Genomic DNA, 58272 nt, shown 5'->3' with positions numbered 1-58272 from the left:
TATATGTCTGAATTTGAATTTTCATAAATCATGGGTTATGCTTTTCTTTAAGTTAGCAAAAATTTGCACACTGAAAAGGGTTAAATTTAAATTTGTCAGTTTTGAGATGCATGTCATCTTCAATTAAGCCCTCTAAAATGGATGTTTTCGTTAGGAAAATAAATAATTGCCAAGATACTTTTTTAAATTATAAAAAAAGAGAAGAGAAGTACAAAAAACGTACAAATTGACATTTTGATCATATAAATCAGGACCAAAGTTGTTTACTGCTTTCAGTTACATTTAAATTCCTGCACGGCGGCAATATTGAGAAATGACTGCTGAATGGTGGCCATCTTCGAATTCCTGGCTTCTACTTTTTTGTAATTGATATGGTATAAATACTCATGCTAAGTCACATACTCGTATTATCAAATAATATATTTGGCCAAGAAATTACTCTTATCTGCGCAAAGCTCCACTACAAGCATTTGCGCGTTTCAAACCATTACGTCAAAAATACTGTGCATATCAATTAAGCAATATTTAAGATAATTAGTATTCAAATATGGTAATTTACTGTAACTAATTTGTTTCTAGTGAAGCATTAAAGCTCCAATATTTGCGTATTTTATGCGTTATTTTTACGATTTTATTTTCAAACCGAAGTTGGTTCGTGTAAATGTGCTAACTGAAGGACGTGTATAGAAGTACCATTGCTCGCTGATTTGAACCATGCCTACACTTTTTAACAGGCTGAATGATAAACGGGTGCCGCACTCATAAAATGGCGCCTCAAGGAAAAGTAAAAAAATCACAATATTTCCTGCACATACATATCGTGATCACACAAGAAACAAGCCTGGTGCCATTTACTTGAATGGACAACACAGTATGGCCAACATTTTGTTATTGTAAATTTTAGTTTTTGAAAATGGCGGGAAATCTAAAATGATGTTAATACGTTTGAATTTACATGCCACTTCCGACACTTATGACAGTGTTATACTCTTTTTCATCTTCAATTGGTCAGCCTTATTCAAAGAAAACTCTTGGAAAACTGAGGATATTTTAAGATCGGCTTATTACACATTCTCAGCTGTTGGGACTTTAAGAGAAATATGTAATAACCAGCAGAGTTTGACCACATGAAGTATTTTTATAAGTCCTCCTTTAGAAATCTGTGATATTTTGACGGCCATTTTGCGTATGCCAATCATCTCAAATTGATCAAAGTTGACAGAGTGACAGTAACCTTTTTTTTTCAATTCGATGATCTTGACAAGCAAAATTCGTTTTAAAAAAAAATTAAGAAGTTAAAACAAGATTGAATGAAAAAGTGGACTTGGCTATAGTGTAAGGTAATGTGTTTCTCTTATACCAAGCGTTGCACGGTGACTCCTAAGTCTTTATTTTTGTAATATAGTGAGAGAATGGTTGAAAGTTTCATTGGTGAAAGTTTGAGCAAAAGTTTAAGTCTTTTAATTTCAAGGCGAATACTACCTCAAAAGCGACCATTGTTCTGCCACTGCTACGACAAATATGGTGGGGGACCTGCTTAATTTCAAATTGCAGTGAACTCCATACTTTCGTCGCACGATATTGGAAACCTCCCCGACCAACCTTCAGATTAAATACAGTGCATAAGATAACTGCGCTTCTATCCTAAATCCACGAATAAGTGTAAGTGTGATTGGTTAAGAATATATCATGTTTTCTCAAGAATTTATGGAAAGAAGATTCTAACGACACTGCATATTAATAGTTACCAGGTGATATGAATTGCAATTTTTGGGTAGCTTTCAGGTATGTCAGACTAAAAATGAATAGTAAACAAAAGGTGGGGTTACAGAAAGCCGAAAAAGTAGCAGACACGCTACACAGTTTAATTTTGCTATCACTGAACTAACGTAACCTTTTGAGGAAACTGTGAGTAAATAATTCACTTTGGGTTATGCTATATCACCTGTAGCGTACCAACTGTTTGAAGCGAGGTCGCGAGTATGACATCAAGTCTGACTTGGTTTACAGCAGTGCAATGCATTTAACACACTTCAAAGAGCTCGGCTGGCCAGTACGACCATTGTAGCTATTCGCTGTCACTTCTAGTCGGTTTCTGTCTCGCCGAATTAACTTTATAGCGCACCTGTACCGATGACCCACCACTGACGTCACTGGTACGGACGCAAACGTCACTTTGATAAATCAGCTATGGCTAGAAATACCCGAAGTAATTCCCAAAGTTCAGTCTAAAATCGTCAACCTGTGCTTCAGTCTCATATCAATTTATGCCGCCTGCCAATTCCTTGTGCAAGTGACCTAAAAATTGGATTAAATAATGTTGTTTACAATGCAGAGAACATTTATCTAGGGGCCTTTACTTTCTGAAAGGAAACCTTACATCACCAAAAGCTCATCATATGCGTATAATTTTACACGCAATGAGAATTAGCATACATTATAGTTATTTGTGTTGCAACAAAAATTTATCTAACCAATGTCACGTACAACTGTCACCTGTTAGCGTCTATTTTATCAGTTGTCACTCAATACCCCTACACCGTCCAACGTGATTCCAAGCCAAATTATCGAGAATTTTACTAATCATTCACACGGCCTGTTTGCTGTCTCAACTTTCAAGGCATACACGAAGTACTCCTCTGCTTGAGATGTAAAAAATCACCTTTTGTGAAGTCCCCCACGTAGAAGTCAAAATAGCAACCTTTGTCCGTTTTTTTGTTTTTTTTGTCGCAATAACTTTAATATAATGAACATCAGTAAATCGTTAGTAGACCAACGACACTTAATTGTTTACTTATCCTTGACCAGTGCATAAATGTCTTATTTTGGACTGTCAAATTGGCAATCTGGTGTACTATCCAACGGCGAGAACAGAAATAGTTATTCCGATGGTATTTTATAGGACATGACATTCACACTATTGAATGGACTGTCACCACGACGCCCTCTTGGGATTTTACCCCCTAGAAGAATATCGACAAGAAAATAATCAGCGGTTGTCTTTTGTTTGTGTTTGAAGAACATTACGTTTACCACATTCAATGTACTGTCACGACGATACTTTCATCGACATTCCTTCCAGTAAAGGAATATCCGGAAGCAAATGAAGAAAAAAAATTAGCATCCGACGACAATAAATTCGTGAAACAATGTTTTGGCGTAAAAGTTCCTTATGTTTTAAACTTTAACAAACGAGGGAACATGAGAATTCAGCTTATTCAAATGATGGAATTGTATGGTTTGCATTAATGGTTTGTGTTTCACTTTTGAATATAAAGATAATGCGGTACTTAAAAATTCACATTTCATTTCTTTCTAGCTCATATTTCATTTCTTTCTACCTGCATGACTTCTCACTCATCGTAGAACAGGCTTACGTCATCGATAGGCCTGGCAAAGTAGCTAGGCTTGTTTCTAGTCTGCCCTTAGAAAGTTATTTGACTCCTGTGCACCATGTCTAATATTCCTTCAAAGGTGTGTTCCTTGCTTTTCCTCCTTGTTACACAGAGCCCAAATGGCCAGTCTTACAGTATGATACCAATTTAATCAAAAGCTCCATATATGAATCTGCCATTCTTTGATACCCCTAATTACTCGAAAGGAAGAGTATCATTTCGATTGAAAACAACTAAATTTATCTTTGGCGGTACTTGTCACAGTGTCAAAATTCAACTGAATATTATCACCAACGTCGCAAAGTATCAAGAGTTATAAACAACATTATGTTTTCTTCTCTGCAACATTTAATATTTAACTGACTTTTATATCTTCGGAGTCTTGTAAAGTCTGGATTATTGATGTGCCTTTCCAATTTTCATTAGTAAGAAAATATTTGTACGATGGATACTAGTATGTGTTCCTTACCCTTTTACAAAACTCCTAGTTCCTGTCAACAAATAGTTTTCTAGATGTACGTTTTAGAACAAAAGAAAGTGTCTCCTAACAGCTAATTATGTTTACCGGAATTTAATCAATGTAAAAGGTCCCCTGGAACGAGCAGAGTTATGCGAACAGAGAAAAGAAGACAATTTACTTTAAGTACAACCGACTTCTTTCCTTCATAGTGGCCTGTATATGTTCTGTATAGGATAACGCACGAATGAAGTGTAATCGCTCAGATATTGAACTGGGGACTGGGGACGAAGGCCCGAGTGCCGTTCAATTTCTTAACGATTGCACGGGTTATCCGGGTAACAACAATCAAATTTAGCCAAGCTAGCTATGGGAGGAGTAAGCTTAGCTGATCACCACATTGAACGTGCCCACCTGTGTATAATACGTCTTTATTGGCGAGGGTTGAACACTTGGAAACTCGTGCATACACGTGGCGTTCCTATGATGTGTGCACGACTTCTCATACGTGATATCGATACGGTATTGGAAGAGTGACGCTACACTGAGTGGCAGCGACTATAAATTGTTCATTATACAAAGTGCTTTCAGAAGCTCAAGTGAAAGTGAGATTAATGGCTGATAATTAATTAATTGAACCAAATGAAGAAGACACGACGCGAGTTGGAAGTAACACTTTGAACCTGGTATGGCCAAGCTAGTCGGAATTGAGATTGAAAAATTGGCAATTTAAAACACCTTGAATAAAAAGAGTTTGACCGTAAACACGTTTAGTTCTTGGCAAAAGGAGAGAAATAATTAGGCCCCAGACCCTTGGTTCAATATCAGCGTAATGCATACGAAATTTTAGAAATGACGAAAAGAAATAAAGGGAAAAGGTGGAAATGACTATCCAGGACAAACCTTCTATGAATAAATGATGACTTTACAAAACCATTTGTCTGTAGTTGTAAGAGCTATTAGTTTCAGAACGACCCTACCTTTAAACAGCCACAAGATACTTTGGATTGTGTCATGAAAAAGAGGAGGGCAAAGGGAACTGGTATTGAGAAGAGACAGCCAAGGTGTTAAGTTTAACTGGTGGAAATAAATTTTGGAGCCAGGAATTAATTGGCGATTATACCACACAGACCCTGTTGGACGCACCAGTCGTCCTGTTCTGCATACATTTCGCTTTGAAATATTGCAAGTCTGTTAGCAAATGTTATCAAGGGTATACCTATAAGATGTGTCAATCACAAACAGTTGAGACTTGGCATCCAGTAATATGTAAAGTTACTACTGTGTTCGAAAATACGCTGCAAGGAGAGGTGTATCGTGCGTTTGTATGATACATACAGCAGACTTTGTTAAGTATTCAGCTTTAGCTTGAGCAGTGATTAGTGTACCGTCTCCAGTGCTTACATGAATACGTATTCAGTATGTATTGCGCCGATAATATCGATGCAATGTCTCTTGTACCCCTTGTACATTTTTGTGAGAGAAATAACACTTGGCAGGCGTATCTATCTAGCCCTCCATGTCGCCCTCGAGAGGTTTACAATCTACAGTCTGCCAAAAATAAATTGAGCAGACCTTTGGTATTCGACCATGCCCGTTGGAAGAAACACGCTAATGAAAACTGTGTGCAGACTTTGTGAAAGTGTGGGAATAACAGGGTACTACACGAACCGCAGCTTGAGGGTTCTGCAGAAACTCGCTTTTTAGCCGATGGGGAGGACGAAAAAGTAAAAATAACAGGACATCGAAGTTCTCCTGTCAGGTCATACGAAGTATTGTTGTTGAAATATTGAGTAGGGTGAATTTTCATTTGACAAGTCCCTCCATTATCTGTTCTAATCAAGGCAGATCATCAGAACATTTACTAAATTTTACTACCATGCGGAAGATATAATAGTACAATGGCATTGCAACGTTGATAGTGCTGCCGAATGAATGGTCTAGGTTAATAATAACGCTTTGATTTGCAACTACACTGTCTTAACCTTCAGTCGCCACGCTGACTTCATTTTATATTGAGTCTCCCATGAAAAATGTAACTGGTTTTTAAGTTTTAAGTTTCCATGATGTGCCTGACACGACAGACACGAGTGTTGTTCTTGGGTATGAAATCAAATATCTGGAAGTAAGAGTGTTCCAATGACCAAACTGCTAACAAAGAATCCCACAGCAGTCTCCGTTACGTTCATCTGCAGGCTGATCTTTCGAAGGCAGAAAACTTATCTTTGACATTTGATAAAAAAGTTGTAATGTAAATTGAATAAGGTGAATATTGGTATATTAAAGTATCTTCTGATGTATTTTCTGATGCTATTTGTTGTTCTTTGTTGCATAACACTAACATTTTACTCACGGCGCGAAAGAACCACATGTTCTCAATGTTGGACTCGTGTGGTGTGGTTATGCAAAATCAGATATTGCACCAGATATTTAGATATTGCACCGTTGTAATGCAATATCTAAATATTCACGTCACTGATGGAATATAGACACCTGACGATACAATATTTGGAACAACCAGATGGTATTGCACAGAAAATAGCACAACTTACAGAACAAAGAGACAATGGGTAGTGTTGTAAATTTGGTTAATGCTGGCTTTTCTACATACAACTCTACCTCGCCGTGTAAATTTTTCCGAATCTCTAAACGATCTTTACAATATAACATTGAACTAGGACACTTTTTATGCAAATTTTTCTTCGAAGCTGTTTTCCGTCGTTGGAATCCATTTCATTCCTTTTAGCAACTGAAGCTTTCTTGCACACCGCGAAGGTTGTTAACAATACTCCGGCCCTGATACGATTTATACGATCGACCTTAAATGTCGCTATAAAAAAAAACAAGAGAAACCGTGTAGTACCAACAACTTCGTATGAATATATGGGTCAATTGTATCTTGAGGGTGTGGGAATGTTACTATTCGGCTTTTAGCATCCTGTAAAGATGGTAGCAAGGCCAATCCTCTTGTTTTGATATTAATCTTGTTGACTTGAACTGCACGAGGGAACAAAGGCAGTGTCAAAGGCTGTCGAAAAACGGACGAATCACCGTGGTTTAATACTTGTATCACCAAACCGATGTGATCTTACCCTTAAGTATTGAACTTCCAGTCAGTAATTACGTCGCCTTTGTTATGCCACGTCGCCTTTGGCAATGTTGTAAGACATTTGACAATGTGACAACTGCCTGGAGTAAGGTTACTTTATTATGATTTAACATAAAACTCTGTTTACAACGTTACAACGTTTGTAATATGCTCAAGATAGCTCTTCTGGCTTTTCTCGTCTATAGCCGCAATTTGCAGTTTATTGTCATTTCTTGCCGGTTTCTGTTACATTTATTGACCATCATGACGCACCTATGCCGCTGACCAATGGCTGACATCAGGTATGCAATAGTAAACGTCCTTTTTATGATTAAAGTCGCAGTAAAAAACCGAGGCAATTTCTCAGCTGCTGTTTACAGTCTAGCGTCACCTAAACCTACACTGCCTGATAATTCCGAGCGTAGGTGACCCAAACATACTATGTTTCATAAAGACCAGCTACTTTGGGAGCTATATTTTCTTAAGAAAGGCTTAAGTCATACTCTAATATTCATAGAGTTTTTCGGACAATGAGAATTAATAAATATCTTCGTTTACGGCACGAAAATTATCTTTGATCAATATCAAGTTATAACGAACACCTTAAGTGTTTATTTTATCACTTGTCCCTTATCGAGGATGGTTTCATGCCTAAATATTCAGCTTTGCAACATGTATTCACATAGGCAGTCTGTTGACTGAACTCAAACAGCGTACACAGATAACTCCTTCTCTATTTTATTTTCCTGTTTGTTAAAAAAACCCTGAACTTTCGTAAATGGCACACTAAATTACAAAATAACAATGTGATTAGTGTACAAAACTAGGATAAAATAGGACGCACCGTTCTCAGTCTCATCAACTTTAACAGAGAATGATTCAAAGTCCTTATTTAGCGTCTGTTTATCCTGGAGGGTAGTACGACTAGGAAATTTCAAATCTTTTCCTCGTAATTTGGGAAAATCCTAATTTCAGTAATTTAAACAGACGAAGAATCGAGAAAATCTTATTTTATTTTCAAGATGGTTTACCTCAGTAAATAACGAGTGGACCAACGATACTTATATGACTTATCTTGTGGGCAGCGTATGAATGTATTTTCTTTTTGGACTATCACGCTGATCATCGTGTGCACAATCCAACTTCGAGAGGGGAGATGTTTTTCTGCTGATGTCCGATACTCTGCACATTATCCCATGTTTTTAGGTATCAAAGAATGAGCGTTGGTTCCTATTGGTTTTGCTGGAGATTTTTAGGGCTCCATGCCAACTGGGCGTGAGCCCCTATTGGTTTCTTCCTTTAAAATCTGCGTTGGTTCCCGTATTTTAGATAAACACAATTACTTTACGCTCAATTCAAACATAAGGGTTTAAGAATATTTTGTGTGTTAATGACATCATTACCTTTATATACATTGATGGAAAATTTACTAATGATTCAATATTGTTGTGATTACACACCTGTATCCTGTGTGCTTCACATTTTAACAAACTCTGCTTTTTTGCTCCACCTAATTCGTCACGGACACCGTACTCCTCCGAATGAGAGAGACAAAGTCAGTACTCGAGAAACTCTTAACTCTCACCATCAAATTTTCAGACGGGTCATCTTATCACAGGCGGTTGGACGGCATTTTTGTGAAGGATGTAGGGTGTTATTGCAAAATATTTTTTGTCCTGTGTTTCAGTTTCATACACCTAACATCCTACCTTTTGTAACTGACTGACATTGGTTCGTAATTATCCTCAAGTTTCTGTGGTATTTCTAGATGTCTTCTCCGTTCATCGATTTTTACATATGAGTCTTCGTTTTTTGAATTCAACAGTCATTCTGTTCTTATTATTTTCGGTATTTAGTCTGATCTCATTTTAATTCGTCATCTTTCAGAATTGATTTGCTATCGACTTCTCTGTACAAGAGCTTAAAACATTGTTCGGGTATAGAGAGGACTATTCTGTGGTAAAACTTGTACTTCAATTGATCACATACCCTGGCGGCCATGTTGGATTTTATGAAATTCCACAAAACATCTTCTCAAAACCCAAGCTTTATCCACTTCGAATTTCTTGTGTAGAATGCTTCCACCTGATCTACTAAAATCTGCAAATAAACTCGCGAGCGGTCACGTGATTTCGGCCGCTAAATTGATGTTTTTTTTAAATCAATCAAATATATAAAGGTCTTCTTCTCCGCAACAGATGGATCATTTTAATTTAAATTTAATTATACTATCATCAGTCGGAGTGTTTTTATTGAAAATTTGCGAAAGGCATTCAAATCGGTTGAATAGTTTGGCAACCATATTGTCATTTACGAAAAACCTACAATGACCACTTAATAAAATAAAAAAAATGTTCTTCACAAGAGCAAACAGACCAGTTCAGCTCAAATGGACAGATACAACACCATTTTTTCCAAATTGTTTTGACGTATCTCAGCAACTGTAAGTGCTGTAAATTTGGTTTTTTTTATATTGATCATTGTGGGACAACACTTTTTACAAAAAGATTTACATGACCTTTGATGACCTTGGACTTACTTTTATGTGTATATCATACATATATTATACAAAGGTAAGATTTTTGAATTTTGCAAGATATTGACCGATATTATACCAATTTCTCAGCAAGTTTTTCGGAGACCTCGGTTGACCTTTAACCTGAGTTCATGTGTATCGGTAATGACTATCCTACAGGTTTAGGATGTTTGGATTTTAACCAGCATTGTCAAAAAAGAATTGGACTTGGCCTTGGACGACCTCGACCTACTTTTGGATAATTTATGATCTGAAAGAGGTAAAGCTAGGGAAGAAAGTGGTATCGGAGACTGTGAGAGCTTTGTCTATGAAATGTGTAATTAACATCATTAACCATGTGCATAGCTTAATCATAGTAGAAATCTACCTTTTCTTGGATATGGATCAGTATTAGACAAACGTTTTGAAAACATTAGAAGATTTAGTGTTGACTAGTATGACCTTTGACCTACTTTCACACACCGTGTAAACATAAACAAATGAAGTTCTGGTATGGAATGTCATGAGTCAGCTCCTGGATGGCTTCCTCTTTAATAGCCAATTAATGATATTGAATATGTAAATAAATTCTCTGCTGAATATTTGCCCCTTAAAATTGGTTATCGTTGCCTGTTAGTTGTGCAGCTTAATGCCACCTGCAGTTTGAATTTCCCTTCGTATTTTAAAGATCACAAAATTTACAACCGGAGTAATGATGCCTCCTTTGGGATATTACTGGGAAGTTAATGAATGTAAATGGCTTTTCATGGAGTTTTGAAGTTCGAAAATACCTCCTTTGGGACTCCGTCTAGAAGCGAAATATTGGGAAATTAATGTAGAAAACATATTTGCATTCGACGACAGAATAGTAGTGAAAAATCTTAAATATGACAGCAACTAGTGTAATGAAGCTTATAAAATATTTCAATCCTGGACGAACAAGAGAACGTTAGTATTTTGCTAATATTCACAAATGTATAGTTCACATTTACGTCTCTCTGAATGAAGATGATGTGGCACTCAAACCGATTTCAATTTGTATTTTCTTCTGGTTGCTTGACTTCCGACATGAAATAGATTGACGTCAACGACAAACCTGGCCAAAATTAAACTTGTTTCCGGTCATTATCAAAACGTCTTTGACACCTGAGCATCATGTCTATTATTCCTTCAAAGGTGTGCTTTCCCGCACTTCCTTATAGTGACACACAACCCAAATGATTCATCATTTGATATCAATAGATCCGATACATTAAGCTGTCATGGCTTATATCCCTAAATGAGCGAACAGAAGAGAAAGTAACTGTCCCTTTAGAAAGGAAATAACTGTGGCGGTAATAGTCTAAGTACCAGAGTTCATTATTGTCTTTGTTGCGAAATACCAAGTACCATGGACAATTCTTTGTTTCCTTTGCTTTAACTTTTTGTATCAATACACTTATCTTACCTTATCTTCGGGGTCTTGTAACATCTTGATTATGTAGAAATTCCCAATTTTAAAGAATATATTTGGCTCCATACCTTATTTTTAAGTAACTTTAACTTTTCCATCACCTAAGTAGATGAAAAGCAACATTACGCTCAACGCTAATCTAATAAATCCCAAGGGCATGAAATGTCGCTATTGGCACTGATACAGTACTTCGTCATAGTTGGTCTATACAAATATTAGACCCCAAACATTTACAAAAACGACTTCTTATGAGAACACTTCGCAAAGTCATTATTAGGTGAATTTTTATATTAAGGATGCGAAGATCCGGAGGTGCTTCTACTCCGCAATTTGAAAACTTTTAAAGAGAGTTACCGGGTCAATCTTCTCGTTGCAATCATCAATTATGACGTATTCCAGATTTTTTGTGATAATTAGTAAACATAACTGAGAAGTTATGACATATGATGCACAGGACGATAACGTTTGTATCAAAACATTAAGCAATGGACAAAAAAAAGTCATTCACTACTGTAACATGGATATTATGTTTAGGCAAAAAATGTGAGATTTTAACGACACTGCTTCGCCTTTGATATTTCCAATAAATCGGATAAGGTTTGTTCCTATGTGTATGAGTAACTTTCACTTATGTCCGATCTAAATGAAGAGTGAACAAAAGGTGAGGTAACAAAATGCCCACAAACATACAAAACGCCGTAATTTGATGCAAGCGTACTGACCTGATCCAAGTGCCTATTGCTGAATTTACTTTCAATAATTGACTCATGTCCAATCAATGACGTCAGTGATGCTGACGCAAACGGCACTTTGATGACTACGGCTACGGCAAAAATACCCGAGGCAATTTCTCAGCTTCGGTCTAAAGTTGTCGACTCGTGCTTCAGTATCCAGTCTATCGTCACATCAACGGATTCATCAGTCTCCTGTTCTTTGTCCTTGTGACTAAACTGGAGATCAAATATTACACTGTTTACAATTCAGAGACGGATTAATCAAGGTCCTTAATTTCCTCCAGAGCCTACGTCAGGATAGTTTTAAATGATGAGAATCACTATTCCTGTGATGTAATAAAACGGTCTTTGACCGATGTCAATTGCCGTAAGCCTATTTTTATCACTTATCTCGCAATATCCCCTACTGTTATCCATTCAGGGTTTTGTAAGTTTTCAACGTATAAAGATTTCTAAGACATTTTCACATGGGTTATCTGTTGATAGCATAATTATAAAAGAGTATTTATTTATTTATTTATTTATTTATTTATTTATTTATTTATTTATTTATTTTATTTATTTATTTATTTATTTATTTATTTATTTATTTTTTATTTATTTATTTATTTATTTATTTATTTATTTATTTATTTATTTATTTATTTATTTATTTATTTATTTATCTACTTAGTTAGTTATTTATTACTTAGTTTAGTTAGTCATTTGTAGAAATAGTGAACTTCTCAGATGGTTGGTGACTGAGTTAGTTAACATAAGTTAATTTCTTTGTTTGGAGTCTTGCTTTGTTTTTGTTTATTCACACAATTTTCTAATCAATCCATTTAAATAAAATTCACTGAAAGACAAATAAATGACTACACCAGTCAGTATTTGACCCGTTGCTATTCAGGTGGCCATCATATCTTATGCCGAAGTACGGAGAAGCTTGATGGCCATACTTGCCATATGATCAAGTGGACCACCAAATGGAAAGATCTCATATTTTTCTAAAGTAGTCCGCTCTACAATCGTGATTCAAACGGCACAAGAATTCATCTTTGGTGACTAATTCACTTTTATATTCATAAAATGGAAGTAGTAAGGTTAGTATATCCATTTCTCAACACTGGAGATATGCTTTACAGGAGTAACTTTGAGATGTGGAATTATGAAAATTTGTAAACAAATGTTTATTTTCTTATCACAATACTCCAAGAACCTGCTGTGGGTACCCAACTACAGACTAAAACGTATGGTGGACGTGCCTTTCTCTGTCACTGCACCACAACTCTGGAATGCTCTTACTTCCGACATTCGACAGGCCCAAAGTATTAACATTTTAAACAAAATCAAGACATATTTATTTGCAAAAGAGCATGAACATTTATAAACTCAGCAAATAAATTTATTTGATTGATTGATTGTTTGATTGATAGCAATACCTCGAACAGATGGTAGTCGAGGTGCCAACAAGAGAATATGAGAGCTGGCTAGTGATACATATACTCGTAGTTCAAGGTGATAAGCATGAGAGAACAAACCATTGTGCTCACATGAAACAGGGCCTTGTAAAGATTGGACTAAAAATGCCTTAATGGAACGGCCATGTAAAAGATTGGACTAAAAATGCCTTAATGGAACGATAGATTCGGTTGTCCTGATATTAACTGGCATCAAAGCTCTCCTCTAAAAGGGAAATCTTCGTTTGGTAGATCAGCTGCATTTCCAGGAAGGCATGTGCTCACATGCAGCGAGAACAAATCGACCAAAGTATCTATTAAGCACACCAAAGTCCTAATCCGAGTAAAAAGCAGCAACAAACAACCCGCAGCTAATACAGATGTCCAAAAGAAGTCCCAGTGGTGCACCAATTTGCCTCATTTGCCGATTGATACCTCCTAAACCCAAGGTACCAGAAGTCTGAATATTACTCGTTAGCAACCCAAGGTACCAGAAGTCTGAATATTACTCGTTAGCGGAACACGTGCATGTTATCACACTACCACGACATGTTATCGAATATTTAGATCGACCAAAAATTGCCCTTGTGGAATAAGTAACCAATCGCCCCTGGTCGCATTGCAGACAAGCACTGCGTTCGCAGGTGTACATGCACGTGTTATCCACTAACAAAACAGAACAATTACTGGACGGTTTATTTTTGTGCATAATGCTAGAGATATATCTGGAGTTGTGATAAGCATAACCATACTACAAAACATAGGGCAAATGTTTGCGACGATTTTGATTCCCTTGGAATACGTCGACAACTTTTATATTTCTTTGAAAAGATCCTCATCCTAATGACAGATATGGTTTTATTCGTAATGTATGATAACATTTTCTCCAACAGTGTGTGACGATTCAGTTTGGACATCAAGATACAGTGTACCCCGCGGCTACTTTTTGGATACTCATGTCTTTGTAATAATAATGTGAATAAGTTCTTGTCTTCTGCTTGTATTGATTCATTTTGAAGGCTGTGGAGACTAATAGAATCTCACACCCCCAAGGACCTGGGATCAGATTTCTCACACGAGAGAAATCTGATCCTAGGTCCTTGGTGTGTGAGATTCTTTTTCTCACATGACCACAAAATGCGTTCAATTCACATTGGACACGTACAATATAAAAAAATCGTGACAACTCTGTCGTCTGCCACTGTACTCTGACCTGCTTACTTTGTAGTATCGGCCCGTGTGTTACTCGTCGTGCCATTGGATAACATTTTGCGCGTGGAACGAAATCGACTGTTCATCATCCAATCAGAGCTCGTGTAATATTTACTGCAGAGTGTGGGACGATTTCTGAGAGTGTGGGATCGATTTTTCCCACACCGTCGATCCCGCACTCCCAGCGACCTAGAATGTGAGAAATGGAAGTGTCCGCTATCTTGTTTCAGTGAGAATCGAATATCTAATTTCATTATTTTGCCCGCGGCTTAACACAGGATACAGCAGCCATTATGAACTTCAATTATCAGTACTTCGTATGTTATATATTTCTTAATCTCTCAAACGTTGCATGGTCACCCCTTCTATTTATTGTTTTTTGCGAAACAAGATCGGTTAAATTTCCCCCTGGGAACGGTTTAGCAAAAGCTGACATCCTTCTATTTTGAGGCGCGTTTGACGTCAAGGAATAAACAATTTACTGCTTTAAGGTATGTGCTGTTTCTAACAGGTATGATTGTAAGTGCATTTATCAGCTAGCTATCTACTTCTTTCCTTAAATACCTCTCGTTTTACAACGTGGTTGCTTAAACTGTTTTGAAGTAAAACATGTGGCAATTTATGTTCCGCAAGATTCTGTCAAATGACGAAAGGTTCCTTTCCTCAAATGACACAGCTGAACGTTGCAAAACATGATGAGTTTTTCAACTAAGAAAAAACAAATTTAACACACGTTTGACAATCAAATAAAGATTAGTTAAATAACTCTTAGAAAACAGTATGGTTTTTTAAAGTTATTTCTCAATTTTTCACTCTTTATATTATCTTCAATTATTTTCTACATATCAACTCTTATTGAAAACAGCAAAAATACATGAGGTTTTTAAGATACCAATGTTCCTGCTTTGGCAAATGATCGTACAATACATTGTACGAGTCTGACCAAGATGTCAAAACAATGAGATTACTGGCACAATGATTTGTGGCAGTTTGAGTTTTTTCAGTCTCAGAATCTGCTATCTCGTACACGTCGTCGCAAATATCACACAAATAAGGCTGCGGTTCCTTTTCCATGCAAAAGCTGTCGAACCTCCAGGTTAAGTCTACATCTGATAAACAACGGACAACCGAGCTGGACTGGAGCAAAATACGTGAGTGACACATTTGAAGTAATGCCAATGTATACGATTATTTCAGTTTCTCAGTATAAATAAACCAATTGACAAATCCAAGTCCTATTGTTTCTTGAGTGTCTCTATTGTACTCATTAAATTTCGTCCGTCAATTTTCTTTTGAAATCATTCATTGCCGCACTATGCTTTGTCCATCTTCCCTAGCATATATAAAGAAGTAATTAATTTTTTAAAAAACTCATAATTGTAGAAGTTTACACTTTTATGGTCCAGTGCATCGTTGCAGGGCCGATATTTCTGAGAAATCTGGAACACCTGTATGTCTTTGGCGTAAAGGTAAAATACGTAAATTTAGACTGTTCCAGATCTTTTTCACGCATAGATATTCACGTAAAGTCGTGCCTTGTCTTTGCTAAGCTATGGGTCAATCTGGGAATAAGGTGAAAACCAAAACAACACATCTGAGATCGATGTACTCAAGACACAAGACAAGTACTCATCAGTTGTACTAATTGTGCTTTATTAAGACAAAATATTTCAAAAAATCAAACTCATCCTTTCGTTCTTCAAGTTGATTTCAAACCAATCTCTGTCGATTCTCATTGAAATTAAATATTCAGGTTATGTTTTTTTCGAACTTCATTTTAGCTACATATCACGGCACAAAAGTACCATCATCACGATTTTGCTTAATAAGTTTTCATATAATTTGTAAACTTATCATGTTTGTTCCGTAACGCAATGGTTCAATAGCTTTTGTCGTGTCATACATTCAAACGCAAAGTCTCACCGAAAGAGGTTTTAACATAACTGTGAAGTAGCAAATCGCCCAGAGGAACTCAAAATTTACTATCGTTATTTATCTTTATATTTAAGGGTTAATTGGTGGCTTAATTTTCAAATTTTCCAAGGCAAATCAAATCAAGCGATAGTTGACTGCACAAAGAGTACTAAAATGTCAAATGCAATAATCATTCAACTAATATATTTTTAAATAACATCACAGGACAACGCTTAGAAGCAATAAAATGTTTGAGCTTTTCACAAAAAAATTGCATGCCTTCACGAACAGAATATTACATGAAATAGTAACAAATGCCCTCGGAGAGACAGGTGTAAGATAAATTGTTGCTTTCAAAAATGAAGAAAAGGGATTTAATCAAGTGATACAAATAGAGAGCTACCATTAAATGCAATCAATAACGATGAGGACATTGGAAAATAATCTAAAATAGAGAAAATTTAAGACAACATCATATGATCTGAAAACCATGTAGGTTGAAAATGAGTTATTAAAATTGCACTTATGCATACAGACAAACAGACAGACAGAAAGATAGACAGACAGACAGACAGACAGACAGACAGACAGACAGACAGACAGACAGAAAGATAGACAGACAGACAGACAGACAGACAGACAGACAGACAGACGTCAAAACAGGTATACGCGCGGTCAAAATAACAAGTAAAATATTACGTTTATTGTATGTACGAAAGCTGTTGACATCAAAATTCATGATGAGGAGCGAGTGTTTGACGCATTAGGTGTTTTCGGCATATTATTATGATAGGAAATGAATGTTCTACCTAAGACTTTGTTACAAATGCAAAAAATGGTCAAAAGATTCTGAAATATAAGCGAAAACTATTCAACAAGACTTTTTTGCAGCTGAACTTTAAAGGTATACTGTCACCTGTTCCGATTTTGCCACAGTTACCATGGAAAGAGAAAATCTAAGCAATCACAGATTTTAACCGGGTGGCCGGTTTTCAAAAACAGCGCCCTCACATAGGCATTTTGAATACCTAGGAACGCCCCTCTGACCATATATGGGCATATTTAGATTACTGGTGACTGTATACCTTTAAGCTCCTCTACCTTAGTTGAAGATGTTTCGTAACCCTCTTGCCCCTTTCCCTTTGATATGAAGGAAGCCTTTACAAGGAATACATTTGGCATTCAATGGAGCGCCATGGATTTACAACAAGTACTCCAACTTAAGAATGCGATCACACTACAAGTAGCTGGAGGGTGATATAAGAATCGCGGGAATACACCCGGCAATTGATGATAGACTAGTCAAGGTGAGTTAGTGTTCGACAAACACGATCAAGCACATGTCTGTTATGATATGATATGATACGATATGATATGTAAAAAACGGTTAGTTCGAGATTTAAAGGCATGAAAGTTTTGTATGCCGTCTTTGTACTTTTGATTAGACAGAATTTTCTTTTCTGCCCTGAAGAAATTGATCTATAGAACACTTTTGTATTACTTTTATAAATCTTAAAAATTATTGTACGTACCACATAAATCGCCTTGTGACCCGTTGATGAAAAACTGTCAAATAATTTACAAATTGCGAGTACATTTGTATTAAAACTGTCCTCAAACATTTCGTAGAATGTATATACAAAAACAATTTTAAATGGCAATTGTTTCATCTTCATGAAAAAATTAGCCGTTAGACTTTGTCCAGTCTATACTGAATGTATAAATTTAATATTACAATACAAGGTATTCAGTTTGTTGTGTAATGATTTTCTCTGAGGCAAGATAGCTAGTCGAAGAAGACCCCGGTCGGGATGTTAACAGGAGTCTAATTTTGGCATAATGACATAGTAATGAACTGTTCACTATACAAATTGTATATTACAGGCCGGACCTCGGTATATTTTCGTAATGCTGTGTAATATTACATAGCTAATTCTGAAACATTCGGTTTAAAAACAGGCCTGGCATTTTCAGTCTACGTACTTCAAACGAAATGTGTCTTTCCTTGCCCTAGTACAAAAATCTTTATGCTACGATTTCCTGCCAGACTTTGACTACGATATATAAAACAAATACAGCTGTTTAACAAAATAGAGTGTTTACTTCAAAGTATTAAAGTTTCACTTCTTTCCATAATTCACTCTACGCAAGCGAGGAGCACAATTTCCGAATTGCGTAAATTCTTTCCCCCGAGCGGATATCGGCAAAACATGTTTGCTTTCTTTGGTAAAATTACATCTCTGTGGAGAAACCCACTAAGGGTAAGCAGCTCCATTATCTTAAGGCAAAAGGCGCCCCGGGGACATATTTTCCGGATACTCAATATTGCGCAATAATTTACCGGTCTCCTTGATGTGCGGACTCGTTAAAACTTGAAGCCACTGAAATACACTGTTTCACCGTCTGGTTTTTTTTCTGAAATTCTAAAAGTCGAGTGTAGAGCGGTCATTTTGAAGTTCAAATATCGGCGAATGTTCTGCAGCGTGTCTTCCGAATCCCAAACCTTTCTTGGTAAGATCTGTTTTAAATTCTTCTTTATGGAAAACACTGTGGTTGTGGAGCGGTCGAAGGCAGAAAAATTTAAAAACTTAGTCCGGTTATTGAACCACTCTTTTTGAGAGTGGGGATTTGGCCGAGCGGTTCGGTCTGTTGCCTCTCCGCTTGGCGACAGGATGCCGTATGTTGTGAGTTCGAAGCCGAATGAAAACCAGCCGTATGTACAGCTTCCTTGGGGAAGTTTGAGCAAATTCCAAATATTGCTGTGTAAAGCCTGTACTGTTTTGATGATCTTTATTTCCGGGATGTGTCTTCTTACCACTAGATATCCTGTCGGCGTTTTGTAATTAGTGGCAAAAACATCAAACCTTCTTTTCGTTGCGCGTGTTCTCGGTCGGCACGATGCAGACAATGCGGTGATGATCATGCTTGCTCAAGTCATGACCGGCGAGTCGGCTGATAGACGGTTGGCCGACAAATGACACTCCCCTTCCGAATGGCTCTCTCTTCGCTTTATGAACTGAGGAAACCGTCCTCGTGGTCTTCATCACCTGTTGAGTAATAAACGTGCACAAAAATTAGGGTAAGCAGCCTGATGAACCGTGACAGCCATTTATTCATGACATATACCGCAAATTATGATAAACGAGGACGCTTTCTGATAGCATCTCCCGTAATTATAGACCTATGGGCAAAACCATCGAAAAACTCTAAAATCTTTCTGAGATTTGTCATTGTTTCAAAGAAGCAATCATGCGTGTACCTACATCTCCAAGAACGAACGGAGAGGTAATCAAGGTGCAAACGAGCTTAAGGCGGAGCTGTACGTTGCCATCACAGTTTTTTCAAAGGAATACTTCTCATCTAAGATGACAAGGAAATCCCCTCATACTATATATTTTCAAAAAGTAGAGAATCTAAAGTTTAGTATGGTAGCAATAGTTTACTTGAAGAATGAAAGGGTGTATATTTAGAGTAATACCTCAATTTGGTATTAATGATAAAAATTGATTTAAGTCAAAATCTTAATGCTATTTTTTCGAAATTTAGTATTTTACTTGAAAGAAGAGTATATGTAGAAAAAATGACTATTTTATTTTGCATTATCTATCATCATTCTAAAAAGGCGTGGGTTGAAAGACTGACACTCTAAAAATAGAGTAAAAACATGATTAGCAAAATTAAAATGTCTCTGACTCAAAAATAAGACTGTTATTGCCAAACAAAATAGTCGTTTTGTAATATAGCATTTACGAGCATAATGTGAAAATTTCAGAAAATTTGAAACAGCCAGAGTTGGAAATCTTGAAATTGGGAGAAAATAGAAGGCAGGAAATCTGGTGATTTGCCTACATTTGCATAAATTAACACTTCTTTATCCCGCAACTTATGACTGCTTGAATCTTGGGTTAACAAATTTATTAAAATTGAATGAATATTTGCAAAACAGAGTGATTTTGTGCAAAATACGCTGTATTGCGTGCAGCAACCCCCTTAATTGGCACCTCGTGACATAAGTTTGGTTAATTTTTAGCAGTGATTTATCCTTCCTTGTGAATATCAACTTTTATCAGTTGTTGCCTGGAGAGAACTGCTTGCGGGTGTTACACCACTATTGATGACATAATAGCTTGTTCACGAAAGAAATCTTGATTGAGCCCGGGCTTGATTAAACATTTATGACTGATTGCTCATCATTTCTTGTCAGGAAAAGCACATGTACAAGCTCTCTAATGGAATAAAACATAGCACAAAGGATTGCGACTGAACCCTCAAGGAAACACGTGCCTCCAAATAAAAATTTTCCATTTTTCCTCATCATTAGTTTTCTAAAGGTTACTTTCGACTATTGTCTTTCATCCTAAAGAATAAAAGTCAGGGGTCATCAAGCAACTCGCGGTACCCGATTTTAACTCCCTTGGCGAAACATAAATTTACGACTTGCACAAAAACGAGACTTTCAACATTCTTTACTCCGCATGGTCCAAAATGATTAAACAAATACGCAACAGACCAGGTCAGTGTTGTGAAATTATAAGCGTCTGCAAACTCTCCATTCAAATTTAAATCGTTTATGGCGAAAAAGAGTTATCGATCCTCCGATATAAAAACGACAGTCAGGGATGAGTATAGCCGTTACTCACATAGATATTTCCGTACAACTTTCCATTCACACTGTGACGGCTCCCAGTGGACGAGCCTGACATCCTCGTCCTTGAAGATCTGATGGAGAAATATTCCTCTGTCTTCTTGTCGGTCGAGATGGTGCTGATAATACGCCTTACTTTCTGCTTGAACAGCTTCGTAGTCATCGTGTATAGGAACGGATTGAGTGCAGAATTAACGGGCAGAACGAAAACTGCCACCCAGGCATACACAGAAGGGTCGATCTTAACACCTGCAATTAAATGATATGGCAAAGCTGATAAAATCACAAAATCATGGTTCCCAAAAGACCCTGACAGACGTAATAAAATAGCAAATGCGTACCTCAGGGTAGTGCTCATGATTATATATATATATATATATATATATATATATATATATATATATATATATATATATATATATATATATATATTATATTTATTATATTTATATGTGTCTGTCTGTCTGTCTGTCTTCCTTGTGTGTGTGGGTCTGTGTGTGTGGGTCTGTCTGTGTCTGTTTTTCTATGTCTCCGTGTGTGTGTGTGAAACGATGGAATCAATAAGTTAATAAATTATGTGCATAAGAGTCCACGTGGAAGACATGCTTACAGGAGGCACAGCAAAAGTATTTACCTCCAAATGCCAGCAAGTTAACAGCAATGATAGGCATCCAGCATAAGAGGTCAGTGGTGACAATGAGAGTGAATCTCTTAGCGAGATTCAGGTCCTGGTTCTCTGTACTCGATCGTACGTTCTCTCTCGAGTTCTGAATGGTGATAAACATTTTGACGTAGGCGAATATGATGAAAACGAACGCTAAGAAGTTAACACAGACAAAGATGGCGAACGAGTACTCCCATCCATTGGCTGTCACTTGGTCGATGCGGAGTGGCAAACACACGCCATTTCCACCGTAGAACAGATGATCAAAGTATTCTATGGACTGGAAGAGGGGGAGGATAGCCACGATTATGCAAAGGAACCAAACCGACAACATCGCCCACGATGCCATCTTCATGCTTCTTTCCTTCATTTTGAAGGGGTACACGATGCATATAAAGCGGTCAAAGGTTATTACCGTCAGGATCAAAACAGACGCCTCGCAGGAGACCAGGCTCAGAAACCCGCTCATCTGGCAAACCCAGCTAGTTCGCCAAAGAAGGTCAAAGTTGATATATTCTCCGCGGTACATGACGTCGTGGACGGCGATGATGAACAGGTAGAACGACATCAGCATATCAGCGAAGGACAGGTTCATTATGAAGAACGAGTGAACTCTGTTGTCCTCCTTGAAGATGCAGCGGACGATTGGAACGAGGATGTTACCAATGAAGGCAAACACCGCCATCACCCAGACCATGATGCGCAGAACAATGTTGTCCAGGAGATTCTCAATGGACGAGATCCCGTCTCCCCGTGGATAACAGTGTCGGACACTTGGTGCGTAGCCGCAGAAGGAGAAGTGGTCAAAGTATCTGCGATAAAAAAGGGGAAGTTCCTAACGTCAAGGTGTACGTGTACTTTGCCGTTGTAAATGTCACAGTTTCTTTTTGCTTTTGTTATTGGCATTTTTTAAATCTACTTGATCGTATGAATATGCAAGCGCGACGCGTTCTTTGAAAGTGTGATTGCAAGACTAAAATCATGATCGGAAACCGGAGGCAAAGCGCAGAAAAAACAATGACCCTTTTGAACATGTAAACGACACGATTATATTGCCTAGAATTAAAGCATGTGAATCTAGATGATACGTTAGTTCAACTTTGCCAAAAAAAATTAAACTGTTCCTGTTGAAGCCACAAATGCTCACCCCTCCAAGTAACGAAAAAAGTAATGAAAAAAATATTCAAACATCACAGCTACTGGCCTTGAAGCTAGGTAACATTTACTCCGATATCGCTGACCTATCAGAATACGTACTCACTGACAGTGACACTTGCTCAATGCTATTAAAAAGTGAGGTAGAGAAACTTAGCTGCAGGTCCGAATGGCAGCTACTAAACTTCTGCCTGTTTTCTAAGGCTTGAATGAAACGTTCTGGTTATTTTAAATCTTTAGTCAAGCAGAAATAAACGCCGCAGTTTGTTGCTAGGTAAGAATACTTTACTAATCGATTTGAAGATATCGACAAGACAGGTGATTCGGTTTTGCATTGTCGTATTTTCTAAATGCGGAATACTTACATCCATGTTAGCGACCTTAGTTCGTCGAAGACTCCGTACGGCAGGATATGCAGTTTGTTCCCACGCAGATCTCTGCAAAGTGAGAGGGTCAACATCTTACTTCAATAAACGATATTGAAATTCAAAGAAACATAGAAATAACATGAGTAGCGGCGAGATAGGGTGACTTGATGATACATCACGCAAAGTAACGAACTAGGCCCAATCCTTCTTGTAATATTGCCATTATCAGCAATTACCAGTATTGTTACAATACAGCTAGTTTTCAATCGGGTTCGAACTCACAACGTACGGCATCCAGTCGCCTAGCGGAGAGGCAACAGTCAGAACCGCTCAGCCAAGTCCCCACTCTCGAAAAAGAGAGACTCAATAACTAGGCAAGAATAAACTTGACCCCAACGTAAAATACTGCAGTCATTTTGTTTGCATCCTACATCTACTAGTTTTTTGAATTTTTTGCTCTTGTCCTTATTTTTCGACTAGATTTGTTGGGATTGATCATATATAAATGATCATTTTGCTCTCGAAGTTTGACATATCGTTATCCTGTTCATCACTGTTCCTTGTAAGGAGGTCCCCATTCACCATTGATTACAACCTTTTTTTGCCAAACCATAGTGGTTAATGCAGTTATTAGACAATGAATGGCTACTAGAAATTACAATACAGGTCGGTGTGTGCAAATTTGAAGGAAATGCTTTCAAATCTGAGATAGACTTCGTAATGCCATACTTACAATGTAACGAGCGATTCCAAATCATCCAAAGAACCAAATTCTATAGACGTAATGTCGTTGTTCAGGAGGTCCCTGTAAAGGCAGGATAAAGTATGGTGAAAAACTATCATCTGACTCCATCATAAAATGAACATTCCATCTACGGAGTACGTTGTTACAGTGCCAGAGAATATCTCTCATACGAAAGATTATCTATTATGTATATGATATGTTCAAATTTAATTTAATTTAATTTAACTTAATTGATGTCGTGACTGTTTATATTTTCATCTTTATGTTATAACAAACCTTGCCGCATGGTTCCCTTGCTGATATACGTCTTAATACACAGTGTAGCGATGGGAAAGCCTAAAATTTAAAACTGACTGAGCTGTGAATAAGCGAGAGAGTATTAACACGAAGCTGTAGTCTAAGAAAGAGGAAATAGTCGTACTTACAGATTTGTCACACTTGTCAGGTTGTCAAACACTCCACTTTCAATAGCTTTTAGTTTGTTTGTGGACATCAACCTAAAAATAAGAGAAAACCGTTAAAAGATTGAGAATGTGGCCGTGCCTTTAAATATCTAATCTTTCATTTCTTTGTTGTTTCTTTCTTGACTCAGAATGCCTAGTTTTTCAATCAGAATTTGCTCCTCTTAGAAACGGCCCACGGTACCTTAGCTGACATGAAGGACGTCGCTGTGGGCGAAACAGTCAAACTGCGTCAATGGATTCTGCACGCAATCAAAATGGTAAAAATGTTGACTCTGTTTCCAGCTTCGAGAAATACTTACAGGTGACTGAGCTTTCCCAAATGTGATATGGCGCCGGCTCTAATTACCTCGATCTCGTTGAAAGAAAGGTCCCTGCGCAGAAAGAAATTGACAATGATTAATTTATGCATTCCAATCCAATGATACATTTGTGTTTGCATGACTTGGCGCAAAATCCGTGTCAAACGCTGATATAGTCAATCGCTTCGGAAACAAATTTGCGTCAATGCGCTTTAGAAAACAGAAAAAAGCGTTTAAATTTGCATTTTAACGCCGTTTTTCTTTATCGAAATAGGAATCTTAATGATTCCATGCTACTTCAGTGTGTAATTATGAGGGTGATAGTTGGGAAAGTAGGAAAACGACGAAAATTTGAACTTTTCACATCATTATTGAACTATATTCATCTGTATTCGGGTGAACTTTTTAACCAGATATATGTCTTTACTCACATAATCTGCAAAGACTCCAGAGGTCGAAAGACTTCTTCCGTAAGGGCCTGTAGCTTGTTGTACGAAAGACTTCTGAAAACACGAGTAAATAATCAATATGTCATAATAGAAGCAATACTACAAAATGATAAATCAATGTTGGCCGCATCGCGTAAAGGTAGAACGCCCTCGGGGGCAGATATTCGGATTCTCTAACTTTTGAAATTCTTTTCTGATCTACAACTTTTGGTGGCTCATTTCGAAGTTCATGGTTTAAAATACTTTTCACAGTCTTAGTTTTTCGAAAATCGAAAATTTTGTTTTTCCCACATAGAGTTACCACAGGGGTGGGGGCCATTTTGAATTTAAGATATCGGGGAATCTCAAGTAATTTGTCTCTCTAGTACAAAATGTAATAAGGTGACCCCTGATTTTTACTTTTTATTAGGTATGAGAATGGTCGAAAGATTCCTTGAGGAAGGTTTGAGCAGAAGTTTAAGTCTTTCACTTTCGGGGTACATACTACCTTAAATGTGAGGTGTGTTATCATAATAACGACTCACATGACATGTTATTGAATATTTTATTCTCTCGCATTACCGCTCCTGTGTTTTACATGGGCATAAAATATTTTGAGATTTGCATCAAATAATGGGTTTTGAGTTATGTATCATATACGAGAGGCTATGCCTGTGAAACGTGCATGAGACAAATTTCGGGGGAGGCCGTGCCACTGAAACGTGCCTGAGACATATTTTGGGGAGAGTAATTATGAACACGACTGCAATGTGACTATCATCTTGGCCAATAAGCTGTATATACTGCATTCTAGCATCACTGACGTATGTGCTTTTACAGAGTCTAAATTACGTCATTTCTAATTTCCCAAGCTAATAAGTGTTAATGAAAAAGTTGATATATTGTCTAATGGGCTGACAATTCCGCATTCATAGGTCTGCAGTATTTTGGGGTTTTTTGCCTGTTTGTCGGTTATATTGGCTGTGTTGATTCGATCTTTAATTCAAGGACTTTGGTTCGAAGAGATTAGTGACATTATCTTTTACTTTCACAGTAAGCCAAAGAAATATTAGAAATGGTACCTTTAGCGCGTAAATAAGTGCATAAAAAGAAAAAAGAACTTTGTTACGATTGTCAAGTGACTATCAGGCTTTCAGAAAACTTAAGCAAATAAGTTAGTCGAATTTTTCGAGAAGTCTCCAGCTTTGCCTAAGGGACTAAATTTACATACTTCCTGGCTTGGTTTCTTTAGGAGTAAGTAAAGATTTAGTTTGTGAAATGATGGGAGACGCCTTTACTCTAAGAATTATTATTATTATTAGACTATATTTAAACTCGATAGACTGTTGAGCCAAAGGCTCTTCTCACACAGTGTCGAGATGTAAGAAGAATATGTGAATTAAAGGGATACAGTCGTCGGAACTGCGCTCAAAGGTCGTATGGGACCCATACGACCAATGTAAACACTGTATCCAAGGTACGATGTGATTGACAAAAGTTAAAGGTATACAGTCACCTGTAATCTAAATATGCCCATATATGGTCAAAGGGGCGTTCCTTGGTATTCAAAATGCCAAGTGAAAGCGCTGGTTTTAAAAAGCGGCCACCCACTTAAAATCTGTGATTGGTTAGATTTTCTCTTTCCATGGTAACCGTGGCAAAATTTGAACAGGTGACAGTATACCTTTAAAACAAGTCTGTCATAATCTACATCGTATAATGTAAATGTTGCAGCTATGATGATGAGGAACATCTAGATACCGTGCACGATTGTTTCTTGTTCCTTATTTGCAAACAAGAAACTCGCACGGGCGCAGTTCCGACGACCGTTTCCCGTTAGGGTAGTTTTAAGTTTTATATTGAGAAGTGATAAACACGTAGAATAAAAGTTGTTGCTTCTCCAACGCGATGAGTGCGTACACATGTAAATATATTCATTTTACGAGAAAGTATGAAAATACTTACAGATCTTTCAGATTTTTCATTGCTTCAAACGCACCATCTTCAATTCTTCTGATGGAGTTGTTCTTCATTTGTCTGTTGTGGAGAGCAAATTGTTTCATTTCAAAAAAGGATGCACTCTCTGCCATCTTTTCCGGCAAAACATGATCAAGAACATGATCATTTGTCTCTTTGATTTCTTGTATGGCAGTTGCCTCACAATTCAAACGGATGGATAAATCTTTACTAATGATTGTGCTACATGAATTCAAGATGTTACTAGACCGAGAAGGGCATGATAATATTACTTGTGGTGCACCTTTCTATTATATTCTATCTACCTATGGGGAATTTCTATTAGAGTGTCGAACTAAGGGTGATACATGATGTTTCCATAAACTACCGAGCAACAGTTGATGTATTGAATGATGACGTTCCAGGCTGAGTGGAAAGAATGCTGTTACAGCTCTTCATTAGTAGGACAGAAGTATCGTACGTAATGTCAAGTTCACTTACAGGTGTTCGAGATTTTCCAATCCAATGAGATCGCCCTTCTTGATGGATAGCAGGAAATTTCTTTCCAAGTCTCTATGTAATGTACGGACAGACGTTTGAGGGTTAGCACCAAAATGCATTTATAATATGTATTTAATCCTGCGTACATTGTAGCTTGTGCATTTGAACACGGGAAAGGATCACTCGGTGACAAGAGACATGGTATAAAGATATGGACAAGAGATATGGTATCAACTGTCTTTAAGTAAATTCGCCTGTTTGAATTACTATACTTACAGGTCGACCAGACTCCCTAGGTTTTGAAAGATTCCACTGCTGATGTGGGAAAGACCAGTATCTACCAATTGCCTGAAAAGTGATATAGACAATCACAATTTAGTAACGGGTGTAATTTTCTACATTGTTAGTGGCGTTTTAAAGCCATCGGGTTGGTGTATGAAAGTGTCGTTATTTACGCTGTAATATGCAATTAAATTGTCGCTAACTCGACCAAATTGCCCGTGGACTTTTTTTCAGAAACGAATGGTGAGTGACAAAACAAAAGCAACTGTTTTTTCCAAAAGGAAACTAAACTTTCACATCATTGATAATATTACATCATAATAAATTGACAAAGATTTCTGCTATTGAATTTACTATTTGTTTACTCTCTTACATTTTGAAATGTTACGGTAATAGAAAACTTAGGAACTGTACTTACAGGAACTCGAGATAACTTAAACTGTCGAAAGCACCGAATTCTATGTCCAGAGGTTTATTCCAGCTCAAGCTCCTGAAAGTGTCCATGAAAATACAACAATTCTATCATTGAAAAAATGACACGTGATATACGATATTGTGAGAACAAACGCTCTTCACTTTATAAGATATTATATATTGTATGCTAGAGATATCATATGAGAGGCTTTATATAATTGTCTTTCTGCATTTTATTGAACGCTGTTCTGAATTCCATTTTATTGAATCGTACAGAGAGCGGTAGGGCACACCTTTATCTATTCAATTGTGTGAATACGCGAAAAGCAATTAATATGCATCAAGGCATTTGTTGGAAAGAACTTTTGTGTCGGTGATTTTTAACAGTAAGCGAAAAAAGGTAATACCCGCATCCCTTGGGGCACTTTTATAATTGCTATATTAGGTTTACAACTTCAAATATGCAAATATTCAATTGCTTTTCCGATTCAGCGTTGGAGTTAGATATGTCAGGAAATTTGGTGATTGAAGAGTTGTATTTAAAACGTAGTAATACTATACGTACAACTTAAAATATAGAATAAAATGAAAGATCCAATATGATTTGGCAAATACACAGACACATTTTAATATTTAGCGATCAAACACGGGTTATTTTAACAGGAAATGGAACGTTAATGATACGTCATTACATGGAATAAAAGGTGCGTGGAAAAAACGATTCAAATTCTGTGACGTCAATAATCATTCTGGAAAGCATATTTTGTTAGACCTTTCCAAATCACAGTCGTAAAAATTACTGCCGCAGATGTATGAGAGTCGCTTGTAGATGATACACATATAAACTGCATGCCGGTTGAGAAGGGAATCTCATACCGGCAACATTTGCGGGTAAACGATAATGCTTGATTTCTTATCAATCGGCAAAGTCAAAACGTAATCATACTTACAAGAATGTCATAGCCTTCTGTTTCTCCAGATGTTTTTTGTTGAGTGTACGAATGAAATTGCTGGATAAGTCACTGAAATAGAGCAATTAAAAACATGTTAATAGTATACTAAAACCCTCATGGATGGTCGAAAATGCTTAAAAATTTAAGACAGTTTATGAAGATGATGATAACGACGACGACGACGACAACGATGATGATGATGATGATGATGATGATGATGATGATGATGATGATGATGATAAGGGCGATAATGACAATGATGATGATTTTTACGACGAGGCGACGAAGAAAATTACGATGATGATGATGATGCTTATGATGATGACAACAATGATGATAATGATGATGATGATGATGATGATGATGATGATGATGAAAACAAATTCCAAAAATGAATGTAACACAGTAGAACAAAACGCTGGGTAATATAGCATAATGCATAGGTTTCTGCTTGGTTACATACATCGACTCTGTCCGTATTTCTAATTGATTGGAACAAGGCCATCTGGTACTTACAGATATTGAAGCTTCGTAAGATGAGAAAAGGCAGTGTCCCGGATGGTTTTCAAGTAATTGTTTGTTAAGCTCCTACAAAGAGAAAGAGAAATGCTCAATGTGTATACTATAGTGTACAACTGTACGACAGTCCTCTCAATTATATGATACACGTATGTAAAGCGCTCTCTCTCTCTCTCTCTCTCTCTCTCTCTCTCTCTCTCTCTCTCTCTCTCTCTCTCTCTCTCTCTCTCTCTCTCTCATATATACATATATTATATATATATATACATATATATACATATATACATATATATATATATATATATATATATATATATATATATATATATATATATATATATATAAATTCACACGTGCATGGATATATATATATATAATCCATGCACGTGTGAATATATGATACTTAGTAGAGAGATAAGAACCAATTCGCAAGCTTTCAGTAAGTCATTTATATATATATATATATATATATATATATATATATATATATATATATATATATATATATATATATATATATATATATATATATATATATATATATTACATTCGTTATGATTTTTAGGACATTTAAACCCCATGATTTGGAATTAGAGTAAGTGGGGTCATTGTTCTATAGTATCACACTTACAGAACTTCAAGATTTTCCAGTGTCGCAAACACGTCTTCAGGTAACTCCACCATTCTATTCGATCCCAAGTGTCTGAAACAGAAATGTATTACTATATTATCTTAAATCACTGACAATGACTAGTGAGACAATGACACAAGATGAAAGCTGGAGACCCACCTCCAGGTGTTTTGCATTTTGCAGTCAGGGGAGAAGGTATACTTGCTGTAGGTATGCCGTCTTTGATTAAGTAATTTATGAGGGTTTTTACGAGCGTAAATAGCCATCTATCGCGTGGGTCGGGTTCCAGCAATCGAAGTGACGCAAATAGGTTTTTTCTTGGAAGCTCAAGTGTCCTGTAAACTTTTACTCAACACGTTGACATTTTCTCCAGTGCAACCTGTTTAAATATGAAAGGTTACTGTTTTGAAGTTTTTGAAACTGTAACCTATGTGTATCTTCCAAACTCTGTGTTCAAGACCGTGAGAGTACAAAATTGCACGAAAGCACAATTTCGTCTGATCATAAGCTTATTTCTATTCACAGGATATTTCTAGTCGATGGGTCCTCATTCGTGCATATTTAAAACGATATATAGGTTTGGCAAAATGTTGTTTATCTATTTTTCAATAGTCGAGGTAGGACTTTCGATCTTCTACGCATCTTAAAATCTCTTTTTTGATAGTTTATGATGTTGTAACTTTTGAAGTAAGTGATGCTATGTATTAAGTTGTGAGGTATGGCTTTTTTCGTGTATTCTGGGTACATTCAACGCATCGTGCTCAATCAGTTTCGATAAGTGTTATCAGGATTCGAAAGAGAATTTTAGTTCAGAAAAGTAACATTCTGACAGAGAGGCAAAAACATCGCCATCTAATCACCTGTGCTCTGACGTTCTGGTCATACAAAGAAGGTAGATGTTGTTGTTGTTGTAATTGTTGTTCTTGTTCTTGTTGTTGTTGTTGTTGTTGTTGTTGTTGTTGTTGTTGTTGTTGTTGTAATGGATTAAACTAACCTGTAAAATAATCTGTAATTTGTTTGGGCAAAACTGACGCCATTATATACTTACAATGCTTCCAGAAGGGCTAGGTCTTTTAGGGCGCCCGCTTCTATGTTTCGAATGTCATTCTTCGACAAATACCTTTAGGAAACAAAATATAGTGAAATCTGAGAAACTAATTACATTGAAAGTGCATCCATTGCAGCGAAACACTCTGTAGAAAGAACATTGGCACCGGTAAATGAAGAAAAGACATGCAGTAACTATTTTCGATATAATAACAGTAATTAACTAAATTGGGGTCAGTGTGCCTTAATTTGCGATCTCTTCTCCCATCAGCCTATTATAATGATACAATGCATCATTCAGCTATACACGGGCCATTCATTACTGATCGTTGACGTAGTAACGTAATTGAAAGTGGAGGGTGACCTATCAAGCAGGGTACCCAATGCCTATCTATTTATAGATTAACGAGCTTCATTCCTTCTAGTTTAACAACTTATTACCTCTCTCTCTCTCTCTCTCTCTCTCTCTCTCTCTCTCTCTCTCTCTCTCTCTCTCACACACACACACACACACACACACACAAACACACACATCACACACATATAAATAGAGAGATATATGCAAGGGGACAGAAAGACACAGACAGAGAGAGAAATATTTATATATCATACGTTCACGAGTGAAAATATGATACTGAGAGAGAGAGAGAGAGAGAGAGAGAGAGAGAGAGAGAGAGAGAGAGAGAGAGAGAGTCAATTCGCAAGCTTTCAGTAATTCACTCTCTCTTTCAGTGTTCCCTTGTTCGCTCTTCTGACTCATTCTACTTACAATTCCTTCAAGATGCTTAGTCCTGCAAAGTCTTCCTCGCGTATTTCAGTGATCAAATTATTCTCCAGATCTCTAGAAAAGAAAACGTGAATATATGAATTACAACAGATATGTACGCACTATGTACATAGATCAATGGATAGGTCGAGAGATAGGTCGATAGCTAGATAGATAGTTAGATAGATAAACACGATTGGAACTTATTTGGGATAATTGGATAGTGAACTGATGCCGGTTTAATCTGCATATGTAAGCTCATTGAACATGTTATATTCGTATTTTTATAATATTGCAACATTCAGCTATAGGGCACCCAACACTTTTGAGAGATTTGAAAAATATGAAGATCCAATTCTCCCAAATTAATTCCCATCGTGTTGATAGATAGATAGATAGATAGATAGATAGATAGATAGATAGATAGATAGATAGATAGATAGATAGATAGATAGATAGATAGATAGATAGATAGATAGATAGATAGATAGATAGATAGATAGATAGATAGATAGATAGATAGATAGATAGATAGATAGATAGATACATAGATAGATAGATAGATAGATAGATAGATAGATAGATAGATAGATAGGTATGTAATAGAGGTAAGTGGCTACATATGCAGGCCCTTAAGCGGAGATGTGAACGTGTGTAATGACACTGTCTGAAGTTAGTAATGATATATGCAAGAAATTGTCGAACATAGAAATAAAATTCTTTCACGTCCACGGAAAGATGATAAAAAGCAGAATACATTTGATTGCTTACGTTCTTGTTGAAGAATCTAGTTCATTGCTTTCTTTGAGTCACGTTTCATGTCTTGAGATTACTTACAGAATAGTTACATTCAGAGGAATATTCGCCGGTACCGCTGTCAGATTTCTTTTGAAGCAGTCCAGATGAGTTGCTAGAATAGTGTATTGAGAATCATCGCTGTGAGCGTCGAGTGTTTGGTTGCTGACCGTTTTCGACTCATGAGCGACCGTGATCCAGCAGTCGCACTCAGCTGGGTAGCCGCCCTTTTCTGTCGAGTGAAAGAAAAATAGCGCTCATGACGTCAACATTTCTCCTCCTTTGAGATATTGAGGGGAACTTTGCATCGCCCTATAAAAATAGCGTTTTATCTGATGGCGGAAGAAATTAAAGCTTTAGGGAACATGAAATGGACACCTGATATCGATCATTATCACCGTATGTTGAATATTGCACCCTCTTACGGCCCTTGTCAACTCTTCCACTAAAGGTCGTCCAGCATAGAGTTGCTAACGTTTCACACCTCTATATCTCATTTGCATCAACTTGAAGAAAAACCTCGCCTGTTGGAAAAGGTTCGACTAATTTGTAAAGGTAGATATATTTTAGAAATGATACAATGACCTCAATACCTATCATTTTTATTGTGGCTATATATATTTCATATCATGTACGTTTCGCTCTAACATATCACATATATGGGAAATGTGCAGAGCATGATAAAAAGGCACTACAATCGTGTCTGTGTGTGTGTATATATATATATATATATATATATATATATATATGTGTGTGTGTGTGTGTGTGTGTGTGTGTGTGTGTGTGTGTGTGTTATATAAGCTTATATATATAAGCTTATATATATATATATATATATACATATATATATTATATAATATGCGAAGAGCATTAATAACATACCTATTATTGTCACTATTTTGAATTTTAACTACAATCTTTCCAGTTTTAGATAATTTTGTCTAAAATTTAAAGAGGGGAATGGGGTGATCTATTATTTTGTTCTCAATACATGGAAAGAGTTGAAAATTCCTTGAGCAAAGCCAGTTTTTAAGGATTTCAACTTTGATTTTAGATGCAAATTGAGTGAAAAGGTTACAGGAGTAGAAATTTTCAACGCACAAGTTTTGTACGTTTTGTTTTATCAGAGAAGTCATACAGACTACATAGGTCAAAATCCTGGAATATGGTTGATAAAAGTTGCAGTGAAACCCGCTTGCAGACAGAGCAGCTTAAAGGTTGTGTGCGCATCGGTACAGTCGTTTGAATTGAAATATTTTTAGAGTAAATTTCTCGTCTGCTACATGTTCTTTAGACAGCTGACTTTGAAGTACGTGTAACTAATAGAATTCGCATCATCTTGTGTTTGTGGAAATTGAATATTATATTCTTCCCTGTTAGATTTTAAAAGGGATATGACTATAGTGCCATTTCGAATCTCGAATATTATTTTTCCCCGGGAGGAAATTTTGAGCGAATGTTGAAATCATTTCATTTGTGGCGGGTATTACCGTAATGACACCGAAGCATAATGGTAATTCTCGGAAATATGCTCTGAAGAGCCATCGGCTGTTGTGTCGAACTACAGACCTCGGTCTTCTGCCCGTACAGCAGTGCTGTAGTGTAGTTAACGCACACCATCGGCTTCATTTCGGATCATGCTTTTAAAGAGGGACTGTTGGGCGTGTACATGTTGGCGGACAAACCGAAAGGAAATTTGAGAGCATGCCTGAAGCTGTACCCTGCGCATGCGTCAAACAATCTGCACAGCTTTGTCACAATAGTGAGAAAGAAACCGCAGTATACAATCCACGGCAGTGATTGAACACGTATTAACGTAAACGCAGCTCCTCGATTCTCTCTCCTCGTTCATGTTTTCGTGTAGGATCGAATTCGATTTATGAGTACAATACAAAAGATTTGAATACAGTCGCTTATGACGCCCGAAATCTACGCATAGACCGTCAACCGCGTATCATGCACCGTATTTGAAGCCTTTCCCTGTTGTCGAGGAACAGTTGTGTTTCCCCTCCTAATTTATTTCCAACACGAAAATGTTAATTTATAATAAAATTATGGGTCTTTCCCTTTACAATGCAATCTCATACAAGTCTTTGCCAGAGAAGAGAGTGGGCGGAAAATGTTTGGTGAAGTTTTTATCTTAAAATTAGTTTTGTCATGCACAGGATGTTTGCCAAAGCAAACGAGTAAATTTCCTTTAGTTTCAACCCCGTTTGAGTCTTAAAGGGATACAGTCGTCGGAACTGCGTTCAAAGGTCGTGTGGGACCCCATACAACCAATCTAAACACTGTATCCAAGGTACGATGGTGATTGATGAAAGTTGAAACATGTCTTTCATAGTCTACATCGTATAATTTAAATGTTGCAGCTATGATGATGAGGTGCATCCAGATATAGTGCACGAAATACATTGTTTGTAAACAAGAAACTCGCACAGGCGCAGTTCTGACGACTGTTTCCCTTTAAATAAATGTTTCTGACTTACCACATGGTAGCTTTGTTTCGTCAGTGAACATTAGCTGTGTTTCTGCGTTGGTTATCTCATCCATTTTATGACCTATTTTGATGTTCCAGTTTTCCTGATCGTGTCTGTCGACTAATTGAAAAAAATATTATTGAAATGAAAGAATTACATTTCGGCACAAATAACATCAGTTATTCACAAATTACCGGAATTTATGTCCGATTACATCGCCCAGCGGAGGTATTGTCCGAGACGCGTATGTATGTATGTATGTATGTATGTATGTATGTATGTATGTATGTATGTATGTATGTATGTATGTAGTATGTAGTATGTGTGTATTATCCATATATCTGTCTATATATTTGTGTATCTAGTAAATCGCTGTTTGTCAATTCGTCACGCCAATTATTTGTATAAAAGCAATCCTTAACAACTCATTTCCGGTCGCTATTTAGACCGAACACGAAAGCTGCTGTCGTTGACATGTGAATTTTTACTTACTGCATTCCTCGTCCCATTCATCAGAGCCATTGTCACAATCGATCACTCCATCACACAGGTAATCACGAAAGATGCACATCGTTGAATTCAAGCATTTGAAACTGAAGTCAAGTAGACAAAGGAGGCTTTGGCCCTCGTAAATATCATCTTCATCTGAAACAAAACATGAGAATTACTCGGATGACCAGTTATTGTTAATATAGTCTTCACAAAATGTAGAATGTACAACATCTCTCTCTCTCTCTCTCTCTCTCTCTCTCTCTCTCTCTCTCTCTCTCTCTCTCTCTCTTTGTCTGACGAAAAGCGTTACGTTATAGGATGTAAAAATTAAATAATTCGAAGCTGTTTGCTATTATAATACATACATACATACATACATACATACATACATACATACATACATACATACATACATACATACATACATACATACATACATACATACATACATACATACATACATACATGTAAAGCTTTCTTTTTATTTGTATGGGCTTTTTGTTTATTTAAGAAAACATTGAGCTGTCTTGCAGGGACAATCAGAAACGTTCCCTACATTGTAGATGAGATGTTATCGAACAAAGTTAGACCTCGAATCTTATATGGCATTTTTCGCGCAGACTGTGATGTAGTTTCTGTTGTGAGTGGTCGCAACTCCCCCGTCCTGTGTCTGTATAGGATATATGTATTGTCCCCGAGCATGAATATCAAACGTCTCCGACTTCGTCGCCGCTTGGGGGCATGCTCGTTGGTACATTTCCAATTGGTCTTGATCGCATGCTTGGCGGTGAAATCAGAGTGAAATGGTCGAGTGGGTGGAAATTGACGCAAGTCAGATTATCTCAGAGAGGATTGGTCGACGAAAGTTTGAAGCAACCGAAAGAGAGGGAGTTGTCAAGAGATCAACTTAGGAATGATTGCTGGCTATCCACATAAAAAAAAGCCGAGCTGATCCTTCCGTAATGGTAATACGCGCAACCAGTAAATGGACCGATAGCCGATGATCGGCTTGACAACCCCGATAATGAGGCGAATACTTGCCGCCAGCAGTAATATGCAACTAATAGAGTATGACTGTCTAGGGATTTCCAATACACGCAACGCAGCGTTATAACGTTCAAATTAGTTGTTAACGTTGAGTTGATTGCGTTTTTTTCAGGAGAATTACTGTTAACGCGGAAACATAAAATAAACGTCCGTGTCTCAAATGGGCATGGCTTTCTAACCTGGTCCATCGCGAACAATTCTAACCGCTATTTACAGGTTATATGGGAAAAGACGATACTAGGCGCTCATGTTTCATCAATCTCATGTCATTTGATTAGTCAGTAATTATACCTTGTCTCGTGAAATATGCTGATAGAGCGACCGACAACTTGAAGATGAACCTTCGAACGAGCGCAAACAAAGAAAGCGACGAAATAATTTGTTATATTCTGTAGCAAAATATGTGATCATGTGATCAACGGTGGGGCTGAAAAACCAAGTCTTTCGGGTAAAATACATGAAGGTTTTGGAGGAATACAGTATTCACCAAGCATCACGTGGTACATTGTAACTAAATGAGGATCGTTTCCTCCCGGAAACATTTTACTTCCTTCCATTATAGGGGAAAGCTACCTCCAATTTTTCTGTTGGTTAAACGATAATATTACGAAAAACACGGCACATTTTGTCAGAGTTATTTCCTTTCGCTTGCCAATTGTGCTTCGGATTAATTTAGCCGGAAGTGACTTAAGACATATGCTAAACTTGAATTGTTGAGCTTAGACGTCAATTGCGCATTTGAATGAGATGGCTAGCTGTCAAGTTCCTTTCATTTTCGTTGCCCCTAGTGACGAATATAGTCCAAATAGTTTAACATAAATGCTTTTCGATAGCCACACGTCTTGAAGGAAGCAACAAAAGATTATTGCTCTCCGGTACTTTGGCGGCATGAATTTGCTCGAAGCTTACGTCATTACCTCGACATTCGGATGAGGCCCAGCCGGACGGTCTTTGAGCTCTAATCAAGCAGTGTCAATGTCATTTCCCTTTGATGTCGTAACATTTGAACAAAATAAATGTAGTGTTCAAGGTGTGAAACTTCCTTTCATAATGGAAGTAACGTCCGATGAAATCTCGGAGATTTGAAAGCGATCGACAACAACTTCACACCTAACTGTACACCTACAGACAAATGTGTCTCACCTTACGTACTTCATTGCCAAGTCACGGCACACGTGTGTATTCAGCAGGACCTCTTTACACGTTCCGTAGACTTCCCAATTTTTGCACGATCTCGATCATTATGAACACGTTGAAAATGTCTGATGTTTGACCGCACTGACCACATTGATGACGACAGACGAGAACGATTTAGAGGGCGGTTTGTTGGCAGTATATAATCACTATTTGCAGCGGCCTCGCTTTCTGAATAAATGTTAATACCATTAGAACTTTCGGGACTCAAACTGTTGGACCAAATCGCTGTCAGTTGAATCAGAATTCACTTAAGGTAGATCGCGTCTCAGGGACAGATACTCGGACTCTCAAACTTTTACAATTCTTTGCTGATCTACCACTTGTGGGGGTTCATTTTGAAGGGCTTGGAGAAATAAAAACTTTAACCGGCTTAGTTTTTCGAAAATCATAAATTTCTACGAATCAATTCTTTTTGCAGATTTTATTTCTCAGCAAATAGTTTGTGACTAACCTTCCCCTTTAACAAGAATGAAAATCAAGGGCAGTAAAAAAAAATGGATCAGAAAAAGAAAATACAAAGTTACCGATATGCGAAAATTCGATTTGGTTGATATTCACCATGTTTAACTTAACTCTCAGAAGTGAAAGTGTCATTTTAACCACAGACAAATATAGAACAGACTAGCAACGGGCATTGTTCAAGGTGTGAAGCGATTACGTAAGCCCTCCATGTTTGCCTCGCCTCAGGAAGCTCTCGACTCACTTTTCCGAAGAGTGCCGACAATGCACCCTTCGGTAGTTTAGGATTTTCGCTATTTTCAAGCGAAAGTATGTTCGGCAAAGTTCGTGTTGTTATTGTCTTGTTGTGCTGAGCAGAATTGGCGTGCCGGCGAAAACTGGAAAGTTTTGAGCTTCGGGGAGGTGAGTTTTACCATTTTAAAAATTCCTGTCACCTTTTTATGGATATATGATGAGCGCGTTTGAACCAAATTTGAAAGTCTTTTATCGATACTGTCTGGTTTTACTCAGTGGTTCACGGTCAGTCATACCGTCTTTCACACGTTCGCCAAGGAAGGACATGTTTATGAAACTGCTGGCGTTTTATGTTTTGATTGGCGTGAAGCAGTGTTTCTGCCCTGAGGGCTCAAAAAGTAACTCTGGTTGCTACGCGACTGGCAGCACGATGCCATCTCGTCGTATTTTTCGCATAATCTCGTGCAATTATCAACCACAAACAAAATCTCCAAAAAGTTAAACACCGTGGAAGCTCATCTTAATATGAAAAGGACATAGTCTACCGAGACGACCATGGAACAAAAGGCATGCCGCGTTGCTAGTCTGTTCTATATTTGTCTGTGCTTTAACAAAGCAGAAAACATGCTATGCGCAACACGATTCTGAACAAGTCTATACAAGTGGAAGACCGGTACAGTATTGTAGAAGTATAAACGTTTGAAAATCTGTCACCCAGGCATATTCTGACCAAAGAAAGTGCATCATCATTTTGATTACAAAAATGTCAAATAGTTACCTCTCTGCGCTTATCGTGGAGTTGATGTCACAAGTGAAGTTATATATACTTGTTTGTTTTTGGTTTAGTTTGTTAGCTGGAAGAGGAAAGTTCTACTCTACGCATAAGTCTACGAGTAGTATCGAGTAATTTGTATTTGGAGTATATTGTCCTACAATCGAAGTCAGCGTACTCAGTACATTTTAATCAAATGCAGAGAAGTTCTTAGTCGAACCATTGCTTCGGGCAGCCATTATCTATTTCTTCTCTTCTGATGCACGACCTCCATTACATCGTGTATCACGCACGTCATGATTACTAGTTAATTTCACATGCACATCCAAGTTACCTGTTCCTACTGTCAAGGTCTGAATCAAGTTGTGTTCCAGATGTACATTTCCTAGCGGTGTTCCACATTAGACGTTAATCGCCATAACCAAAGAGCGAACTTGCTCTCTCTCTCTCTCTCTCTCTCTCTCTCTCTCTCTCTCTCTCTCTCTCTCTCTCTCTCTCTCATGAAAATCGAAAACCTTTCTTTTATTCGAACATGAAACACTTGTGTAGCTAAATTAAACACTTTACGACCAGCTCTTCCTGTACTTTTCAGTGAATTCTTTTCTCAAATACAAATTCACTCACTGGCATGAAATTCATTTTATCGAGGGCAGCTCGACCAAATGCAGTAGGACGAAACATGATAAAATGTAATCTCTGCTCCGAGTGTACCTCTAGCCAATTATACGTGTGAATATGTCAGAGTTTTTTTAAACTGGCGACCGTTTTTGTCCGGTGCCCCGAAGAGTATTTCTTTCGTTCTTGTTAAATCTCTACTCGTCGAATGCTGCCGACCGAATATTTCATATTTACTCATAGATCGACTCGACGAGCCTCCAGTGTTCAGATTCAAGGTATAAATTCCAGTACGCAGTTTTGAATCCTGAACAAAAGTAAAACACTCGCTTAAAATTAGCACAATTCAAACGTATGCGGGATCCACAGTACATTAAAACGAAGATGACTTTAATTCGTGTTACACAAAGCTTAGTAGTTCACAGTAAAGCAAACTTAACGTCATTAGTGTACTAGGTTAATGATAAACATAAAATCGGCATAAATTGTAACCGCAAAGTAAAAATGCACGCTTTTATATCATCAATGGTTGTTTCAGAATGACTTCTTTGCCAGATTATGTTATCTTTTCGGTTATGGAGGCTTCTTCATGGGATGTCTCGAATTCTTGTCACTCAAGCACGAACTAGCACTTTAGTACACGCAATGCCCATAATGTTACTGTACAAAGCATATAAGTCCTTGGAAATCATCAGATGACCTTCCGAAAGATGCAATGCTCAAACGCATGTCAAACTTTGGGCCACATTTATTGATTGTGCATAGTACACAGCTGGTATTAATAAGCTAATTGGCGTTAAACAAACCGGGCATCCAATAGTTGATTGTGTGGCCAAGTGACAACAGTAGCCCCGATAATTAAAATTCCGTTTAGCGGAACAACGATGAACAAACCCGACTGTTCAAGAGTATATGTCTGGCACTTTTTGCCGATATCATCGTAATACGCCGACACAAGTAATATTTGGGTGTCCTTGCCGTTGTTTACTTAAAAGGAAATTAACGCTATAGCTAAACGATTTAACGCTGTCAGCAAGCTTTTTCGGATCGTTATTTTATGTATGGCAACAATTACGAGGTGTTCCGCTCAGACGACCGTCAATATGACTATGTCATTAGTAAAGTGACATATAACAAAAAAAGGAAATACTTGCAACGTGTTGGTCACAATAGAATCATATACCTTTACGTTCATAGAACACAAAAGAAGTAATTACAGAATAGCCTCAAACGAAGTCTGAGTCAAAGAGTGCACGCGGCAGTTGGGATGATTTCGTTATGTAGTGCAAACAATTACATCCAAAGTGAGTGTAGGAAAATGAGCGTGAGATTCATATTCGGATACAAACTCATGCAAGCTCGTGCTAGGTCACAAGAATGCAATTTGTCATCTTATGACGATGACTCTATCACCGAAAAGAGAAAATAACCTTGCGAAGAAGTTATTTACTATACTTACTGATAGAATTAAAAACAAAATAGGGAGTACAATTTATGCTGCTATTTCTCCTCTATTTTATCAGTAATTTGTGCGAATGACTGAAAGTAATGCCAGCTCTACTGCAAACTGCTAAACTTTGTGTAATTAGACTCATGTTCGGCTCTGATTTTACTCCAGGCCTTTGAGCACCAAAGCCAATTGTGTAGCCTTTATAGAATAAACCCCAGTCAATTCTTTTCAGATTTTTACCAAAAGTGTAATAAAAAACTGTAGCCAATGAAATGTAATGTTCATTTGGTCTAAAATTATCAAAAAAAAAATACAGAAAATTCATAAAAATTTGGTAAAATGTTACACAGAAATTTAGAAATGTACGTAGCAAGTTTCATCAACTAGTAAGTAGCCGATGTAAAAGTGTTTAACGACTTTAATTAATGTTGCATCATATAGTATCTTTCATGTAAATAGCATTGAGCAGTACAATTTTCATATAAGTACTACATAACATTGAAATATGCCATATGTTTACTTGATTAACGGTATACGGTCACCTGAACCTAAATATGCCCATGTATGGTCAAAGGGACATTCCTTGGCATTCAAAATGCCCATGTGAGGGCGCTGTTTTTAATAAAGCGGCCACCCGCTTAAAATCTGCGATTGATTAGATTTTCTCTTTCCATGGTAACTGCGGCAAAATTGGAACAGGTGACAGTGTATGATTAAGGTAGAACGCACCTCGGGGACAGACATTCGGACTCTCAAACCTTTACAATTCTCTTCTGATATACCACATGTGGGGGTTCATTTTAAAGCTCTTGGTGAAAGAAAACTTTTCACCGGCTTAGTTTTTCGAAATTCGAAAATTTCATTTTTCTTCATAGAGTTAACACAGGGATGGCGGCCATTTTGAATTTCTAATATCGGTAAATCTTGGGTAATTTGTTTCTCTAGTACCAAAATTTGCACGGTGACCCCCTATTTTTATTATTGATTTTGAAAGAGAATGATTGAAAGATTCCTTGAGGAAAGTTAGAGCAAAAGTTTAAGTCTTTCACTTTCGAGGTGCATACTACCTTAACATCAGAAACAAGATTCATAAGATATGATACTGCTATCCTGAGACTGTTGGATTTTCTAAACAAATGAATTTTTGCAGATTAGTATTAAACTTTTCAAGCCATGCCCACCAAAAGCTAAACACTTCAAGTTCTTACGAGTTCCAAACAAATATTTATGAGATTTGATTCCGATCCGGTGAGCCCTTCTCGAGATATCGTGCGCTCATACAAGAGACAGACAGACAGACAGACAGGAGTAGCTCACGTATGTGGACGAGTGAGCTCAACATTTCTTCGCGTTTAATTGAAATGTTTACATTGACCAATATCTCTGATAAGGCCGGCCTCACAAGCAAAGCAACCGAAGACGGTCCCTGGTTCACCGTAGCAACGTTTACGAGCATACCTCATTAGTCTAAATAAAAGTTAATTAAAAACATCGGCTTGTGCATTATCTGCAAATCTAAACTCTCTCATCTGCGGAAACTGTTCATTTGATAATGGTAACGTGAAATGAGAATTTGAATATATGTGTTATTCACAATCGACCCTTGGAATATCACAGGCTATATCGTTACATGCAAATTGACCTCGTTATAAGTTTTGAATGTTTATATACACCGGAGTGTTCATTAATTGAAGTTAGCATCTAATTGAAAGAGTACGCAATGGACAACAGCTGCTAAACATGAATGAAACATGTCGCCGCAAGCTTACGTAATACTTCCATCCATCAGAGTTAGAAAATATCGACATCCAGGGACCACTGCCATGGCGTATATATGCACGATATTCGTATGTCGTACGTAGTAATGAACGTACGTTGTATGTTTGTACATGTATGTATGTATGTATGTATGTATGTATGTATGTATGTATGTATGTATGTATGTATGTATGTATGTATGTATGTATGTATGTATGTATGTATGTATGTATGTATGTATGTATGTATGTATGTATGTATGTATGTATGTATGTATGTATGTATGTATGTATGTATGTATGTATGTATGTATGTATCTATCTATCTATCTATCTATCTATCTATCTATCTATCTATCTATCTATCTATCTATATTTCTATCTATCTATCTATCTATCTAATATTTATGAATCTATCTATCGATCAATCTATCCAGCTAGCTAGCTAGCTAACTAGCTAGCTAGCTAGCTAGCTAGCTAGCTATTGATAGCTATCTAGCTACCCTTGTATGGATGGATGAATGGATGGATGGACGTCTATCTTTTCATGTGTTGTCTCTCATACCCTTGTGCATGGAACCGTAGCTGTTTTGTACATTGACTACGTCCTCTAGCAACCTTTTCATATTGGCATTAGAAAATTATGCTTTGTAAAGTGTTCATTACTTGTGACAGAAGAACTGGACGTAACAGCCTTTTTTCTGAACTTTGAAACGGCTATAAAATTTTCTTCAAAACGCCTCCGCTCAAACACAACAGCTGTCCCCTAATATATCTGAAACACATATGTTACAAAATATATACTCTTTCTTTTGCATAAAAATTGTTACAATTAAAACATGATGTTGCTTACTCTGAGACAGTGCTATATTCTTTCAATTATGTAAAATGAAGAGAAGGCAACGGCGCGCATGCTGCCGGTCATCGCAATTTTCGTAATTTTTCACCGTCTCCCTTGCTCCGTTTCACATGGTCGACTCACTTAGCACGTTAAGTGCAACCTTGCGTAGGTGTTCGGACAAAGATCGCTATTCTTTCTATTTTAGTGTCAACACAGAATATTGCTAACAATATTCGCCCCAAGTTATGGTCAATAAATATCACGTGTTGAATTTTTATTACACAAGTCTTACCCGTGTCGTGTGTGAACCTACCTCGCTATCTCTGTATAGTATAACAAAGAAAACAGTCCATTTCCGTTAAATACACTCTCCCTAATCCCTTCATTAATTTGTTCTACCGATTACCAAGGTGATTAAAGTGAATTTATTGTATTTCCTGTCGGCGTAGATTTCTATAATGTTCCTCCACAAATCATGACTTTCAGGTATATTGCAAACACGTGGGTTGCTGACCGGAGAAATACTGCACTATATTTCATTAAAAGAACTGAATTTAATCTGAATTGAATAAACTGAATAAGGCCAAGAAAAATAAAAAGTTAAAATGATGCGCTGACGGTTTTTTTTTAAACTCGATTTTTCTATCATTCAATCACATAGAAAACTGGAAAAAACATTAAAACACCATAGGAATGCACGCAGCAATAAATGCACAGCAGTGTTGCTTTATTATTTTTGTATAGCAACAGTTCTGCGGTTTGACTTTTAGTGCAGCAATGCGCAGTTTTGACAGCTTAATATAACAGTGACATATGTGTACAGTTCTAAATGGAATGTTAGTGTCAACTATTTTGTTTACGGTTCTGTTTTATACACCACTGTGTTATGCACTATCGTAGCGTAATTTTGCTTTTATTTTTGTATTTTTTCCTCATGAGCAGAAAATGTTGACGCGGCGGGTCTGAATTGACTTGCGCGAGGATGAGAAACAAACTTTTTGTTTTTCTTGACCCAAAGTGGGCATTTGTCGCGAGTTGTTGTAAAGAAAGAAACAATCTCGTCATCAATTATGTATTTTAAACGATCCTTCTACTTTTTCAGTTTTAAGAAAACTGCAATACTAAAAATTATGTTTCCTTAAAATTCTACAGGCAAATCAATTTAACTGACCAGTAATGCAATACCCATGGATTGTCAGTCATTCCATGAAGCTGTATACCTCATGGTGAGCCACGTGATCTTTTAGGAGGGGGTCCTCACACGTGTCTTGCCATGGATTGAACCGCGTCTGTTCCCTTGCTCCAGTGAAATTCGAGAATTCTACAGTTCTAACGCGACAGCTTTCCGCAGCCACTCCAAGAAGTTAGGGTGAGACAATGGGAAGAATTGTCCTATTGAAAGTAGTGAGAAACTTCTTAACTTCAATTATTGGCGGGAATTGACCTGATAAACAGAAGTATTGTAATTGCGAAAAGTGAACATAAGGCCTTGTGTGCCGTCCTTGGAATCATATAAACCTACCAGCCAGCCAGGGAAAAACAAACACAGACCAAAAAAAACAAGTATTAACATAAGCTCAACTTTTATTTGGTTTCTTTAGGAAAAATAACGTTTTCATGTGTAATAGTGTTAAAACTGTGTTTGATTTCTTGATTTTCTCGGAAACCTACTAGCGGACGGCAAACAAAGAATTTTATTTAAAGTCATTACCTGGGACGGGGCTGTGTAGAATGTGACGATGAACGTCGAGTTGCTGTGCACAGCGGTAGAACGAATACAGTATATACAAACATATTCTTATGCACTACTCTATTACCCATGAGTGGACGATCAACAATTGGATTTCAGGTTCTCAGCCAATTGGGTGATGGCCATGTTAGTGTTATCTGTGTTTTGTTCTCGGGAATATGAAGCTGTCTAAGACAAGGTACGATCGGTGTTGATAAAAACATTTTTCAGTCGTAAAGCTGACAATCGCTTCGAGGACGATTCCCGCCACACCGTCCGGGGATATTCCTAGCCTGAGATAGTGGCTACAATTGTTGCAAAATTGGAAAACTAAATCCCTGTAGTTCGACTGCCTTGATAGAATAGTATATCTGTCCCCCGTCTTTTGGTCAAATCTGCCAGGGCCCCCTAATGCAAAGGCGTTCGGGGCATTGTTTAGTCTAGGTCCGTGGTTTTAATGTGACGGTTCGAACACATTTCCATTTAATAAACGTGCAAATTGAAATATACAGGTCGGTTTACTATGTTAAATTAAGCAGTGGAAGGGGCAGTCACACCAAAAAGTCTCGAGCACCCCAGCGTACTGCGACTTGAGCAATGCCCGCCCGCTTGCCTCAGCTCGCTAACTAATGGGGGAGTGCTAGGGGCCATACATGTCTATCATAATCTACATCGTATAATTTAAATGTTGCAGCTATAGTGATGAGGTGCATCTAGATATCGTGCACGAAATACATTGTTTGTAAACAAGAAACTCGCACAGGCGCAGTTCCGATGACTGTTTCCCTTCAAGAGATAAAAATGGTAGGAGTCAAAACAATAGCTTTTCGTCAATCGAAACAGTTTCATGAATTGTAATGTATACCTAAATATATATATATATATATATATATATATATATATATATATATATATATATATTATGTATTATATATATATAACTAGAAACGTGTTTTTGAATATATATATATATATATATATATATATATATATATATATATATATATATATATGATTTGTCTTATGGTTGTGGTAAACAGACGTTTTGAAGTGAGATACTTAATATCGATAGGTAAAATGTTCCAAAGCTTAGCACCTGCGAAAGAAATAGCAAACTGTCCGACAGAAGTAAACGTTTTTGGAATGGATAAATTTGGACCAAGCTTGAAACTTGTGTCTCGGCTGTGGTCCAAAGTCTGAAATAATGGTTCTGATGATGGGGAAAGCTTGTCATGGTATAAATCGGAAAAAAATTACAAACAACTAATTTATAAAGTTTATATATATATATATATATATATATATATATATATATATATATATATATATATTTTTTTTTTTTTTTTTTTTTTTTTTTTTTTCTTAAACCAAAGAATATTCGGCACATATCGTTGGCGTGCCTGCCCCTCACCGGGAAATATTCCATGTCAGAGGGGCTTCAAAGAAACGGACTGGGGGCTGTTACTGCTAAAGAGCTGAGGCGGACGAAAAACACGGCTCTCCCTAAACTGCAGCAGCTTAATCTTCGCCGAGGTTAGTGACAGCTGACGAGAGGCACAAGGTCTTTCTCTGCATGCAAATTGTGATATAATTTTGTTATTTAGTATTTCATAAAAAGGAAGGACGGATTTAGGTTCAGACAGCCTTTGTAATGAGAAATCTCAACAGAACAATCAGGAAAGTGTCTCTTTGCTTCGTGCTAGTACCCGTAAAAAAAGGTCGCTGGGCGAAGACAAACATGACTGCCCTAAGAATGTTGCGTCGATGCGTTCGTTGACTTTCACACATAGCTGCAAGTTCACAAGCACATGATTAACTCTTCATTTGTTACTGAAGTGGACAGCGACTCATGCATGCTAGGAGTTTTCATGGTTAGGTGACTTATTACTGCATACCTCGTGGGGAGCAACGTGACCGAGATCGAGCCCGGGAGGTCTCTATCGTCTGCGGCATGCCTATGTGAGGAAAAAACAACTCCCGAAGCCATGAAATGTTACAGGCCCCCGCCACAAGCATCTAGAAGTTCATTTTACGCCTACTTCATTCAATCAAAGGAGACACCTTAATTAAGGAAATGATTGTAACAAGATTGAGCGAGTTTATAGACAGAAAGACAGACATTCATACATACATAATACAGACAGACAGGAGACAGACAGACAGAAAATGTTTGGCAATGAGGATATATTTCAATTGATACAATAACAGAATGCTAAAGCCAATAAAAAATATTGGCGCCACTTTTATATCGGCCAACCATAGCGCCCTATATTTTCATTCGGCAAATTACTCTGTCAGTGTTTTCGGTTGCATTAACGGGCGTGTGCAATATTAAAGTTGATGGACTTCCCCTTGTCCGATCTATTTGAAAATCTTGCCGAGTCAACGTAACGCAAATAGTGTGTATCTCTACAACGTCAGATTCTATTACCTCAAATAAACATTGGAAAAAATGCGAGAAAGCACAGGAACACATCGCGTGTCACGTTTTTATAATGGCAATCTTTTCATGTCACATTAAAGAGATGCATTACGCCTATTTGGAGGTTCTTCTATTACAGACGCTCTCGGCGAGTCATTATTCTCCGCGCGTGATGGCCAGCGTGTGATGAGGCAGTTAGCTACCGGGCAGTCAACGGTACGTCACACTGTAATTAGTGACCGAAAGTTAACGGATGAAAGAAAAGCATACCGTCACGAGGAGCCTAACGCTGGATATCTGTGTTGGCAACTTTTCTCATCAAGCCAGATTAATATTGCTCACCTGTGTGTTCGATCTCGGCGGATGCACGAGTGATGCAAGCGATGAGTATCAACAGACGAGTAAGCCTCAACATCTTGAGTAACTGCTTTCTTCTAAGTGTTGCTGGTCCGTCCAGACGATGAGATATAAGCTTGAGATGAAAAGTCGATGTATAGCATCAATCGCATGACCATTCACTATGTAGATAGTGCTCACGTGACCAAACAGTCCCCCGACGTTTGATAAGCTCCCACCTTACTGGCGGTTTCGACGTTATTTATTTGCATACTGCAATATCAATATGGCTTGCTGTCCCAGGCAACACGGACAAGCAGACGAGGTTTTATGCGCATGGCCCCGGACTCGAGTCAACGATATTTAACTAGGTGTACAGTGAGTTCGCCGACAATGATTTGTGCGATGATACAAATCAAGAGTTATATTCTTTTTTCATGACTGAAAACACAAACTTAGACTTAAGTCATAAACCATCAGTTGAATACTGAGCCCTGATGCGATCGCAGGCAAAAAATATTAATTACGGCAAGAAAACTGGCAATGTGAAATGTTACCTGGTTTGTCTGTACGTTGTCAATCTATTGGATTTGATACAGGATGTGGGAGATCTTTGTGTTGCTACCCAGCGTTTCACTGTTGGGCAACGATAAAAAACAACACACAGCGGATCATGATATTTTTTATTCATGAAATGCTGATGCTATCATTAAATATGTGAAAGGGCAACGCTGTGCGACCACGTAAATCACCATCGGTGCCAGATGAAGTCGACGTGATTACGTAATGGATAGGCGCATGGCTATATCAGTGACTTTATGTCAACTTTAATAGATTTGCGTGCCAAGCCTCTCATCATACCAGGTGGTGAAGGTGTTTCATTGCCTCTAGAGGGCGATATATGAGCCTGACGTGCCAGCGACGTTCTCAACGCCCGAATAACGCGAAATAACGATATTATCCATGTGTACATCGCCATATATCCAACAGAGACTGTTAGGTGTTAAAATTCGCTATACGATGAAAAAGAATCCGATTTCGTAATCGATCAGTGTTAAAGTCAAACTGAAAGAAAGAACAAGCAAGAGTTCATAATCGAAGAAATGCATGAAATTATAAAATAAAACTAATTATAACATTGATTACTTAATTAATTATTAATTATTAAATTTTAATAATATTATAAATACCAAAAACGTCTTGAGACCATTGGAGACAATCTTGTTCGAAAAGTTGAGTTTGAAGGCTTTCTTTAAAAGTTAGCTCTGACTCCATTAGATGTCTGATGGTGATTTATTCCCTAATATAGTGCAGACCTCTCCCCTGAAGACACACAGCCCATATTGATGCGTGTATTGACTTCGATCTCGGAGAATCTTTTGTTTTCTGTTTTAGAGCGAAGATTGAGGCCCGGTTCATACATGTTCAGGATATCGGACAGGTATGATGGACCTAGTCCTTGTTGAGGTTTGAGAGCTATGAGTTCCTTGGTATATGGGAAAGCTGACAGAGACTATACAACACGTCGGTGGTGTAATCGAACTCTGTGTGAAGATAATAAGGCGAGCGGCTGTGTTCTGTACACAACGTAGAAATCTGTTTTCTTTACCCTGATAATGCCACAAAGTGGCAATAAACAGACTGTCACCAAGGTTTGATCAGAAAACAATCCCAGAAACCCCGATATTTCGATACTTCAAACATGTGTCGTTCATTTTGACTGATTGCCGGCGATCTTGAACGACGCGATTATATCTACGATAGAACTGTTTCTGTAATTTCAATGCAACTATCAAAATCAATCGACGATAAAAAGTCATAGATAACTGTATCAAAGGCTTCCGAGAGGTCCAATGAGATCAACATCACCACCCTATGAACCATCTGCTAAAAATATATCGTTTTGAATCCTAAAAGCCTAATTTCATCCAACTCATTAAGTTGCAGGTTTTTCCATATCTCCTTTACGAGAAATGTATTAACTTTAGAGGCCAATTGCCATCCGTCCATATTTGAGCTCCAGATTTGATTTTTTGTGAGTATGTTTTCGCACCAACTTAAACATAAATGCACATAAACATAGTCAACTACCAAGGCCATGTCACAATGGCGACATCAATCAATATATGTTTGCCGCGTGCGAACAAAAGGCCGGTTTTCGTCAGTTACGACGCTTCTCAATAGACCAGTGCAATGAGCATTGCCATATAAGGTAAATTAGGCAACAGTCTGGCCAGTCGACAATTTCATGAAAAGCAGGTCTGTTTCTTAACTTCTGCCAGTTCATTATTCCTTTAAGCCGGCATTTTGTAACTCGTATCAGATGATATTGCTTTGACTTGTTCAAGAACAGGCGCTGTTTCTTCTCAATCTTGTAAAAACTCACTTATAATATATCATCTTTATGATGCTGATATGTTGTTGTCAGCCATAAAATATGGTTGACTGATGCGTCATAGCATGTCTATGCTGACACAATAAGAAAAACAAGTCGTGTGGCTTGTAGTCTGATATTTCACAGCCGTGTCCCCCTTTGCGTCAGTCCCTTTTTTGTCGAATTCAGTCAAATTGCGTACTCGTCATGTCACGTGGCTTGCTGAGATTTTGTACATAAATGTATTATTATTACCGGTATTGATAGCTATAATTGAAGTACATGTCGATCATAACGTGATACATTCACTGACAGGCTGCTTTCATTATCGTATATGTAGATCGCTGATCGTAGCTGGTTCAATTTTCTTTCGTGGTGTTTCAGTCTTAAATAACAAGAATTTTGTCCCGATGCTTTGCAAATGGAGAGAGAGAGAGAGAGAGAGAGAGAGAGAGAGAGAGAGAGAGAGAGAGAGAGAGAGAGAGAGAGAGAGAGTAAATGGCTTGAACATAGTATGAGTCAAACAATGCCTGAAAGGGAAGAGAATGTTTATCATCGTCTCACACCCATCTAGACTAGCTTCGTTGCATTAGCCCTCTATTTCGTTTTCCATTCAAGCACATTCTACATAACACTATGTAGTCTGCATTAACGTAGCCATGTTCCAACGTTCTTCCAAACATAAATGACTAAATCGATACAGTTTTGACAAACATTCCATGGGCAAATACAGCATTCCTGTCAATTTACTTCCACTTTGAAGGATCTGTGTGCTTGGGATTGATGGATACTTGGTTTAGTTACCAAACCCATTAACAAATTGAAGCGGAGAAATATTGTATATAGAAAATAGAAAATAACTATGAAGAGCATAGAAAGAGTCAATCAGGAATGAGCATAATTTTCTATGTTAGCAAAATCAATATAAATCTTACTTTGTGTTTGTCTTGTGACGTAGGTTACAGAAAGAGTCGACGAGGAGAAAACAACCCTTAACACGATTGGAACTAATTTGGGTTAATTGCGTCTTCATATTTTTCAAATTTCTCATAAGAGTTAGGTGCCATATGGTTGAATGTTGCAATATTACAAATTACTCATAAAAACAAGTGTGTAACGTAAAAAGAAAAGCAGATGAGCATACATTTGCGGGTCAAAACGATCCTACTTCACCATCCAATTAACCCACATTAGTTCCAATCGTGCTCCTTATGAATGTGGCATGATGAGACGTCCATCTGTATCTGCAACCCCCCCCCCCCCCCACTCAACGACTTATCATTCGATAGACGTACATTCTGCCATTAAAGGTATACTGTCACCTGTTCCAATTTTGACACAGTTACCATGGAAAAAGAAAATGTAATCAATCACAGATTTTAAGTGGGTGGCCGCTTTTAAAAAACAGCGTCCTCGCATGGGCATTTTGACTACCAAGGAACGCTCCTTTGACCATATATGGGTATATATAGATTACAGGTGACCGTATACCTTTAAACAGTGGAACAAATTTTAAACGCTCCCTACGTACAGCTAGAGAAATCTACTTCTGTACAACTTAGGCTCATACAAAACGCATTTTCTTTTGTGATCTGTGTATGAAACACTAGACCATATCTAACTTTGGGTTATGTGGAAACATTCTGGAAGGTGAAGATTCACCAGCCACGCCGTCTGGTTCCGTTAGTGTTGCAAGCTTTCTATGTATCCCCCGAACATGCCTCTCTGGTGGCACTTTTACCGTTTTAAAGGTATACTGTCACCTGTTCCAATTTTGCCACAGTTACAATGGAAAGAGAAAATCTAACAAATCACAGATTTTAAGCGGGTGGCCGCTTTTTAAAAACAGCGCCCTCTCATGGGCATTTGGAATACCAAGGAACGCCCCTTTGACCATATATGGGCATATTTTGATTACAGGTGACCGTATACCTTTAAGCTCTTGTAGGCGTGCTACATATTTACTACTAAATAGAAGTAATGCACCAACTCTTTACAATTTTTTTCTGTTCAGGCTAAATACCTGACCTACGCTGAAATCCTCACAACATAATCCTAGTGAAGGGATCCATAGGAAACCTTATTGTTTTCGTAAGCAGGCTGTGGCTCATCATTCTTCAGGTACACCACTTTTCTGAATAAGCATCAGGCTTTTGATATATCATGGCAAGCAACGCTAGGTTTCGACTTAAGGTAGTATGCGCTTCGAAAGTGAAAGACAAACTTTTGCTCAAACTTCCCTTGAGGAACCTTTCAACTATATGTGTCCACGAGGCGCGTTCTACCTTAAGGTAATAAGCGCCCCGAAAGTGAAAGACTTATACTTTTGCTCAAACTTGCCCCAAGCAATATTTCAACCATTCTCTTTCAAAACACAGAATACAAATCGGGGGTCACGGATTAAATTTCGGTAAAAGAGGAAAAATTACCTAAGATTTACCGATATTTGAAATTCAAAATGGCCGCTTTCCTTTTGTTAACTACGTGGAGAAAAACGAAATTTTCGATTTCCAAAAAACTAAGACTGTAAAAAGCTTTCTTCCACCAAGAGATTTAAAATGAACACCCACAAGTGGTGAATAAGAAAAGAATTGTAAGAGTCCGACTATCTATTTGGTAGAATTCGCTCCGCAGACAGATTGTCGGCTCTCAAAAGTTAACAACATTCTCTTGGTCTACTGCTGGGAGGGGGTAGGGCTAATTTTGAACCTAATAGGGTAAATAAGCTTTTCACCTTCTTGGTTTAGTGGAAATTGGGAATTTCATTTTCACAACAGGGGATAATGGCGATCATTTTGAATTTCAAATATCGTTAAATATCGGGTAATATGTTTCTCTAGTGCCAACATTTGCATGGTATCCCCCCCTCCGATTTCTGTTCCTCATTTTGAAGGAGAATATTTGAAAATTTCCTGAAGGAAAGTGCGAGCAAAGTTTTTAAGTCTATTAAACAAACTATTTTGAATTCTTTAACTAGCATAGCAAACTACTTTAAATACTCCCCGTGGTAAGACAAACAACAGCGCGCCTAGACTTGGTTCAAGTCAGTGAATTTTTAAAAATACAATCATTTATGATAGTTTCTCTTGTGTCTCTCCTATTTCGTACAAGCCTATTCGGAATTTAGTAGCCCAGGCTAGGTTTTCCCAACGATTGAATGCGTTACCTTTGAGTCTGCGCAGTATAGTGAGTTAGTTTCTGCCGAATTTACCTGTGATTCCGGGTGAAACTCCCCTGTATGGCGTTCACCCCACTCATTGCGTCCACTCCACTCACGCGCGCATTTCACATGAAAGCAAAATACCTATCATTGCGTTCACTCTAATCAAACATTCACAAATCACAAATTTGAACCAAGTCTACAGCGCGCCAAAAATTGTGCACATTTTCCACTATCAGAGCCATATAAAGTATTACGTAACATTGAGAACGGATCCGAATAAGTGAAATCAATAGCGTTGGCATTTCACGGACATTGACCTCGCTAAATGCACGTGTACGACATATCGTCGATATCAAATGTCTTTACAAACGATTGCTCTTTGTGTAGCCCGATGTAATTCATGTAATTAGTGCTAAATCGTACTATTGAAAAGTGTGTTTGAAAATGCCATTAAATTGTATGCTAGGCTTTTTTAATGAACTGGGTATCGTAAGTACACCTGTGTTTTCTCTTCTCTCTTTGGAAATGATGGCCATCTACGCATAAACTTTGAACAATGGACAATACTGTCTGGTCACGAAAGACATGACTTGAATCCGTTCAGATGATCTTGAGATATCATGTAAACACACACACACACGCGCGCGCGGGCGCAGAGGCAGACATCGGTACGACATAAGCTCACGTGTGTACACACGTGAGCTAAAAATGGCCGTCTGCAGACAGCAATAAATCGTACAGACTTTAATATTAAAACATTGATTTGCAATGGTGGTGTTTTGGTGACCACTGCTTAAAAGACTTCGCGAACTTCATTATCATGTAACCAGGAGACACAAAATTAGTTCAAGTAATTGTCAACACGCTTTTATTTGACAGATTTCATCAAACCTCTCAAACCATTGCAAATATAGCTTTGGTGAGTGAACAGGGGGTAATAAGGGGGAGGCACATCTTTGTCTTCCTGTCACATTATAATAAATATAGCCAAACGTGATAATTAATTTGCTACACAAGGAAATGGATAACAATTAGTTGAAAACACAAGTGTATGTATCAAAATGATTTATTCCCTCTGGCAATAATTGACGCACGGTTTTCTATTTCGTTGGTGTGGCCAAATATGAAAATGGTGGCCATTTGGTCATTTTGTCGTCAATTTCCTTTACTTTAATTGCTTTTGGACATTTTAAGGAACATGATTGCATTGATAATGATCATATCACAGTTTCCATTTCACTCAGCACTCCACACTTAACTTAATGATTTTCTTGACGCAAAATGAGGCACAACTTGCAGATAATTAATTTAATGATGGCAGACGATTTTACTACGAACACCAAAAAAGCTGATTTATAGCGACTGCCTATGTTTATAGGTATATATGGTTTAATATATGCATATTTGAATACGTTGACTTACAGCTATACAAAAATAAATATAAATACAATGCAGATAAAATACATACATGCATACATACATACATACATACATACATACATACATACATACATACATACATACATACATACATACATACATACATACATACATACATACAACATACATACATACATACATACATACATACATACATACATACATACATACATACATACATACATACATACACACACACACACACACACACACACACACACACACATACATACATACATACATACATACATACATACATACATACATACATACATACATACATACATACATACATACATACATACATACATACATACATACATACATACACAGAGATACACACAGAGATACAGATATATTAACAGATGGACAGACAGATACACAGACAGATAGACAGACAGACAGACAGACAGACAGACAGACAGACAGACAGACAGACAGACAGATAGATAGATAGATAGATAGATAGATAGATAGATAGATAGATAGATAGATAGATCGATCGATAGATAGATAGATAGATAGATAGATAGATAGATAGATAGATAGATAGATAGATAGATAGATAGATAGATAGATAGATAGATAGATAGATAGATAGATGTAGGTAGCTTAATATGCAGGCCCTGAGTAGAGATGTGAACGTGTGCAATAACACTGTTTGAATTTAAGCAGACAGACAGATAGATAGATAGATAGATAGATAGATAGATAGATAGATAGATAGATAGATAGATAGATCGATCGATCGATCGATCGATCGATCGATAGATAGATAGATAGATAGATAGATAGATAGATAGATAGATAGATAGATAGATAGATAGATAGATAGATAGATAGATAGATAGATAGATAGATAGATAGATAGATAGATAGATGTAGGTAGCTTAATATGCAGGCCCTGAGTAGAGATGTGAACGTGTGCAATAACACTGTTTGAATTTAAGCAGACACGATATGAACAAATACTATACATTGTAGGCTGTGTTAAATAAGTTTTAAACGGAGCTCAGAAATTTGAACTTACCTGAACGTGCCAAGTGTGATCAAAGGTGAAGTTCAGGTGTCTTCAGCTTTTCTACAGTTACTCTTTAAGGAGGGGGACAGACATTCGAACTTGTCAATTTTCAGACTTACTTTCTTGGGTATTGCATGTTAGCACTCATTTTAAAGGTATACTGTCACCTGTTCCAATTTTGCCACAGTTACCATGGAAGGAGAAAATCTAACCAATAATAGATTTTAAGCGGGTGGCCGCTTTTAAAAAAAGCGCCCCACATGGGCATTTTGAATACCAAGGAACGCCCCTTTGACCATATATGGGCATATTTAGATTAAAGTGACTATATACCTTTAAAGCCTATGGAGCAAAAAACTTTCAAGGTCTGCTTCTTGTTTAAAATAGACGGTTACATTTTCCAATGCAGTTAACGCAGGGTATTGTGGTCATTTGAATTTCAGGTATGGTGTAATCTTACAGAACATTTTCTCTAATCCTAAACTTGGCGCCTCGGCCCTCGATATTAGTTCATGATAGCGAAAGAGAATGGTCTAACGTTTCCTTGAGGAATGTATGACCAAATTTTCATCAACTTTCTTTCTATCGAGGCACTGATTACCCTAATCAACGACAACGTACTATAAGGTGGCATCACGGATGTTTTGTGTCGTGTATTGTTTGGGTTTGAATATAGACGTGGTGTGAATTTTGATTATTTGCTTTGCACCCTTGTACGCCACTAGCTTGTCCGAAAATGCAACAATGATGGCACGGAAAGCAAAAGTAGTAACTTCATATGGTGATCTATTCCACTGTCTTCTTAGATACAAGTACGTTATTGACGAAGACGACAAACTGTGAACGGATGAGTTCAATACATGGTATAATTAGTCGCTCAGCTAATGTTATTCATTCATCACTGGGGTTACATATAGTTTAAACATTCCTTCAGATACAAGTCAGTGTTGTACGGTGTGATTATAAAATATAGAAAGTTATGCCATCAAATTTAGGAACATAACATTATCGGGTACCAGGAAGATGGCATAGGCAATAGTCGAATAATTTTGATTTCAGCATATGTATGTAATTGAAAATTGAGCGAAAATGTTTTGAAAAAAAATTACATAGGTATGAGATATCTTGACAGAGCTAATTGTGCTTATCCGTTTTACATTCGTCAGTGCGAAGCACGAGGTAGATGGTTGTTTTGTGACCTTTACGGCTGTGACACACGGTCACGAAATGCTGTGCCCACGAACACTGAAAAGTAACGTTGCATTGCGCCAAGACAGAGTCAACACGAATCTAATTGTATCTGTTTGAGAACACGGTCCCTTACTCTCGACAGAACATCTGTTCCGGTATCAAATTACTTGTAGCCTGAGATAGGTCGATATTGTTTCTCAGGATAATTTGCCTCGTTACAGAATCTTAGTCTCTGTTGAAGTAAGTAATTCTCGGACGAGTTTTTCAAACGCCGAGCTTTCTCTCTGGCATTGACGAATCATCAATTTCTTTCCAGATGTCCAGTTGCTACACGATTTCAACAAGCGATAACCTTATAGCGAGTTTTTCCAGAGTCAAACCTTGACCATGGAAATCTATTTCTTTAAGATTTG

At 37.5% G+C, this 58272-nt stretch overlaps 2 protein-coding genes across 2 annotated transcripts; both read right to left on the bottom strand.

The window, feature by feature from the left end:
• Positions 1-18734: 18734 nt before the first annotated feature.
• Positions 18735-24280, bottom strand: LOC139141612 (relaxin receptor 1-like). Its single transcript, XM_070711206.1, has 6 exons — positions 24213-24280; positions 23776-23847; positions 23040-23111; positions 21490-22331; positions 20851-21104; positions 18735-19257 (listed from the first exon to the last, which is right to left on the bottom strand). The coding sequence occupies exons 1-6, from the start codon at positions 24278-24280 to the stop codon at positions 19069-19071; spliced, it is 1497 nt and encodes a 498-aa protein (XP_070567307.1). The 3' UTR covers positions 18735-19068.
• Positions 24281-24493: 213 nt separating this feature from the next.
• Positions 24494-48804, bottom strand: LOC139141477 (leucine-rich repeat-containing protein 15-like). The gene is made up of 15 exons (XM_070711080.1): positions 48677-48804; positions 35812-35964; positions 35329-35439; positions 32885-33074; positions 32051-32122; positions 31283-31354; positions 30235-30306; positions 29601-29672; positions 29082-29153; positions 28136-28207; positions 27712-27783; positions 27436-27507; positions 26944-27015; positions 24982-25053; positions 24494-24622 (listed from the first exon to the last, which is right to left on the bottom strand). The coding sequence occupies exons 1-15, from the start codon at positions 48747-48749 to the stop codon at positions 24547-24549; spliced, it is 1323 nt and encodes a 440-aa protein (XP_070567181.1). The 5' UTR covers positions 48750-48804; the 3' UTR covers positions 24494-24546.
• Positions 48805-58272: the final 9468 nt, after the last annotated feature.

Source organism: Ptychodera flava, chromosome 10 (assembly GCF_041260155.1).
Source record: "Ptychodera flava strain L36383 chromosome 10, AS_Pfla_20210202, whole genome shotgun sequence".
Lineage (NCBI taxonomy): Eukaryota > Metazoa > Hemichordata > Enteropneusta > Ptychoderidae > Ptychodera > Ptychodera flava.
This window is presented reverse-complemented; position numbering and strand designations above follow the sequence as displayed.

Bases quoted from the DNA above. Each gene is read 5' to 3' on its own strand.
- LOC139141477 (XM_070711080.1), bottom strand. From the start codon at position 48,749: ATGTTGAGGCTTACTCGTCTGTTGATACTCATCGCTTGCATCACTCGT. The intron at 32,123-32,884 runs GTAAGTAATCTC...TTTCTTTTCTAG, and splicing joins CCTCTGAATGTAACTATTCT to AGATCTGGAGAATAATTTGA. The intron at 28,208-29,081 runs GTAAGTATGATT...GGACACTTTCAG, and splicing joins CAGAAGGCTATGACATTCTT to GAGCTTGAGCTGGAATAAAC.
- LOC139141612 (XM_070711206.1), bottom strand. From the start codon at position 24,280: ATGTCCACAAACAAACTAAAAGCTATTGAAAGTGGAGTGTTTGACAAC. The intron at 23,848-24,212 runs GTAAGTACGACT...CTGCCTTTACAG, and splicing joins CTGACAAGTGTGACAAATCT to GGACCTCCTGAACAACGACA. The intron at 21,105-21,489 runs GTAAATACTTTT...ATTTAATTGCAG, and splicing joins TAACTTGCTGGCATTTGGAG to GTGTTAAGATCGACCCTTCT.